Here is a 72,089-nt window from a genome sequence, read left to right as displayed (position 1 = left end):
ATGTAGACCTCTTCTTTAGTTTGTTGTAGATGAATAGTTTGGTTGATTCTTCTTTGGATACTATTGGGTTCAACCTGCAATTCTTGAAGTATCTTCATTATTGGTACTCCCAAAGAGAATGGAAAGACAACTTCCATTCCCTAGACTAATTGATAGGGAGAAGTACCAATTTATTTCTTAGTAGTCAATCAGTTTGCCCACAAGGCATTGACTAGCTTCTTATTCCAAGTTTTCTTATTGTCCTCTAGTAACTTCTTGATGATGTTTAGCAAGATTTTGTTTGAGTATTTTGCCAGTCCATTTCCTTGAGGGTAATAGGTTGTAGAGTGGCCCAAGGTGATATGTGTAGGAATTTACAGGGTAAGTTCCTCAGAAAGAATACCAAAAGGACACCGCTCACAACCAGATCTCAAATCAATACACCAGTATTTTTGACGTGGTTAAAACCCTCAAAGTGCAAGGAGGGAAACAGTCCACGGCCTGTCCCAACGTGGGTACTACAGGCAATTTATTAATCAAAGAATGAAAATTTACATAAGCTTCTCTCATGCACGGATTACCTGAACAATGACCCTCCATGCGCTTTAAATAGAACTCATGGACCAATCGAGTGTCAAGCCACGGATCAAGTGTCGGTAATACCGAGGTGAGAGTGAACCGTCGGATCACTACATATCGTGACCGTCGGATTGTAAGTTACAAAATGTACAACGGTAAAGAAACACACTTTACCTAACTCTATACCTAACTCTAAACTAGACCAAGTTGAACTTAACTATATCCTATGTGTCGGAATATCCTAACATCCACCCTTAAGAACAACTTGGGATAGGATTGAAGGATTTACAAATATGACACAATAGGAGAAGGAAGGAGGCACTAGAGCCTATCCCCCCTTAGTGACAACTTCCTGAACTCCAAGCATATATCGAAGTTTAGTGAACTTCGCCTCTGTGAGAGCCTTTGTGAAGATGTCTGCAACCTGATCATCTGTTGGACAATATTGCACTTCAAGAACATGGTCATGAATGAGCTTTCTGATGAAGTGCATGTGTAGTTCAATGTGTTTGCTGCGCTGATGCTGGACTGGATCTTTGCATAGCTGAATGGCACTTTGATTATCACACCAAAGTGTGGTTGGATGCTGCTGCTCAAAGCCAAACTCTGATAGGATCTGACGAAGCCACAAGGCTTCCTTACTAGCTTCCACGGCACCACGATACTCTGCTTCTGCTGACGAAAGAGAAATGGCAGCCTGTTTCTTACAAGCCCATGTAATAGGTCCTGAACCAAGAGTGAAGACATAACCGGCAGTAGACTTCCGATCATCAGGATCACCAGCCCAATCAGAATCAGTGAAACCAACTAACAGAGGAGCTGCTTTGGCACTGTAATGAATCCCAAACTGTACTGTACCTCGAACATAACGAAGTATTCTTTTAGCTGCTTTCCAATGACTTTCACGGGGGTTTTGCATAAAACGAGCAACAAGGCCAACAGCAAAGGAAAGATCAGGACGAGTATGGGTTAAATACAAGAGTTTTCCGACAAGTTGACGGTATAAGGTAGCATCAACTTCAGGAGAAGTACAAGAGACTGAAAGTTTGACTCCAGACTGAAAGGGAGAAGGGGCTGGCTTACAGTCTTCCATGTGAAAATGACGAAGAATATCACAAGCATACTTGGACTGGGAAAGGAAAATACCCTCCTGGGATTGCAAGACTTGAAGACCGAGAAAATAGTGTAAGTGTCCTAAGTCTGTCATTTCAAATTTCTTTTTAAGGCTGGACTTCACATGGTTTATAAGGTTGGGATCACTACCAGTAAGAATAAGATCATCAACATAAAGAACAAGGATGATAAGAGAGTTGCCCACTTTCTTGGTGTAGACAGTATTGTCAGAATGACACCTAGAAAAGCCAGATTCTAAAAGAAAGCTATCCATTTTGGCATACCAAGCCCGAGGAGCTTGCTTGAGGCCATAAAGGGATTTCTTAAGTCGACAAACAAGGCTGGAGTCTGTTTGTATGAAGCCAATGGGTTGTTCCATATAGATTTCTTCCTGCAAGTCCCCATGCAAGAAGGCAGATTTAACATCCATCTGATGGACTTCCCATTTTAAAGAGGCAGCAAGGGAAAGAACAAGGCGGATAGAGTTCATTTTGGCAACAGGGGAGAAGGTTTCAGTGTAGTCAATGCCTTCAACCTGTGAAAAGCCCTTAGCAACGAGACGAGCTTTATGTTTATCAACTTTCCCATCTGGTCCATACTTGGTTCTGTAAACCCATTTACATCTAACAAGTTTGCGTCCCTTTGGTAGAGGAACAAGATCCCATGTATCATTTGTCATCAATGAATGATATTCTTCATTCATAGCTGCTTCCCAATGTGGATGGCCTGAAGCTTCTGCAAAAGTGTCAGGATCATGATTTACTGGAGCTTGAGCCAGTAAAGAAGAGGCTCTTTCAAACTGAGAACGTGTACGTCGCTGATCTGTAGGATCACCGGCAAGATCACCTGCTGCATCCCGAGTAGCACGGACCCATCTTGGAAGTTGAGGATCCTGAGAAGGTGGGGGAGGATTATCATCCTCGCTTTCATCATCTGAAGAAGAAATGTTTTCAAAAGTAGAAGAGATAGGAAGAGGTGGCACATCCGCCGGACTAGGCTCGCAGGCCGATTTATTTTCATCAAATTTTACATCTCTTCTAATGATAACATTTTTGGACTTAAATGGAATAAGTCTATAACCTTTTACATCTTCAGAATATCCAACAAAAGTACATTTCTCACTCTTAGGTTCTAAAGCTTTATGCTTTTCATCTGGAATATGGGCCCATGCTTCACTTCCAAACACACGAAAGTGACTTACATCTGGTTTAATGGAACTCCAAGCTTCTTCTGGAGTGATATTCTCTAGAACCTTAGTAGGAGTGCGATTGATTATATAATTTGCACAATTAATTGCTTCGGCCCAAAAACTAAGACTGAGTCCTTTAGATTGCAGCATACAATTAGCCATTTCCTTTAAGGTGCGATTTTTCCTTTCAGCTACACCATTTTGTTGTGGAGTGTATGGAACAGTATGTTGCATTTGAATTCCATTTTCGGTGCAAAAGTTGATGAATGTGTTTTTAACATATTCTCCACCATTATCAGTTCTTAGCTTAAGAATTTGATGTCCAGATTGTTTTTCAACAAAGGCTTTGAAGGCCAAAAAGGTGTTAAATACTTCGCTCTTGAGTTTTAAGAAGTATACCCAAGTGCGTCTGGAGAAATCATCAATGAAAGTTAAGAAGTACTTGCAGCCAGAGAATGAAGCAACAGGAAGAGGACCACATAAATCACTGTGCACAAGCTGTAAAGGGGCTGAGGCGTGCCAAGAGGCACGTTTGTCAAAACTGTCCCGATGATGTTTTCCGAGTACACATCCGGAACAAACACCATCTCTGCAAGATACCATAGGAAGACCTGTCACCATATTTTCTTTACATAGATGCTGAAGGGAGCGATAGTTTAAGTGACCAAATCGCTCATGCCAAAGTTTGCTCACTTCATCATTATGAGCAACAAATACTGAGGGAAGATTTGATGACCCAAAGTTGTGAAACTTATACAACCTTTTGGAATCATCAGCAAGACCAGTAGCTAGAATCTGTTTAGGATCTTTTAGATCCTTGATTACAACATCATGAGGTGAAAATTCAACAATTTTACCTTCACCTGAATGAGTTATCTGATAGACAGATAGAAGGTTGCAGGATAAGGTTGGAACACATAATACATCATTAAACTGACCATTGTCTAGATGAACAGTTCCAGTCCCTACAACATTAAGAGATCTATCATCACCAACATATATATTTTTGGTGTTACAATCATTTAAAGAAGAAAACATGGCTTGGTTTTTGGCCATGTGACAAGAGGCTCCAGAATCAATGAGCCACTCATGAGAATGAGAAGAAGAAGAAGATACATTTAATGCATAACCAGACTGAGATGATTGACAATGACATGCAGAAAGTGCCATTCCGGAAGTTGAAGTTGAAGTAGGCTCCACATGGATGTTATGTTTCTTCATTGCGGCTTCCAAGGCTTCCATCTTCTTAAAGCATTTAGATTCTAAGTGGCCATCTCGATTACAAAAGTTACAATGTCTATCAGTCTTCTTCCATTTGTTTTTATTGGTCTTATCATTTTGCTGAAATGATCTTTCATTTTGAGGCTGAGATGGTTTAGGACCATTCTTTTGAGGATATGACTTCTTAGGATTCTTTGAATTTGGTTGCTGCTGGGCGGCTAACGCTTTCGTGGAAGAGTTTCCAAGATTAAGAAGACCAAGGTGTAAGAGTTTTTCTTGTTCTCTTATTAAGGAATCACAAAAGGAGTCAAAGGAAGGGGCCTTGTAGTCTTTTCCTTGACAAATGAAAGCTTCCCTTGTAGAATGGAAAGTGGAAACAAATACAGAGTAGGCTGGTCCCAACTTAGTAAGGATGGAATAAATAAGGTTACCATCTTCTTTCTTAACTTTAACACCTTCCAAGAGATATCTAAGGTTCTTGAATTTGGACAAGAAATCTTCAATGCAAGAAAAATTATTAGGATCCAAAGTAAGCAACTCATTTTCAAGTTGATGGGCTCTAATTTCATTTTTAATCCCAAAAACTTTAGCGAGTTTTTCTAATGCTTCATGAGGAGTCTCAAGTTCTGCAATGTGGAATCTAAGATCAGGAGAAATAGACATCCCTATCAAACCACGTGCTTGATCTTGTCTATTTTCCCATTTTGCAGCCTTGTCTTCATCTTTTGGTTTCTTCTCTTGGTCTGTGGCTATTCTGAAGAGACCTTTACTTCTAAGTAAATCTTCCATGTAGGCTACCCATTGGAAGTAGTTAGTGCTGTCAAGAATGACTTGGCATGGACTTTCCATTTTAAAAAAAAACTGAAGCTGAAGATGCTGAAAGTAAGTGTTCCAATGGATAGATCTCGAAAAAATAGGCGGTTTTAAAAAAAACGGCTCTGAAAAAGGCTTCCGGATGAAGAAGTTATGGCTTTTTGAAAAAAAATTGTTGACGTTGCCGGCAAAGTGCGCGAATGTGCGGGAATGAAAAAAATCCGCCCCCACAAAATGGAGACTTGAACCCAAGACCTCTACTCTCTTCAAATAGCTTTGAACCAATTGATCTATACAAAAAATTTGAGAGAGAGAGAGAGAGAGAGAGAGAGGGGGGGGGGGGGGCTTGGTTTGCGTGCTTGCCTTGAGAAAGCTTTTTTCCCTACAAAACACAAAACACAAAACCCAACACGAATATGCAAAGAAAAACGAACCTTGCGGCTCGAAGTTAGCTTTAGCCAAAAAACTAGAAATTTAAAAAAAATCTCAAAGTTAGCTTTAGCCGAAAAACTAAATATTTTTCTCAATGTTTCTGATTTTCCGAGATCACACTAAGGTGCAGGGAAAAGAGCATACGCATGAGAAAAATCCTTCCTTTCTGTTTCTGATTTGCCCAGATCGCACAGAGTCGCAGGGCAAAGAGCATACGCAGAAATGAAAGGTATAGATCCGGTTAAAAAAAAGGCTAAATAAACTGAGACCGAAATAAGCAGAGAGAAAATAACAGTAAACTGCAAAAAACACTGTATACCTCCTGATCTGAAAAATGACGCAGCTAGGGCTACCGGAAACCTTTTCGCGTGAAACGAAAGGGGTTCCTCACTGGAACAGATGCTCCGAACGCAACAGAGCAGTCCTCTCGGCCCGAAAGCAGTCAGAAACAGCAGATCTAGGAAACGACAGCCGCATGCAGTTCTACCGGCTTCAGATTTGGATCACCAACGGACGCGGCCTTCAAATAGCTCTGATACCATGTAGGAATTTACAGGGTAAGTTCCTCAGAAAGAATACCAAAAGGACACCGCTCACAACCAGATCTCAAATCAATACACCAGTATTTTTGACGTGGTTAAAACCCTCAAAGTGCAAGGAGGGAAACAGTCCACGGCCTGTCCCAACGTGGGTACTACAGGCAATTTATTAATCAAAGAATGAAAATTTACATAAGCTTCTCTCATGCACGGATTACCCGAACAATGACCCTCCATGCGCTTTAAATAGAGCTCATGGACCAATCGGGTGTCAAGCCACAGATCAAGTGTCGGTAATACCAAGGTGAGAGTGAACCGTCGGATCACTACATATCGTGACCGTCGGATTGTAAGTTACAAAATGTACAACGGTAAAGAAACACACTTTACCTAACTCTATACCTAACTCTAAACTAGACCAAGTTGAACTTAACTATATCCTATGTGTCGGAATATCCTAACAATATGATACTTAGTGCAGAACTCTATCATTATTTTAGATTTAAAGGCTATTGCATTATTAGTAATGAGTTTAGTTGGACATCCAAATCTTAATAGAATATTGGTTTCAGGGAAGGTTATGATAATAGTATCTATGGCTTGCCTTGAATGTATGGCCTCTACCCATTTTGTGAAGTAGTTTGTGGCTATGAGGATCCATTTGTGTTGGGCAGAGGAGGGTGGGAATTTCACTAATGAATTCTAAACCCCATTGTTGAAAAGGTATTTCAGCAGAGATTGGCTTGAGGGGTAAAGGTAAAAGCTTTTTCTTTCCCTCAAAAATTTGACATTTGTGACAGGATGTCACATATCTCTTGACATCAGAAAACAAGGTAGGCCAGTAAAAACCAGCTCTAAGGATTTTATCTGTAGTGGTCTTCCAGTAACTGTGTCCTCCACAGTTCCCTACATGAAACTCTCGTAAAACACTGTCATGTTCATCTTTTAATAAGCAATTAAGAAAAATACCTTCAAGGTCTTTCCAAAACAAAGTGTTGTCTAATATACGAAATCTCAAGGATTTCATCTTTAGAAACCTGCTTTTAGTCCTAGATAATTTAGGAGGAGATTGTAAGTTCTGTAAAACATAAATAATATTAGCATAGCAAGGTGACTCAATAAAGGCCTAGCTAATTAGTGGAGTCGCCATCTCCTCTCCATCATCTATTGTTGCAATAAAGTTTATATCCAAGGCCTGACAGTTCGATTCATCCATGAGCTTGGCTAAACCTTAGCCCTTGATTAACTTAGTAGGTTTGATTTCTATATCATACTCTAAAATAGTAGAAATCCACTTTCCCCTCTTTCCATCTAGACCTTCCTGAGTTAGGATGTCTTTGACTACTGAATTTGGAACATAGGCTACTATATGAGAATATAAGATGTATACCCTAAAATCCTTAATGGCTTTTACTAAAGCCAATGCTTGTTTTTCCATTATATTGTATTTTAAGGGGGCATCTCTCAGGGCTTTGCTAAAGAAAGCAATAGGTTGTTCATAGCCCTGGTCATTTTTCTGCAATAGAACTACAGCTATTGTGTGCTCAGAAGCAAAGGAAAATAAGATGAAATCTCTGTCAAATTTAGGACTAATTAACATAGGTGTTTTAGTTAAGGCCAGTTTAATGTCTTCAAAGGATTTTTTAGCCTCAATAGTCCATTTTATGGTCGAATCTTTTTTTAGCATATTGTTAAGTGATCTAATTAATTCTGCTAGATTAGATATAAATCTTCTAAGAAAGTTAATTTTTCCTAAAAAAGCTTGTAACTCTCTAATGTTCCTCAGGTGTTGTATCTGCAAGATGGCTTCTATTCTTGCAGGGTCTATTCTTATACCATCTTTTGAAATTATGTGACCTAACAAATTTCCTTCCTCTAACCCAAACAAAGACTTCTTGGGGTTTAAGGAGATTCCAAATTTCCTGCATTTAATAAAAACTTGTCTTAGATGATCCAAGTGTTGACTGTCAGATTTTGAAGCAACAGTAATGTCATCTAGGTATATCACAAGGAAATCATGAATTTCTTTTGCAAAGGTTATATCCATAGCCCTGTGGAAAGTGGCTCCTGCATTCATTAGCCCAAAAGGCATTTTCACATACATAAATGTGCCCCAAGGAGTAGTGAAGGCAGTCTTGGGTTAGTCATCTGGATGAACCAAAATTTGATTGTAACCAAAAAACCCATCCAACAATGAGATTCTAGTTGATCCAACTACCCTTTATAAAATGTGATTGATTTTGGGGAGGGGGTAATTGTATTTTAGCGATACTTTGTTGAGGTTCCTGAGATCCACACAGAGTCTGATTTCGCCAGTTTTCTTCCTAGTTGACACCAACTTTGATACCTAATCAGAAAAACTGATTGGTGCAATTGTTTTCGCATCATACATCATCTGAATTTCTTTTTCAATTGAAGGTAATAAGACAGAATTGATCCTCCTAAGTTTTTGTCTAAAAGGCTTTATATTTTCTTTAATAGGGATTGTGTTCTGGATGATGTTGGTGTCATAGGATTTGAGGTCCTCATAACTCCAAGCAAAAACATCATGAAATTCTTTTGACAACTCAATGTATTTTACCTTTTTAGTGGGAGGTAATGATTTTGAAAGTTTGATTAGTTTAAGATTTTCATTGGTGCCTATATTACATTCCTCTATATCAGACATTACTGGTTCCATTTTAGGTTTCCTAGGAACATCATTTGAATCAAATAAATCTTCCATAGGGGTTAATCCCTTTGGTAAGAAGTTATCCTTGAGATTAATTACTTCCGTTTCTTCACTTATTATTTCGTCAATCTCAATTTTCTCTAAGTTATGCACATCTAATTTAGTAAATTGGGTTGGGTTAAATCTATCTAATTCATCACCTTCTATCTCATTTATTCCTAACTCATCCTTAGAGTTAGAATCTATGGATGTATTAGAATGTATATTGTTATTTACAAACTCTTCTTCTGAAATTAAAAATTTATTTATATGTTTATCATTAGAAAATATTTTCCAATTCTTCAAATTATCTGGAATTGCAGGTCTATGCCTAACTTCAGCAGTGTATTGATGGTTAGGTTGGAAGGGTAATTTGCAAGTGTTGGCAAACATTGCTAAACTATGGACTTGCATATTGTGTTTTCTAGGGATTACTGCAAACTTTGTTTCTAGGAAAGTATTAAGTATTTCTACAATAGTTCCTCTATAACAACTTAATCTAGGGTCCTTTTTCATATATACAACATCAATCTATTTTATAATCAGTTCAGAGTCTCCCATGACAAAAACTCTTTTAGCTCCTAGATTACTAACTAACTTAGGACCTAAAATTAATGCCTCATACTTGGCCATATTATTAGTACATTTAAAATTTAATCTATATGCATGGCCTTATGAGTGATTATTCTCCAAATTATATATCCACACTCTTGCTCCTGCTCTAAACTTATTGACTAACCCATCAAATTCAAGATGCCATAATATCTCATGCTTATAATTTTCACTATCTGTTGCAACAAACTTTTCATCACTTACAGCAGTTTGTCCATCTTGTTCATTGAAAAATTATGAAGTTTGGTTAGTTTCATTTTGTGTAGAAACTGCAATTTCTTTTGGTTTTGTATTAATACTGCCTAAAATTTCTTCTGGCGTTAGATCAACATTAAACAAGATAAAATAATCGATGTCTGAGTGTATGGAGTAGATGGGAATGTTTTGAGGTCGATCCTGGCTACTTACCATGTATTTCATTAAGGTTTCTTGGTATAGTTTCTTAAGTTGTCCAAAAACAAAGATTGTTGCATATGGCATATCTAGTTGTAAGGATCCCTGAAGTTTGGCTCCCCATGATCTGGATAATAGTGTGCCATACTTTGGTGGGATGTTAGCAACGACAATATCCATAAGGATGTTTTTGGTAGGATATTGGACTAGAGTAACACACAAATATTTAATCAATCCTAGACACTTTACTTGACAGGAGTCAAATAAGAATAAGTATTTATAAGGTCTTACAATGTGTAGGTTTAATTTCTCTATCACTGATTTGGGAATTAAGTTGTGAGAGGCCCTAGAATCCAACATTCCATTGTGTAGAATTTAATAATGGATACTAAGGTTGATGTAAAAAGGTGGAACCCCTCCTTCTACTGGTTTTCCATTAACATCTGGACCAAATATGAGTTTTGGTTGGTCATCAAACAAGTTAACAAAATCCTCATTTTTTGCAATGTTTAAGGTCTGGTTTATCTGTGATTTGTAAGTTGCATTCTTGATTAGTTTTGTTAAAGGAACTGAAATATTTAGTTTTTATATCTTTGCTCCCATATTGAATGGTGAAGAATCTTTTCTTGTTTGAAGGTTTTGGGTTTTCGAAGCAGGGATCTAAGTAGACTTGTCTTCCTTTCCCTTGTTGGGGGTCTCCTTATGTGGATTTTCAGGCCTGGTGTTTAGAGTTTTGTTCATTGGTTCCTTAGGTGGAATTGAGGTGGATGGTTGATTAGCAGAAGGTTGATTAGAGGTTATATCTACAATGGTGGGGCTAGAAGGATTTGGGTTATGCCTAGGGAGAATTTAGAGGATCTTTGAAACAGGGGCTTATTTTATTTTCTTCGGTTGATTTTGTATTGTTTTCTTGTTTTGTTCAGGGACATCAACATTATTTCTACTTCTTAGATTATACTGTTTATGTACTTTAAAAATGGAAAAGCATATCCCTATTTGTAATCAAATGACTCTCTAGACTAGATTTGCAATTGCTACATCATATACAGTTCCTTCTCATCTTGGGTTAGAAAAACAATATCCTCATCATCTAATCCCATTAATTTTATTTGTGTCTTCTTCTGGTTCTCCAGGATGGGATGTTTCTGCATAATTTTCTTGAAAAGGAGGCCTAATGTTCTGATCGAGTCCATTTTTCCCAATGTTTTGATTTTGGTTTTTTCTAAAATTTGGGTTTCTAACTGGAGGTGCTTGTTGGTTGTCCCATTGGGGTTTCCTTTATATGTTATCTATTCTATCCATTAGTCTTTCCATACTTTTGGCTAAACTATCTATTTTAATGTCAGAGGGTGAAGCTTCATTCTTAGCTATTCCTCTGTTTTCATTTCTAACTCTAGCCCTTTTAGCTAACAAATTAACTTCAACACTAACAGCTACTCTTTGCATTTCTTATAATGTTGTGGGGTTTCTTTCCTTAAGTTGGTATGCCATATTCGTGTCAAAACCATGAGGGAACTTTATTAATGCCAAGTCCAGTGGGGGTATAAGATTAACTGGGATGGCATTATATATACTGTTGAATCTAGTGCAGTAATCTTGAACAGTTTCATTAGGTTCGCTTCTAATATTTTCATATTTTGAAAGGATTTGCAAGGGTTCTTTTTCTTCTCCCATCTTTTCAAAAATGGTTGGTGAAATGCTTCTAAGCTATCCATATTATTAATAGGCCTAGCATCACTAGCTAAAGTCTAGGCAAAGAGTCTCATCTGAACATTATCTATGTCAATTTTGTGCAAGTAAAAGTAATATGTTATCTTGTTGACATGTTGCTATGTAGTGCAATGTCCTGTGCCATCAAAGTGAACAATTTTACTTTGGTAGTCTGCTAGCATAGCACCAAGTTGGGCAGGTAAAACAAGAGGAGCATATCTATTTGCCATGGTTGTAGGCTGGGAGGGGTTAAGATGTGGATGAAGAGTGGATGAATAACCAGGACTAGTAGGTGATGAATGGGAGATGATAGGTTAGTTAGGAAGACTAGGTACAAATGGTTGTGAAGAATGGACTTCAGAAGGTATTATTGATGAAGTTGAAGGGAACAATGGTGAACTTAAAGTAATGGAAGATTGTTCAGAAAGCTCAGGGGCTGTGGAAGTATTAATGGATGATTGGGGAGATTTCAAAATGTACTCATCAATGGATTTGTTGGCTTGTTGAACTTCGAGCTCTGTAATGAATTTTGGATCTAGAACAATTTCACTGAGTGCATTTTCATGTTTTGTTCTAAATAGCGAAAGATAAAATGACTCATCAAAGGGAAGTTCTTCTAAAAATAACCATTCATCAGGGCATCAATTCTCTTTAACTAAAGGTGTCTAGCTAACTGAACTTTCTTCTTTTTTGGATTTTCTTGAAATTAGGTTGCGATTATCAATTACTGGGGCAAGATTTGGGTATGGATTATCCCTAGTAAAATGAGTCTTCCTAGAAGCCAGAATTTCAAACTTTTTAATTGTTTTTGTGAGATTTTTCAAGAGAAATTCTAACAAATGACTTTAAGAGGTTTAAAATAAAAATTTAGGATTTTCTTAAAGCTATGATTAGAAGTCCCCAGTATGGTCACCACTATGTTATCACTCAAAACTTTTCCCTAGAAATTTTTAGAAGAAGGAAAGGACCGAGGTAACCGCAAACCAACTTTTAAGCATAGGTTTGGGCTAACTGATGGCTCAGAGAGGGCACTCTCTATATGATTTAGCTTCTTTATTGGGATTTTAGGCTAGTTTTGAAGGTTCAGGGGGTTTTGATTTATATTTAAGGTTGGATGGTGGAATCCTTAAAACAGATGGATAGAATGATGTCTTTGGACCATTGGGTTATGGAGTCAAAGAAGGGTAGCATAACTGGAATTAACTCACTAAAGGGAGTGTTCAAAGGGCAAGCTAGCAAAGTAAAGTGTAGGTCTTCGAGCCAGATGGGCGAAATGATCTTAACTAGGGTGAGAGAGCACTTAAGAATTCTCAGACCGGGATTAAAATGAGGAATAGAGGATAATCATGAACAAAGGGCAATTAAGAATACATTTCTATAGATTTCGGGGATACTACCTAAACTAAGGAGCAATCAAGAACTCCTTAACTTATATATTTAGCAGAAAACATTAAAAATCATAATAGTTAAAATAGAGTGTAATGAAGCAAATTCTTAGATATCATTCCATATTATAGCATTCAGATACATTAAAGATTGTGGAAATTTTTTTAAAGAAAATTAACAACACAAGAAAAAATACTTGTCTACACTTTGCTCTACACATGAATCCTGTGAAATGTCTTTCCTTTACTCATTAATCCATCTTGTTGGTCCAAACAATGATACAATAGCTTACAGTCTTTTGATCAAAAAGGTCTATAGCGATGTCTAAAAATCCACCTTACATACTTCGAATTGTGAAGTATTTATACAAAAAGTATTACAAAATATCTTACACCAACTTGAGATTTAATCTAGGAAAATAAAATATCTTCCAGGAGGAAGATAGAGATAGCTATTAAACTAATTTGATGATGTCCCATTTATTATTGTACTGCTGAACTTTATGGTTGCTTTTAGCCCTTTTAGCTGCCTTGTTGTTTGATCTTTCACGTATGAGAGCCTTATTAACCTTCCACTTTCCTTTGATACACTTTGACACTGATACACTTTGGCATGCTGGCCTGTCTTCACCTATTTACTTGGTTGTTCCACTTTTCGCTGTATGGTAACCTTTTTACTGTACATTTCTTACAGTAAATCAATCATTTTTTCCCACCATTCATCATTAGGTAACTTAACATTCATCATCCTTCGGTATATCTCATCAGCTTTAGTATACTTGGAAAAATTGGGCTTGGTGATGAATAAGTGCTTTACCTCATGTTGGAGGAAAAAAAGGTTCTCAAATGTGTTATATAAAACCTTTCCTGTTGGCAGGGATTTAATAGATGAAGTGTAGCTAGCTTATTCTTTAGCCGACTTCCTGAGCCTATTGTCATAGTCTTGTTGTGTCATAAGCTTGTCATTAATGACCAATGGACTGGGAAATCCTTTCTCCCTCAAAATTTGGAATTTGGCCATGAATCTGTCAATGGACACCTGCATGTTCTTGCACTTTTCCTCGAAGTTTAGAATTAGGTTCCTCTTGGAAAGAACCTTTCTTATTTCCAAAATAGTTTCAGTTCTGTCTTCTATGTCCAGCTCTTGGAGTTCATGCCTATTCTTGCTGTTGAGGAACTGGAAGAGTCTATTGGAATCCTCAGGCATGTCTCCAATCACCTCCTTCACTTTCTAGATAGCTTCTATAGCTATCTTTATTAATTCTGTTTGTTCAAAAATAGCTTGAATTGATGGCCAAATATCATTGACTACAAAGACTACAAATCAGGCCATTCTAGGAGAAGTTTGAAAGGGAAGCAAGGAAAAAATATGGAGAAAACTCCACCGAAATTTCGATCTCAGAATGAAAGTAGGGAAATGGAAACATCTACTAAGTCTGAAGGAAACCAAGGACATAAACCACCCCTGCAGTCTTGGGATTGTGGAGGATCGCATTACGTTAAAAATTTCCCTCAAAGTGGAATATTGGAACCAATAACTAATATATAGGAGGCTTCAATGGTGACCGAGGTCACTAGGAGCATGCCAAAGATTAATGTAGCCTTGGAAGACCATTAGGAAAACTATCATCCAAGAATGATTAAGATAGAAGGTAATATGTCTAAACATATTGTTTCAATTTTGATATATCCAAGCGCCAGTTTAAGTTAAATAAGTCCTAGAATGCTAAAAATGTGTGAATTACAAACATGGAAATTTAAAACCCCTTGGTTAGTTCAACTAGCCACAGGAGCCAAGAGACGAGTGGGGTATAAAGTAGAATACTACTCCATCAAATTAGCAGACCAAAATATTAAGGTGAATTTGAATGTTTTTCCTTTGGGATCTTATCGCATTTTAAGTTGAATGGATTGGCTAAGGCTCACTGGTCTTTGGTAAATTTTAAAGAGAAAAATGTGAGTTATTTGAATGAAGCAGGTACTAGGTGCAAATTGCAAGGAATTAAGAGACCTATACAGTTAAGACCAATCACTGCCTCTCATCTTGGGAATTGTTTACGGAAAGGCTATCACATTTATGCATTACAAGTGGGTTATGATCAAATTAATACAGCAACAACACACCAAACAAATCTTCCAATCATTCATGAATTCAAAGATGTATTTCCGGAAGAAATACCAAGGTTACCACTGAAAAGGGATATTGAATTTAGTATTGAGCTAATTCTAGGGGTTTCCCCAGTATCAAGAGAACCCTATAGAATGAGCATACCAGAGCTTACAGAATTAAAAATTTAGTTACAGGAGTTGATCGCTAAGAACTATATATGTCCGAGTGTATCTCCATGGGGAGCTCCAGCGTTGTTTGTTATTAACAAGGATGGAACCTTAAGACTGTGCATTGACTATGGATAATTAAACAAACTGGCTATCAAAAACAAGTATCCACTACCCAAAATAGACAATATGTTTGATCAAATTTATGAGAGATTTTTCGGCATAAATCACATGGTATTTCATTTGTCGGCGCGTTTCAACCAAGTCTCCTGCTTTAGCTGAACATGTGGAAAGAACCTAACATCATGTGTATTTTGAGGGGGCTAGTGTGATTGCTAGAGTTTCACAATTCCATCATCGGAAACTTAGGGAAGCTCTTGAGATTGAAAAAAGGTTGAGCAATCTCAATATAGAAGATGGCTGGAATATTAGTAGTTGTTCGGTCCCAGCACTCTCTTCGTAGTCGGTTTCTTCCCTCCCTCCCCTCCCTCGTTTTTTTGACTTGTTCTTGTTTTCCCGTATCCTTTGGCCTTTTTTTTTTAACAATTAAGATAATCATTTTAGAATATTATTTTCTTTCCAACACTTGACTTATCTATCTATATATATATATATATATATATATATATATATATATATATATATATATATAAAATTGTAAAGACCTTTAGGTAAATTCATATAAACAATTAAATTAGTTAATACCTTAGGTTAATTTAACAATAAGATAAACAATTAATTAAATCCAAATATTTAAAATCTTATTTTTTCTAATATTTTTATTTATATATTTTTATTAAATAGTTAATACTTTTTATAACTAACTATCAACTTAATAATCATTTAAAATTAATTTAATATTTATATATTTATTTAAAACCCCTAAGAAAATTCATATGTCCCTTTGACTTTTAATTTAATATTAATATAACTAGCTAGCTATGAAATTAACTTATTTTTATGCCCCTGGTCCGTCTAACTATCCCCCTGTCATATTTAACCATTAGTCAATATAGCCGTTGCCTGGTCAAGAATTATAGCCGTTGGAGGTTATGCTTAGACTATTTAACATGCAATGCTTGATCTGATTCTTCAACTTGTCCTAACAATGAACCACACTGTTTGGTTCGAAACGCGTCGACAATTGAAATACCATGTGATTTACGCCAAAAAATCTCTCATAAATTTGATATGGATCACAAAAGCCTCAATTCAATAATGTTTGATCAAGTTAGGGGCATTAAGGTATTTTCTAAAATTGATTTACAATCGGGATACCATCAAATAAGAATAAAGGATGAGGATATTTGTAAGACTAAATTCAGCACTAGCTATGGACACTACGAGTTTGTAGTCTTTCCCTTTAAACTAATGAATGCGCGAGCTACGTTTATGAGTCTTATGAATGTAATTTTTCATCAATACCTTGATAAATTTGTACTAATATTTATCGATGATATTTTGATTTACTCTAAAAACTTGGAAGAGCACCATAAGCATCTGCGCATTATGTTGCAAACCTTAAGGCAACACCAGTTGTACACAAAATAAAACAAGTGTGAATTTTATAAGTAACAAATACAATATCTTGGACACATTATCACACAAGAAGGTGGAGCTGTAGATATTGAGAAAATCAAAGAAATCATGGAATGGCCTGCCCCTCAAAATGTGGCAGACATTCATTCTTTTTTGGGGTTGTTCGATTACTATTGTCGATTTATTGACAGATTTTCCAAAGTATCTTATCCTTTAACCTCTTTGCAGAAAAAGGGTAGACAATTTGAGCGGTCAACAAAATTCCAACAAAGTTTTGATCGATTCAGGGATTTGCTTACTACTACACCCATTTTAAGAATAGAAAACCAAAACAAAGAATTTTTAGTTTGTACGGATGCATGCCAAACTAGATTTTTGGGCGTATTCATGCAAGAAGGTCATTTGTTGGCATATGAGTCATGGAAATTAAAAGAACACGAACAATGATACTCTGCTTATGATTTAGAACTTATAGCCATAATTTATGCTCTAAACATTTGGCAGAATTATCTTCTAGGGAAGAAATTCATCCTTATGATAGATCACAAAGTCTAACCAAATTGTTTCATCAACCAAATTTGAACGCCCGCCAGGCACAGTGGACTGCATTGCTAAGCGAATATAATTTTGATATTAAACATGTGAAAGGAAAGGAAAATGGAGAAGTCGACACTTTAAGTCAAGAGTTAAATTGTATTTATGAAATTTCTATAAGTAAAATAGAATTTGTCTTTTCAAATAAAATTAAGGGAGTTGTTCAAAAGGATTCATAATACAACTTTTTATGGCGAGAGGCAGAAAAAGAGAACAACTCTGAAAGGAAATTGGGTTATGAAGTCAATAATAAAGGGATGTTGATGTTAAAAAATCACATCTATGTGCAAAATCAGAAAACTATTAAAAGGTTTATATTAGACGAATATCACATAAATTTGTATACTACACACCCTGGGTACCAAAAATTAGTTACAACTCAAAGGAGAAATTATTTCTAGCCAGGCATGAAGTCTAAAACAACCCATTATCTAGCACAGTGCTTAGAATGCCATCAAGTGAAAACAGAGCATCAACGCAGTGCAGGCTTACTTCATCCTCTACCCATACCTAAGTGTAAGTGGGAGGTTGTGACATTAGATTGCATCACTAAAATACCAAAGTCCAAAAGACATAATGACTCTGTAATGGTGGTAATAGATCAATTAAGCAAGGTTGCATACTTTATATCCATACAATCAACATAAAAGGTTGTACAAATTACTGGTACTTTTATGAGAGAAATATTTAAGTTACACAGGATAGCTAAGATGGTAATTTCATACAGGGATGTAAAATTTACCTCCGCCTTTTGGAAATCCCTTTTTATTGGTATAGGCACTCAAATATTGTTTAGTACTGCTTACCACATGCAAACAGATGGGCAAACTGAGAGAGAAAACTAGGTGCTAGAGTACATGCTTAGGATGTATGTGATGAAAAAACATGGAAAATAGGAGAAGTATTTACACCTACTGGAATTTTCATATAACAAGAAGTATCATGCATTGTTAAAAATGAGTTGACTTGAAGTATTATATGGAAGGAGATGTAGAATACCTGGAAATTGGAATAGTCCTCAGGATAAGCTGATGTTGGGACCAGATATGCTTAAAGAGATGGAAGCAACGATGAAAAGGGTTAGGTATAATTTAAAGGCAGGCAAGGATCAACAAAATATTTATGCTGAGCAACGGAGAACCTATCTAGAATACCAAGTTGGGGAACATGTATATGTGAGGGTGAAGCCCAAGCCGAGAATTTTGAGATGGGGTGGATGTTCCAAATCAGCCCCTCGATACTGTTGACCATTCATCATCATTGCTATAATTGGCCCAATGGCCTATCAACTAGCTTTATCGAGTCATATATGGGTGCACAATGTGTTTCATGTCTCTTTACTAAAAAAAATGCATACATGACCCTAGACACATTATTCAATGGCAGGACGTGCAGGTAGTGGAAATAAATTTATGTTAAAACAATTTGTTTTAAGTATCATGTCAAGAAGTAATAATGATGGTCTTTGATGATAGTTTGAACCAGATAGGGAGTTCCTAGTTGAACCCTTGTGTATTCTAGATCAGAGAGAAACAATGTTGTGGAAGCGAGTTATCCCCCAAGTTAAGGTTCATTGGCAACACTTTAGCTCAAAAGCGGCTACCTCGGAGGATGAAAAATTTGTGCGAGAAGTGTAACCAAGCCTATTTCGAAGAGAAGAAAACACCAGGGAAAATGTTTCCCTCACGGTGTGGGGGGGGGGGGGGATGTGACACCCCTCTGGGTTAGAAAACTTTTCTGAAATTACTTCATTTTTCTTTATTTTATTTACTTGACTATAGTTAAACAAACATTAAGATGTGATGTAATTAATGTGATGTGTAGGCAGTTGTGTAAAATAAATAAATAAAATAAACTTTCCTAAAAGAAAAGGCATGCAAGAGTCACAGGGAGAGAATGAAAACAAAATATTTCATATTTGGAAATGTTTTATGAAAAATAGTTACGTGCTAGTGATTTCTTGCCCAACTTCTCTCTCTGGGAAAGAAAAAGAGAAATAAACCAAGAGGGTAGGGGTACCTGAGGGGAGGGAGAAGAATTGACGAAAGAAAAAGAGAATGTTGCTCAAGAGCACACATGGAATAAAACTTTAAGTCCTTGAGCTAATTGGCCAGTGGGACTTCCTAAACTGACCTGTGATGGAAGCTGGTTGGTACTAGGTGGTCTAGGGCAACAAATTTGTTTCCTGATATGAAATTGTCTCAGGGGGAGTACCATTAGAGTAGTTGGTTCTCACAAGTTGGGAGGAACATTTGACTCCTCGTGATTTTGTGGTTGATGATTTGAACACGCATAGATAATTATAACTTAACATTGTTTTTCCCATTGTTAGAAAAGTATATGGAAAATGGAATCATGAGAAATGGTAGAATATTATCTATGTTGTGTTAAGTAAAGTATGGTATAAAAGTAACTGTGTGTTGATAGACTATAGAGAAACGAAATTTTGATAATAGAGTATTTCTTTTATTTCTGAAATTCACAGTGATTGTGAAAGGAATCAGAGAATATTGTTCGTAATCTATTACTTGTATTACTAAGATATGGATGAAATATTATGGCGGTTATTATGTTGATTTTCATGGCAAAGATATCCGGTACTTGTGTTTATTAATACACACAAATAGGAATTAATTTTGTATACGTATAATTGTACTGGTGTATTAAACTAGTTATAATGCCATCTACATAGTTAAATTGATAACCTAAGAGTGGTCATGATAGAATGCTAAGAATGACTAATGATTAAAGGAAAATTGCATCCCCAGAAATTTTGAAGAAACAATAACTACCGACAAGCACTAAGGATGCATACAATAGCACTAGTTGAGGGTATAACGATAACCAAGAACCAAGATTAAGTTGTGGATTGATTTCTTTGTGTTAAGGGGAAAACCCTACACAGAAATGGTTCGAAAAATCTGGTGTCACTTGAAGAAGCCAAGAACATAGTTAACATGAAAAATCTGTAATCAATAATATGAAACTCGGGTACTTAGAATTAAACTTCACAGTAAAACCATTTAAATGGAGAAAAATGTTGTATATAATTTAACATAGGTATATAATACCTTAAATAAAAATGAGCATACTTTTTGCAAGAGAAAGTATGAAAAACAATGATCATAGTTAACACAGGAATGTAATTATGAACTCATTTGCATACCTAAAAAAACCATTTGGTGTATGGAAAACTAGAAAAAAAAAATGACCCAAATTTTATAAATAGTTCAAATGTAAACAGAACCAGTTCCTCCACAATAGAACTTTCTCAAAATATAATTTAGGAGTCTCAACCCCTTAGCTTAATGCCTTGCATATTTCTTTTAAAAATATAGAGCATTAAAATTTAAGTCACAACATCTGTCACCCTTGATGTTGATATCAACAAACTAATAGTAAAAACTCTCTATAACGAACAAGGAATTACGCTAAGACCACTCGTGGAGTGCTGAAGCTAGCCAAAAGATTTTTTTTTAATATGGAAATCCTCTAGACCTCGCCCAACATCTTGAAACCTCGAAGATAGAGAGTTGGGGATTAAATTGTGAAAAATGAGAAGAAAAACTAAATAAACCCTCAAAATTGCATGACTAATAAACCTTTACCTGATGGGAGTGCCAAGGGTTTGAGTGAACTTGACAGAATACACTTTCTGCACAGGAATAAGGAGTGAATACCTTCACAGTAAGACAAATCATGAGACACTATCAAGATAAACTAACATATGAAAAATCAGAGAGAAATTTAAAACAAAAAATTAATAGCATGGAAAATCTCAGCCTACCATGGCGAACAACATGAAGAAAAGAACGTTGTGGGAAGCTTGTTAATGGATGAAGTCTCAATATGAAGAATGATCACCAAAAACCTTAGCAACAAGAAGGGATCGTTAAACCCTAACTGTGTTGCAGAGGAAGGCGCTTGGAGTAAGTGTTGAATTAGCGCCTGAATGGCGCGGGAAGAAGAGACAGTTACCCTTTACCCACTGCGAATTCCTCGCCTGAATGGCGCGGGAAGTAGAGACAGATACCCTTTACCCACTACGAATTCCTCCTCACCATCGATGTGTTCCCAAATTTTCTGCATCATTGATAACCTATGAATCCCAAGAGTTGTATCCATCATCGATAAATAGTTGATCCCTCGGTGAAGGAAGCTCCAAGTGGGAGGTGTGTGAGCGCTAAAAGGGTTTGAGAGAGCTGCGGGTACAGGTAACCCTAACTAATTTAATGGCCTCTCATGTTAAACAACAGACCATATATACATGATCACTTATTCAACTTTCAACCATGCATACATTAAAACTATGCATATAATTAAATATCGAACTATGGAATGTGCATATCTTAATTAAGCATATAGCATATAAAAAACCAACAATGAACATTGTGTATAGTGTTATAAATTTTAAAAGAGTCAAATGAACCCAATGACTATGTATATTGGAAGCAAAAACTTCTTACATGGTAAATAGTTATGTACCTACGTAAAAAACAAAACAAAAAAATATGATGAGGGAAATGTTACAGTTCTCCATATGCAAATCTAAATTATTGATGTCTTACACTTCTCTTCACTGGATATCACCAATCATTTTTAAACAATGAAATATAAATATCTCAATCCCATAATTTTTCCAACAAATCCAAATCAATCCATAAAATAAACGTGAAAAAAAAACATGTTTGTCTATTTTCATAGATGATAATGATAAAGGATTAGATTAATTTGTTATTGCGATAGTCATCTTATCAGTTTTTTTGTTGATTTTCTTACATATGATAATAAACGAATTAATGTTGTTTTTATTAGATATGATAATAAACAAATTAATGGAGACCCTCGCATTTAAATTGGAAGTCACTGAGGGAACTTTGAATCATCACTCCTCATGAAACCCTTGGTTCTTCCTTTGGTATATCCTTCTGAAGATAGTGATATGTTGCAGTGTTAATGTGACCTAACTTGGTCGTAGTTGCTACTTTGAGAAGAATTGAAGATTGCAACAATAAAAGTAAAGAAATCATGCAGTGGCCGCATACCAAAATAATGGAAAGAAATTAACCTTAGGATCAGTTAATTTGTTGATGGTGGAATCCTCGGTTCTCAAATCCGGCATAGATCTTGGTCTTCTTTTAATTGTGTTGAAATGATTTTTCTCTATGAACTTGGCTTGGCAAAAACTATTTAGTCCATCCAATCCCATCACTCCAATTTTCGTCAATATCACCCATCCAAATTCAACACGTGTAAATTTTTATCAATGTTTTTGAGGCTATGTAAACTTTTTATCAATGTTTTTGAGGCTAGGAGTTAATGCCTCAAAAACCTTCTTGGGCTCATATTTTCCGTGTTTTTGAGTACAATCTTATTTGGCTCGCATTTTCCGCCCTGTACAGAGCACTTCCCAGAGCTCATGCATTGTGAAAGCTATGTATCCTCCAACGATGTTCCCCGTTTGGACCTCATAAACACACCACATTCTGTCACCTGCAAATCACAGTTTTATTAGAAAATCCCATCTCTGTCACAGTTTTTTGCACGCAAGAGGACTTTGTGGTCATGAGTATTGTCAAATGTCGAGCTTCCCAACTGAAATCTTCCACAGAGATGAGAAAATTGGCATCGTTTTAGAGGTTGTCATGGTCGGAAATTAGTTCGAACAATAACCCCTCGATGCCTCAAGAAGCATAGGAATTCTTGCAAGGGTCTCTAGGATCAAATTTGGAGGTTTTCATGATGAGCGAAATCAAAATTATTACGAATAATTTTTCATTCAGATTACATGCTTGGGGGGGAGGGAAGCTTTGGGGCCATATACAAGGGCTACATTGATGATAATGTGAGGCATGGATTGAAGGGAATAGAAGTTGCAGTCAACGTGCTTAATCCAGAAGGCCTTTAGGGGCATAGGGAGTGGCTGCTAAATGGGACTAATTGTTTGTTTTTAGGATTTTGAAGTTGGGCTAATGCAAGATTTTGGTTTATCTGTTATGTTTGGGTTTTGGGGATTTTTGGAAAAATCCTTATGGTTTTTGTGGGTTAATGACCTATTTCTCAGGAATAGGTGATATTCTTAGGGCAGTTGAGGCATTTCCATAAAATCCTCCTTTTCCAAGCATATTGTATTCTTTGCCGAGCATATTGTATTTTTTCAAAGTTTGTAGTGGAGTCTCTTAGAACCTCGTAGTTGAAAAGAACATTTTCGAAATTCCCTCTTATTTTTACACTTTCATCTCTGCAAACAACCGTGACAATAATTTTCTCATAACATTAAAAGAACTCACCAGACTGCTGTAAGGAAAATTTTATCACCTATTCTAGCATAGCTCTCATGATGTCTGATACATTGACATAAATGTTGGTGCACAGTTAAAATGCTGCAAAAATTAAACATTCACTAAGAAATTTTGATTAAGTGACCCACTAGTCTAACAAATGTAATGCCCACTTAGAATAAAGCTGTAATAGCCAATTAGAATGCAACAAAACCTAGGGAAGGGGAGTTTCCACATGTCCTCCATGACTTTCCTGTGTGGTATATTGAATAAAATAATATAAAAGCGTGTCACTTTGCAATGTGGTTATGTTTCTTCAATAGGGGTTCTTTATCCTTCTTCTCGACCTTACTCAGTCTAGACATCGTTAGATAAACCTTCCTATAGGTTTGTAGTGTTCAATTGTTAGAAATATTATGTGTGAGACACATGAAATAAAAATGATTTACAACAGGGCTACTTACGTAACATATTAACAAGAGACTTGGAAAGAAAGTTCCAAGGCTTGTGCACCAGGTTGGGAACAAGTATCGTAGAGCCTAAAAATTTCTCTGGAAAACTTTGTTTGAGTTTCAGATACATTAAATCATATTTTTTACTGTTTGAGTGCATTATTTGCAATGGTTGATTTGTACCACTAGTTGCTCTAGTAGATTGTTCCATATTGATTAGATAATGTTGTTATTAAACATGTCTGATGTCGTTGTTGTGGTATTTTATTTTATATTAGTATAATTGTTTATGGTATTCCTATTTTTGTTTTCCCAATGCCCCACTGACCCATGAACTATTCCAAGTATAGTCTATAAATTTCATCTTTGGCTTTAAGCTACAAATATTTGGAAACTTTGGATCATTTTAGATGTTGAATTGTATAAAATTAATAGAGAACTTGCTACTTTCATAGAGAACGAGGGGTTTTAGGGTATGGCAATATTCTTTGTTGATTTAGGTGTTATTTATTATTTATACAAAATATATAGGATTATGTGTCTATATGGAAACAATAATTGTTAATTATGATTTCTCTGAAAGACTTTGTTTAAGTTTCAAATACATTAAATTGTCTTTTTATCTGTCCTAGGGAATTATTTGCAATGGTTGATTTTTATAGTTGCTTGTTGCAGTAGATTGCAGCGTATTGATTAGCGAATTCTATTATTAAGAATGTATCATGTCTTTGTTGTGGTATTTTGTTTGATATTAGTAGGCATGAATCGTTAAAGGTCACACACATTGGAAATCACTTTGGTCGGTTCATGGCCAAAGAAAGGTCAACGTGACTCAAGAGTACAGTAGGGTGGGCACAAATAGAAAAATGGGTGTCTAGTGCATCTCCTATCCAAAAAGAAAACAAATCTAGACGATCAATAATGCAGGAAGATAAAAAAGTAAATGAAGGAATCCATGTACAATGTAGAAGAGAATTGACAGGAAGTATACGAACATATTGAAGGAATGGGAAAGGGAGTTTGAGTATGATAGAGTGTACAATTCTCACAATCAAAATAAAATTCCATATGTAGAGCTTGATGATGTCATCAAGTGAGTGCTCCAACCTGAGAAGGCTCTAGTCTAAGAAGAGGTCATTAGACTAGTAGTGGGGGTTGTAACTTGTAAACAACCCTTTACAATAGCTCTTCTACCATTCAAGACTAAAATACCCTTGGAGCAGAAGAACCTGGTGAAATGATCTTGCCTACCTGGACTGGGCATGGAGGGGAGTTGTGGTAGCTCTATGACGAACTCTGGAACTGAAGAGATGAATTGATCTTGAGGATGCAAGCGTGAGGGGAAATGCTCAACTCATCTTTGTTGTTTATTCCAGCATTGGATGCAGTCAATGTATAATTCCATTTCATTTGTTTGTTGTAACTTGTTTTAGATATTTGTATTTGTCTTTGTTTCTCCATTTTCAATTTTTTATTAACTTAAAAAAATTGAAAACCCTTTTTCAGAAAATACATTTCATCTTAGCTTTACGTTTTTCATGATGCTAGAATGAATTTAAGGAAAACATCATCCTGCAAATATTAGGAAGTGAAACTGTATAATAATGAAAGGGTTATCTCAAACTTTTTATGGTTTGATTTGTCACCAATTGTAGGAACTCAAGAAATTAAGGCCACAACTTTATTTTACTGCAAATTATTGTGACGTGTCATATCTTCATAATGAACAAAAATAGACGTACTCCTTCCTACACTTCCTTTTTTATTGTAGCCTTCTGTGCATGGTGGGATAATGATTATGTCTTCCAGTTGAGCCTAAGTTGGTAGGATTGCATTTGTGGTCTTGGAAAATAACCAATTAAGAATAGAACAATACAATGTCTTTAGATTTAGCATAGTCATGAGCATTTGATAGGTGCCTTTAATCAAACGATGCAAGAATTCTTGTAGTGACTTGTGTTCATCTTGCTAGATTTTTCCATCTATAAAATTGATGAAACAAAATCACTAGAAGCCAATATCTGAGTCAAAAAAATTGACGTGAAATCTTATTTAACTAGTAATTCATAATTCAACATTTTTCTTAGCGAAAAGTCAAACATATAGTAAATAATGTGAAGAACTATCACTCCAAGATTTTCTTCATCTTGGGTATGTTCAATAGAATTCTCTGAAAATTTAATTTGGTTAGATTTTTTTTAAAAGGATGACATGATATCAACTATAATATGAAGTTATAGACTAAAGAATCTTCTATAGGGAGATAAAATTCTCCAATATGTTTGAAGGTTGGGATATTGTAAATCATTCTTGATTAACAAGCCACTTAATCTAAATTCTTGTTGAAAGTATCTTATAAAATAGAATGTAAATTTCTTGGTTGCTCGCTAGGATGTGAGGAAACTAGGTAGATTGTGGCACAGTTTCTTTGAGATTAGGTGTACCATGGCACAGTTCCAGCCACCATTAGCGCTTAAGAATGCACATCACTAATGTTCCAACCAGTAGTGCATTTTCACAATTTACTTCACTTTCACTTTGAAGACCTAAGAGAGGAGAGAAAAATGAAAAGTTTTTTAACAATCAAAACTGATTATTCAAAATAAAGGGTAAGGGTTGGGGGAGAGAAAACAGGAAAACCTCATCGTTTTATCTTTGCATCCTACAGAGAGTGTAGGCCCTCTTGTAGAACTAGGCAGAGATTAAGTGAGTTTCATACTTTTTTAACTCCATAAACCATATATTGAAAGGATATGAAATGTTTGTTGGTTATTGTAGTGAGGATGAGGGAAGAGTGTTGGTTTATGCCTTTATGCCCAAAGGAATTTTGGAGAGCCATATTTTCAAAAGTATGAGGTTTGCCTGGCCTTCTGTTATGTTTTGTTTTGTATGGTGTGGTAGTGGTCTCAATGTTTATAGAGTAGATAAATAATTTCTTAAAGCTTTTTTGGCATATTTATCAGGTACAAGTCACTCAAATAATTTTGGTGAGGCTCCCTGCAACTCTTGGGGTGTAAAGACAAAGAGAAGTGACAAAGGATGAAAAAGTTGTAATTGTTCTTTAGGATCACACAGTGCATAGAAAGGGTGTTCACGAGCCTCAAAAGAAGTACAACATAGTTTTTGAGAATACCGGAGCAGTCTTGATACAAGATCCACCGTTTCTGGAGGTGTGTGTTTGTGAAATACCTTCTGTCATGGATGTGCTTTAATTTGAGGGAATTTAAACTCTGTATAATTTGGATTCATGCACTTAATATCCTCTCGATTTGGAGTCCTTGGAACCTTGATGATCTCCACCAACTGGTCAATGCCAATTTCTCTAGGAAACAAGGGCAGTCCAAGGAGAAATTATGTTAAGATGCAATCCAATGACAATAAATATATTGTCGTAACAAGGGAAGTGCAAGGAGAAATTCTGATAAGACGCAATCCAATGACCATATATCTATTGTCGTAGTATACTATGTAGCTCCCAAAATAAGTTCTAGAGCTTTGTAATAATGTGAACATATATATGATATATTGGGCTCCCCTTTCACCAAGTTCTTGACAGTGACAAAGTGATAAAGCTTAAGCTCGTGAGTATAGGGTCAGCCAATAAATTTTGAGGTTTTATATAACGATGACAAACACCAACAACACCATGGATGTAAGCCAAATAATGACATTTATTTTTTAGGTGTAGAATATGATATATATCAATGGCATACATTGGTTCATCCTACTATAATATATTGTAACTTGATACATTGTTTCAGGTACATACTCCAATACAAGGTTGAGGTATAATTCATCTTTGTCAGTAGTTGAAAAGAAACAATGTTTGAGTTGAACAATATTAGGATGGCCAAGCATGCGCATAATTTGCAGTTCTCTATTTTTGTATATCTTATGTTGCAGCAACATTTTTATGGCAACGACCTCTCCAGTTTCTAAGCATGTGGCCTCGAAGATAATACCAAATGACCCACTTCCCACAATATGTTCTGCCCTATATCTGATGGTATGTTTTGGCTGCCCATTTTGACCACCTATTGTTGTTGAAATAATGTGGCCAGTCTTTGTGCCATTGGCATTGGAAGACAATACCAAATGACCCAGTGCCCACAATATGTTTTTCCCTGTATCTGATGGTCTAGTTTGGTTCCCCATTTTGACCACCTATTGTTGTTGAAATTATGTGGCCAGTCTTTGTGCCATTGCCATTGAAAACTATAGCCTCTATTTCCTTGTCATTTGGATGATTTCCTTTATTTTCTTTTATTTTCATGTCATGCATTTCCTTTGGAAGTTGGTTAATACCAAAATTTCTAGTTTTTGGAACTGTTGCCATGTCTGAAGTGTCATGTCCAACCATAGAGGAATTTACAGAAACAACAACCATATGCTTCTTCGAGGTCTCACTTGTACATGCCACATTCTTATCCTTAGATAACCCAATGACCTCCACTTCTATTTCTTTCATGAGTGAGACTATTTCAAGAAATGCCCTAAAATCCTCATCTAAATCATATGAGTCATAGATGGAATCCGATTCTAAATATGAGACATAGATTGGAGTCCCTTCATCAACTTTATTATCAAGTTTCGTTTCTTGGGAAGTTGTCGATGAATCTTCACCTTAATCATATAAATCATAAATAGGAGACTATCAAATTCAACAAGATAATATCTTCAAGGAAATTTTTGTAGCTTAATGATCTCTCCTTTTTCTTGACTCAATGCTCTTTTGATTTTCTTCGAATAGGCTCAACAAATTTTCTACTTGTGGGGTTGTTGAAGAACAATCTTTTTTAAACTTTCCAACATTATTTTCCAAAAAAAAAAAAATTAAGAAGAAGAAGATAACTCTTTGCATTCAAAAACATATTCATAATTAATTTGGTTGTAACCCCATTGAATGCTTGATACATTATCAGATTATCATCAATTTTCAGTAGGATCATCATGAGCTTTAAAAGTTTTTTCAGGATCGTATATTCATAGAAATCTTCAAAAGTGAGATTTTTCAACATGAATGTGACCCTTAGACATAGAGTAAAGGCATTCAAATAAACTAAACAAAGTAGCCAACTTAAATGTACTTAAAAAATATCCATGCATATCCTTCCATTTTTACATTGCGATTTTACAGATATAGAAGGTTCATCATACAATATATTCAGAACATGAACCAATCAAAGCCAAAGTAAATTTTAGAGTGTAATTCGTTCTATATTTTTGGCCTAGTTGTGGATCTTCAGGTTGGTGAGAACGTTGTTGTTTATTGGATCAGCCAAATGATACAAGAGGTTCTGAAATGACCCAACTCTAGTAACAAGGCCCTAAATAAAAATAAACCAAGATAGCCAACATTGCAAGCCTTCCATTCTTGACCTCTTTCAGGTTCAAATCTTTCATGGACTTCTCATCCTTACCTAATCATGGATTTTACCAACCATTTTGTTTCCACTTCAACATATCCATTGCTTCTTCCTTTGTTTACCTACAAATATGATTTTTCTTATTTGGTTACCATGCCACTAATGGATTCCCCATGTTCATGTTGGTTATCTTAAACTTGGTTGAAGCTTACTGGGGTGGGGGCAAAAGGGTTGATTTTCTTTCCATCCCTTTATATGAATTTTCCCTTAGGCACGACTGCCTACCTCATAAAAAGTGAATGTCGTAAATTCACTTAAATGATATAGTGAAGGTAAGGTCTTGATTGCTTGTTTAATTCAGGATGGGTTGATTTTGGGGTATTTGGTGACCAGCTTGGCTTGGTATGGGATAATTTTTGTAATGGTTGTGGGATCATTGTTTACTAATATACTGTAGTGAATGTATCTTATCTGAAAAGGATGCCAATTTCGACAACTTTTATAGTTGTTTACCAATGCTTTTAACTAATTTTTAATCTGAATAGGATGCCAAATTTGACAGCTTTTGTTGTTGTTTACCCATGATTTTAACTAATTTATATATTCATGATGGAGATCCCATGCTACCTATAAGGGTTAAGGTTAGAAAATTCACACACAATTTGTTTAATGTCCTCTTCTTCACCTTATTATTCATAAAATCTTAAAATTTATAGAAGTAGGACACCAATGAAATTCTCAAAGAGTTATATGGAATGGTGATTCTTCTTCCAATTATTTGAATATTTTTGGGTAATTTCATCCTACCTAGTGACTTTGGATTTGATCCATTGGGCTTGATGGATCCTGAAGGACCTGGAGGTTTTATCGAACCAGGTTGGCTCACTTATGGAGAAATCATCAACAAGTGATTCACAATCATGGGTGCAGTTCGAACCATTTCTCTTGAAATCTTAGGTAATCTTGGTCTAATCCCACAAGAGACCGCACTTCCATGGTTCCAAACTAGAGTCATTATTCGAGCAAGGACATATAACTACTGGCTAACTCTTTCACTCTTTTTGTGCTAGATATGGCCCTGATGGGATTTGTAGAACAGAGAATATTAAAGGATTATAAAAACCCCATCGATCGCAAAACAATATTTCTTCGGATTTGAGAAGTAATTGGGATATTTAGGTAATCTCGCTTACCCCAGAGGTCCCTTATTCAATCCTCTGGGACTATTTAAGGACGAGAATTCCATGAAATATTTGAACATGAAAGAGGTCAAGAATGGAAGGCTTGCAATGTTGGTTATCTTGAGTTATTTCATTCAGGGCCTCATTACCGGAGTTGGGCCATTTCAGTACCTCTTGGATCATTTGGTTGATCCAGTGAAAAACATCGTTCTCACCAACCTGAAGATCCATAAATAGGCGAAAATATTTGTTAAGTATATTTAAGTTGGCTAGTTTTTTTTTTTAATACCTTAACTATGTGTCTAAGGCTCACATTCATGTATTTTATTCAAATTTAGCTCTTTTTATGTCACCATTTCCTCCCATATGTGATATGGAGGATCAGCCCGATGTAATTCTCTTGAGATGTTGCATCATATGCATAGGAACACCTCAATCTTCTCACTGTAGTCTGGACTCTTTAGTGACCATGTAACTCTTTTATCTTGTGTTAATAGATGATGGTCGCATGGTACTCTTCTCGTAAAGATGAGCACAGGGAAATGGAGGGTAATGAGAAGTTTCTATTTCTAGTCAAACATCCATTCATTACTATAAGTGAAAATGGGCCTCTGTACTGTAGAAATATGGTTCCTATAAATTGTTGAATCGGTTGACAGAGTTGACCATAATGGACTATGGGATAATGTCCTTATTACAAGAGCTTGAGAAGATGAACAATATCAAAGTTTTAATAGTATGCAATTTTCCACATTCACATCTTCTTTCGGCGTTTCTTTATACGTTTCGGTGCAATTGGTAGTTTATTTTAAGATGACGACTTTAGGCACCCAGTTCTCTCCATGGTAGCTTAGACGTTGGTGACAAATTTAAGCAGTGACATCTCTACACCATTACATCAACCCCTCACAACGTTCATATTTAGCGCTTATCCAATGAATGATTGTTCCAAAATGAGGTCTCAACATAGTGAACCATGCACATGTTGTTTAATTGATCACTCCACACAAATTCAAGATCTCAGCCCTCACTTGCTCTGATATCATAATAAAAAACCATAGAGAGTGTGAATTATTCACACACAACACATAAATCACTTCTATTATTGATGACATAAAACAATTACATATATATAAGACATAAATTTCTGAATTCGATAAATTTAGATAGTAAAAAAGTAAATCTAAGATGGGACATGATATAGGAAACATCGTTTTCTAGATTGACATTAGGAACTCGTAATGACAACTCACAACCTAAAACACATGGAAGAATTACTTCCAACATCCATTAAAACAGTAAATGATATGAGACTTTTATAGTGAATTGAATATTTCAAGAGAAAAATAAAGTAAAAGTCTCAAGATCACTAATTGAAGCTATGAAAAATCATCGAGGGAAAAATTGATGTCCATAGGAGATGGTGTGAAGAAGCTTGTCACATAGAACACTTGTCTAGAGAAGAAGAGTAATGGTGTGCATTAAAGCCATAGAGGTAAATTCCCACAATTATCATGATGTGTAGGAAATATTATTGAGCTCCTTCATATCAGTAAGTGAAGGGAATTTTTTGAAGATAAATGATGTGGAGTGCAATGTTGGGTGACAACGACTACAAATTAATGTTGAAGCTGATGTTAGTGTGGCATTCAATGAGGACTTCAGGTGAGAGGAAATTAAAGATGGCGTGTTGATATGTTTGACATTGACGAATGTGTGGTGGCTAGGGATCTGTAATCGAAGATTCTTGTGGAAAAGGTAATAGATATACCTAGGGATCTGTGGCATGGAGAAGAACATGTCAATGTGGTGCTTAGGGATCTAAAATCCAAGGTAAGGGGATGAAGGAAGAACAACAACATGGGGCCCTGTAGGGTTCGCATGCAAGCATGGAGCTAGGGAAAAGATATTTGCACTAAAGTTGGTGTTCAAAATTGAATAAAGGACATTGATTTCATGGAATAAGATGAGGTAATGCAATAGGTAAAATTAGAGAGACATAGGTGATATAGGCTATTGTAGAGTAAATTTGACTCAATAAAATGAATCAAGGTTATGAGTTCAAATGTGGTGGTTTTGAACACATAGTATTGGGAACCCTTAAATGAAATGAGTTAAAATTGTTAAGTCACACCTCGTACTAATGGGTCCTAGTTTTAACAACGCGGATTATTCATAACCCCTACTTTTAAGGCCATAATATTGTGTTTTACCAATAAATATTTTCCTAACTAAAGCATACTATATATGATTTATGTATATTATTAGTATGTGTGATTATTATCATATTTCCAATACTCTATAATATTTTTAAAATTTAAAATTTTATTTTAAGAAAATATAATTTATTTCAAATAATATTATTACATTTTAGTGTTGTTTAATTATTTATAACATTAGATTTTTTTTTTGAAAAATTATTATATTAATAAAAGTAAAAATAGAATGCATTTCAACTAGGAAAAAATTCTATTTTTTATTTAAAATTTATTTTATATATTTAATTAAAATATAATATTTTATATATATTTTTACTTATACATAATAATGTTGGAAGTAATGTTTCCATGTGTTTCAGGTTGTTGTAAGTTGTCATTGTGAGTCTCTCGGTCTAATTCTAGAAGCAGTTATTTTCCTATGTGTATAAGTTGTCTATGAGTCATAGATCCACCTTCTTCGAATATTATCATCTAGAAGTTGGTGATCTACAACTATATATATAATTTTTTATGTGCTCAATAATAACATAATGTGTGATGTGTTGTGTCCACACTCTTAATTTGATACCTCTCGAATTTCTAACTTATTCCCTCCCTCATTCAAAGGAGGGCTAGAAAGATGTGAAAAGGTCTTGAGTTTACATAGATTAGTTGAGTGTTTTATTTTAGCGTTTGTGTGTAGATTTATTCATGTGTATATTTGGAGTCCAAGCAAGAATGTTGGGCGTGATTGTGAGAAGGAAAATTGTTAAATCGTTGTCCAAGAGTATTGTTCACATGCCTTTGTCAAAGGTATACAATAATCGGGGCAGAGTGTTGTGATTTTGTTCATTGCTATTAAAAATATGCAAATAAAAGGATTTCTCGGCACATAAATGCCTGCGTGAGGAGTTCCACAAAGGTAATCGTTACGCTTGTTTGGTGAAAAAAATTGAGAAGAGAAATTTATTTTAGTGTGGGTCAAATTGTCCAAGGGAAATTTCTCCAACATGATCTGCTACATATGAAAGGTTTGTTGAATATTAAAGGAGGCACCGAGTGTATAATCACTGCCCGGATCTGCACCTTGCAATGCTTACTGAAAACTTCCCTCCACGCGTTATGTCAAGTCGGACGTTGTGTATCTATCACCATTTTTTTCAGAGTAGATTTGTTTGGTTATTTTGCATGGGTTCATGATCATCAAAAGGTGTTGACGAACGTTTTGACGTTAGCGTAGTGCATGACGGTTGCTCAGAACAAAAACATTATTTTCTCAGGCGACTGCTGCAACGTTGTCCACAAGTTATCCACATATCCCACCTGCCTCTACTTCATCCTTCTCTCCGAAACAGTGAAGATCAATTAGCCTTCACCCACTCCCTTGCAAATTACACCCGAAGGTTACAAATATCAACCCTACACTATCCCCTAAAGAGATGAACAAGATGTAACCCTAGTTGCATGAGGAAGTTCCTATGTATGATACATATTATGTAAACAAGACTATGTTGGCTGGACTGGATTGAGATTCTCCATATATATAATACACTATATTATTGTCACTGTATGGATGTGTGCATGGACTTAGGCTGGAATTATTTATTATAATAATAGTAAGACAATGGTGTTGAATATATGTAATCACTATGGGATTGTTGTGTGGTTTAATTCCCAACATTTTAAAGTGGGTTAAAGCGTATTTTTACATGTTTGGTATTATATGTAATAAAAGAGATAGAATGGAATTTTGTGTTTGCATAGATGAAAATAAATAAAAATTAATGTGACTCGTCATGCTCCAGGGGTATTTGTCATAGGTAGTTCTTAATAAGGTCAAGTTGGTGTGATCTATCGTGCTCTAGGTTGCAGAAGCACTTGTCACAAATAGTTCTTACTAAGGTCAAGTTGGTGTTATCCGTTACGCTCTGAGAGCGTTAGTACAGGTTATTTTATACAAAGTCAAGTTGTAGATTTGTCTCTTGAAGATATTGTATACCTATAATGATATCCTAGATAACTAGTGAATATGGTGAAAGGCCATATATTCAACAAATGGTGGATGTTTTTGCAGGAGCACTTGTCACAGATAGTTCTTAATAAGGTCAAGTTGGTGTTATCCGTTACGCTCTGAGAGCGTTAGTACAGGTTATTTTATACAAGGTCAAGTTGTAGATTTGTCTCTTGAAGATATTGTATACCTATAATGATATCTTAGATAACTAGTGAATATGGCGAAAGGCCATATATTCAAAAAATGGTGGATGTTTTACGAGGTGTTTGAAACTCACCCGTCATGCTTCCAGAGGATCAGAAGCGTGAATTCTACAAATTAGGTCAATGATGGTTTGAAGCGATTATGTCTTAGATGGATCAAGTGGGAAGCTTGAAAGTGTGGTAAAGAAAAGAGTAGAAACTGTGAGATTTTAGAGTGGATATGAGTCCTAGTGATGACCATATCCGAAAAATATGACAAAGACTCATTTATTGTTGTAATTTGTGTTTTCTATATTTGTTACATGTAAGAATTAAGGGATTATGTTGGAAGTAATGCTTCCATGTGCTTTAGGTTGTTGTGAGTTTTCATTGTGAGTCCCTTAGTGCGATTTTAGAAGCAGTTATTTCCCAATGTGTATCAGTTGTCTATGAATCATAGATCCACTTTCTCTAGATTTTATCATCTAGACATTGGTGACTACAACTATATATGTAATTTTTTGTGGTCCATAATAACATAGTGTGTGATTTTTTGTGTGCACAATCCCTATCTGATATCTCTATAATTTCTAAGAAATTATATATATATATATATATATATATATATATAGTTATAGGATATTTTGTAGATGCATAAGACTTTAAATAAAAAGTAATAATTAATTCCATTTTTAATTAATCAAATAGATATTTTTCTTTCCATTACAAGGACTAACTCATAAAGAAAATTAAATTATTATTATTGACATATAAACTTGTCATAGTAATATAAATTAAATTGTCAGGAAAATGAAAATAAGCATCAAAACACTTACTTGATTCATCTTACATTTCAACTTGTGAATATTAAGAAAATTCAAAAAAATAATTAAATTATAGAAGCTTCTTTATTATAATTATTAAATAAATAAAACTCGCATTTGAGTTAAACAGGAATATATATATATATATATATATATATATATATAAAACAAGTTTTCTAATCATGGAGATTCACTTCCAAAGAGTTAGAGGGAAAAAAAACTAAGATATCAAGGAGGTTATCAATCTCAATCTTGAAAACATTAATTATTTATGTGCCTTGAAGAGTACTAATGAGAAAATGAACATTACTAAGATAAGAAAAAATTATGTTGAGCTTCATAGTGAAACTAGGCATTGGTCTACCCCCAAAATAACTTAGGAAGAAAGCATTTGTCACTTGTGCAATACTAATAGGATTGAAGATGAAAAGAACTATATCTTATATTGCATAATTTTTAGTCAAATCCATCCTAATTTTCAAAAAATATGTCACCCTACTAACCTTCATGAATTACTAATGTGCAAAGGTATGATGATATCAGAACACTTGGCTCATTTCTTTTTAAGTATGGAAACAATATGTTAAAGGATTTCGATTCATTTCTTACCTTCTTAATCTCTTATATACCATATTGGTATTAGTGGTCATTAGTCGTAGTCATCAACATCATCATATTTCTCATTAAAGCATCACAAAAACATAATTCATATTTATATATCCTTTTAATTAACCAATTTAATTAAAAGGATTATTTTTAAAATAATTCTGAACTTTTGAAATACAACTACTACCAGAATTATTTTACTATATTTTGTCTATGGCCAACCTAATTAACCACCTTTTAATTTTACATTTAATTTAATTTATGTTCAATTGAATTTATATGTTTTAATAACCTTTCTATTTCTATTTTTAATTTAATTTAGGTTAAATTCAACTTATATGTTTTCAATATTAAATGGATTCCTATATATTCTTTTAAAATATAATTTTGTTTGTTGTTATTATTATCGAGATATGGGAAAATAGATAGTATTTTTAAATTTAATTCTAATTCAAAAGTATAAATTGAGATTTACTTTCTAATTCAAAAATATAAATTGAGATTTATTTCTTATTTTTCAAGGTAAACCTATCACATTATTTATTTTAAATTGGTATATATTTTTAAAATCTTTAAACATAAAGATCTCATTTTTTTAATTTAAAGATGTTACATCTCTCCTTTACTAAATTGTTAACGCCTTTTTACTTAATTGGAATGCCTCTTAACAAGATTACTACTATGCAGTAATATTTAAAAAAATATTTTATTACTTTATGTAAAATATTATGTAATGTTGTGTTAAATTAATAAAAATAAAATTAAAATCCAAAAATAATAATTAGTTCTTGATATAGTGAGATATGATCTTGAAAGATATAGATAGCCTTCCTCACATGACTTGGGATGAACGTTACTGACCAACCCTCGTTGGAGTTTAAGATTACTAACATTGTTGAGTATCTATATTAGATTTCAGGTCGAATACCTTCGCATATAACTCTGTTTGAGCTAAATCGCCCCATGGTTAACATCTTGTGTCGTATAAGTGACCTCCTTCCACACTGGAGGTGTGTGGGGACTTAAGGAAAGCATAGGGGCGATGAAGTCAACATTTGATATTGCTTTTAGTAATTTTCTGTGTTGGAGGGTATGCAAATCCAGATTCTCATGCATGGTAATAATATATCATTGCTGAATCTTAGTATCTACTATGTACAATCATACAAGAATTGGATTCTCAGTTAACATTGACGGCTACGAAACCAATTTGGATAAACTGAATGCATGGAGCTCCCATTTTGTAACGAAATTGCTCAGACATTTTATGATATGCTTAAAGTTTGCTGGATTGTTTACGAAATCTGCTTAATGGCTAATGCATACTCAAGTTAAACATCTTGAAATAGATTTATTTTTAATCATTTTAAAATACTTCAGTAATATATATTTGCCTCATTTCTTTATCGATTAAGCTGCGTTCAGACTACAGGCAGGCAAGATTATTTGCTTCAAATGTTCGTCAATTCTTTGTGAATTTTCTGCACAACCTGTCTGAAATCTTTCACTCAGTAAATTAGCTTATTTCTATTCATGCACAAAATAAAGTCTACGAGGAGGCTTTGTGCTCCATGCTCGCACCATCATCAATGAGGAGATTATTTCATCAATATGTCCTTTCCACTTCTTTAAGAAAAAATTAAATGTGGGAAGAGTCATAGAGACGAATGAGAGTTCTCTTTTTGAGCAAAATGCAACGGGTGTGGCAGTCTTGCGTATGATCTGCTGGCATTGTTGAGAAAGGAATTTGCTGTAGTCAGTGTTAGGATAGACTGGAAAAGTGTTTTGTATTAAGGGAGAGAATGGCAGATATATGGTCTTTTGGCAACGCCGACAAATTTGTGTAGGGCTCATGGTCAGGGTCATGATCAGGGATCTGACGGGAATTTTTGCCCGTCATGGCGCAAAAAAACTGTAGGTCTGTTTTTTGGATGTGTTTGAAATTGGAGAAAACGGTTTTTTGGACGAGCAATAACTATTTCAAAACGTTATTAATTCTTCTTTCTCTTCACTTTAATTTATACCTACCACTCACCATGACCATTATCTGATGAAGCTCGACACTGACAATTGTCCAACTCACCTTGACCTGCCCAGAGCAGAGTTGATTTGAGGTATATATTCACTCGTTCAGTGTCATTAAATGTGTACAGGATGTTCCTTTAATGACAAAATCTTATAATATAGTATAAACAAATAATGTGAAATGAAGTTTGGATGCTGAAGTAGTTGAGTAGACTTAGAGAGAATGATTAGGCTGTGGACTCCACCCTGAGGTTGTGAATCTACCATGAATATGGGGTTTTATGGCCCTCCGAATAGTAGAAACTTAAAAAGTCGAGACTGATTAGACTCCCTCCCACCGTTAATTTTATTTTTTGCTATCATATATCAATATGCTTATACTAAATTAAATTTGAATTTCACATATAATAACTAACCATAAATCCAGATTCCAACCCTAGGCATGATACATTGGTCAAAGCCCTGAACATGTGTAACAGACCTTTGTTAACCATAAATCCAAATTCCAACCCTAGGCAGGATACATTGGTCAAGCCCTGAACATAAATAACAAACATTGGTTAAACATGAGTACGAGACATTTTAAATTTTGAATTTGACATATAATAACTAACCATAAATCCAAATTCCAACCCTAATCATAAACATGAGTAAATTTTGAATTTGACATATAATAACTAACCATAAATCCAAATTCCAACCCTAATCATAAACATGAGTACCAGAACTTTGTTAAACATAAGTACCAAACATTTTACATTTGAATTTGAAATATAATAACTAACAATAAATCCAAATTCCAACCCTAATCATGATACGTGGATCAAGCCCTGAACATGTTTAACAGGTATATGTTAAACATAAGTACCAGACATTTGTTAGAAAGTCATAGACGCAAGCATGAAACAAATTTGTAGTAGTTGTGCAAGACTATATAGGGCATTCTCTCCTTCACTTATCCACGCAATGATTTTATATTGTTACTCGTCTTCAAACACTCCAAATCTGCATCCTATTCCAACATTGTTTGAAAAAAAAATCTACATCACCAACGCAAGCAGATCCTAGCCAAGGATGTGACACTCATTGTATTTTCCTCAAAGAGAAATCTACTTTATTTTTTCCTTTATTAGATTCTGATAGATGGAGTATACCTATTGCATCCCTCTAAATGATTAATACATTTAGAGCTATAAATTCAGAGTTAAATAGATGTAGGTTTGTATACATAGAAGGTAAGCATTCACTTATAAATTGAGAGTTAAGTAGATGTAGGTTTGTATATATAGAAGGTAAGCATTCACTCTCTTGATTGATTGATATATAGTGAGAAATTTATTATTTTTATGTTATTTTAAAATATTTAAAGTTAATAGATATTTGTTTTTACTACACAATTAAATATAGAGGAGATGTTATTATATAGTAATATATCATATTAAATTAAAGAAAAAACAAAAAAAAAGTAAAAATTATAAATTTATTTGGGAATAAATTTTGATTTATCTAATTGAGTTAAAGTTAGAAATAGAAGTCTGTGTGGGGTAAGTGGTGATGGCCGTGGAATGAAGTCTCATGGAACGAAGGCCTTGGCTTGAAATCTTGTGCTACCCTCCCCGTAATAATGGACATGTAAACTAGAAAATCGGAAGAAAAAAATTTAGAAATAGAAAAGATTGTTAATTGCTATATGATAATAATAATAATAATAAAATAAACGTTATAGCTTGAAGAGTGGGCCTAATGATTAAAACAATGTATTTGTTCTTAAAAGGAAAAAAAATTAGAAATATAAAAGATTGTTAATTGCTATATGATAATAATAATAATAATAAAATAAACTTTATAGCTTGAGGAGTGAGCCTAATGATTAAAAGCATGTATTTCTTCTTAAAAGGTCATAAAAAAACTTTAGAAATAGAAAATATTGTTAATTGATATATGATAATAATAATAATAAAATAAACGTTATAGCTTGAGGAGTGGGCCTAATAATTAAAAGCATGTATTTCTTCTTAAAAGGTCACAAAAAAATTTAGAAATAGAAAAGTTTGTTAATTGATATATGATAATAATAATAATAATAATAAAATAAACGTTATAGCTTGAAGAGGGGGCCTAATGATTAAAAGCATGTATTTCTTCTTAAAAAGAAAAAAATAGAAATATAAAAGATTGTTAATCACTATATGATAATAATAATAATAAAATAAACGTTATAGCTTGAGGAGTGGGCATAATGATTAAAAGCATGTATTTCTTCTTAAAAGATCATGGGTTCAAAACCAGAGGGGGTAGAGTATGTATACCTAGGCCTAATGATTAAAAGCATGTATTTCTTCTTAAAAGGTCGCAGGTTCAAAACCAGAAGGGGTAGAGTATGTAGAGTATGTATGCCTAGGCCTAATGATTAAAAGCATGTATTTCTTCTTAAAAGGTCGTGGGTTCAAAACCAGAGGGGGTAGAGTATGTAGAGTACGTATGCCTAGGCCTAATGATTAAAATCATGTGTTTCTTCTTATATGTAGGGGATAGAGTGTGTATGCCTGGGCCTAATGATTAAAAGCATGCGTTTCTTGGGCCTAAAGCATGTGTTTCTTTCTAAAAGGTCACAAGCATGTGTTTCTTGGGCCTAAAGCATGTTTTTAGTCTTAAAAGGTCACAAGCATGTGTTTCTTGGGCCTAAAGCATGTGTTTCTTCTTAAAAAATCACAGGTTCAAAACCAGAGGGGGTAGAGTATGTAGAGTATGTATGCCTAGGCCTAATGATTAAAAGCATGTGTTTCTTGGGCCTAAAGCATGTGTTTCTTCTAAGCATGTGTTTCTTGGGCCTAAAGCATGTGTTTCTTCTTAAAAGGTCACAAGTTCAAAACCAGAGGGTAGAGTATGTAAGGGATAGAGTATGTATGCCCGGGCCTAATGATTAAAAGCATGTATTTCTTATTAAAAGGTCACAGGTTCAAAACCAGAGGGGGTAGAGTATGTATGCATGGGCCTAATGATTAAAAGTATGTGTTTCTTGGGCCTAAAGCATGTGTTTCTTCTTAAAACATCACAGGTTCAAAAACAGAGGGGGTAGAGTATATATGCATGGGCCAAATGATTAAAAGCATGTGTTTCTTCTTAAAAGGTCACAGGTTCAAAACCAAAGGGTAGAATATGTATGACTTATGTATGTCTTGGTACACTTAACAGTCAAATAGGGGGTAGAGTATGTATGCGTGGGTCTAATGATTAAAAACATGTGTTTCTTCTTAAAATGTCACGGGTTCAAAACGAGAGGGTGTAGAGTATGTATGCCTTAGTACACTTAGCAATCAAATAGATGCACAAAGGTGAGTCCCTTGTCCTACAAACAAGAGGGTCTCATACTCCAATTTGGTGTATGGATTGACCTTAACCTTAAAATTAGATAATAATAATAATCCTCATGATGAACCACACTTATTGGTTCTAAAAACATCAGCCAAAAATTTATTTTATATAATTTATATCGAAAAACTTTACTTAAAATATAATTTTATTTTAAATTTAAATTTGACAAATTGTATTCTTTATTATTTAATTAATATATATATATATATATATATATATATATATATATATATATATATATATAATATTAAAATTTGAATATATAAAAATACGTTTCTTATCAAAATTAAACTATCCAAAATAAATCTGGAAATTTAATAAATTTAGAATATACGTGTAACACTTCCATTTATAAATTTAGTTTAAAATAACTTTACTTCTCATTGATTCCCATTGTTATATACTTGTTACATTGTTCAAGTTGAATATCTATTTATACTTTGTATTATAAATATATCTATATAGAATTTGTTTATTAGCCAAAATTATCTTTATATTTTAATATTATAATTAAGTATAATATTTTATATATAAATTTAGATTTAATTAAAATTTTAATTCTGATTGATTCCCTATTGTTATATATTTATTATATTGTTCCATTTGAATTTCCATTTATCAAATATATATATATAAATAATTTTTTTATTAGTTAAAATCTTTTTTATATTTTAATATTATAATTAAGTACAATATTTTATTATTTTATATATAATTTCAGATTTATTTTTTAATTAAATTGAGTAAATTATTTTATATTAAAAAATCTAAATACAAATATAATCTAATTGTTCTAATTTTTTAACTTAAAAATATTATTCATTTTCGAATAATAAATATTTTTGTTTATTATAATTATATTTTTAAATACATAAATAAAATTACCATCCTAAAAAATTTCAATGATATTGAGAATATATAAAATAAATATAGGCCACACATCTATCCCATTAAAATAATTTTTTTAATTTATATTTACTGACGATTATTACCATGCTAATAACAACATAAGGAACCATTAAAGTACTTGATCAAAAAAATTACTATAGTCGTCATAGTTCAACGTTTACCTTTATTTATACTATGCTACATATCATGAGAAACCCACTATCTCGAATGAACAACTAATTAAATGTTATGTTTGGGGCTTGACCACGTTCATCATCACACCTCCTTAGGGAATGATTTATATATTTTTCCTTTAAGTTAATAAATCACAACTGTAGGTGTAAGTGGTCCGTGAAGGAGTTTACGAATTAACAGGGTTTTGGTTTCCCCTAAAATTTAGCTTGACTTTTGGGTTAATATTTTACAGGCTTATAAGAGTTGAATTTTATCTCAACTTCTCGTTTAATATTTCATAAGGTTATAAGATTTTAATGAGGCACATGTCGAATCCTCTGGATCCCAACTTTGTCCTATCACTACACTTTGCTAGGTCTCATGCTTTAGACATTTGGGAGATGACCGAACATTGATCAGCTCGGACTCAGATCAAAGGGTTTAGGAAATTGTGGTTCAATAATGGTAACCAATCACTTTTCTCACTCTTATTACTAGTCATTTGCACACCATCACTAAGAGAACCTCTCTATTGTGACTTTCAACTAGGGTTTGATTAATTCCTAGTTACAAATCCCCGCTTCTCTACAGTTATAATAATTTTCCAGAGTTAATTGCATAAACCATTTTTTCTCTTCAGCGCGTTATGTTTTTACATTGAACTGAGTTTAAAATTTCCATCTCTTTATATATCTTAGCTCAAGTTGGCATTTTGTAGCTGAATGGGTCCAGTGGTGGGTTCTCCTATATGAGCCTGAGATGCCTAGGTAAGAGAGGATGCCACTAGTATTTCCAAAAGTTAAACCTTCCTTTTCTTTTCCTCAACTGCAAGCTAAGGTCTCTCTTTCATTTGCAGGGATGAGGGTATGCATATGACCTCAAGTACTTGTTCCTTGGCCAATTTTATTAGTTCCAAAATTATAATTCTATACTTTTACCAATCCTATACATGCTCTCTGTGCAAGTTTGGGTTTGTACTACTCACACTCTTGAACTAGATTTTCTTACCTTTGGAGTTTTGGGGTCTCGTCCTTATAACGTTCCTGCCTCACTAATGTTTTCTTTTTTTCTAGGTTCTCCAAAAACCCTACTCAGTGTAATTTCCCTTATTGTATTTTAGTTGTTGTGAGTCTACAAGCATACTGCTGCCAGTCATGGAACTTAATTTTGTTATATCATTTTAACTATGGCTAGGTCGACACTCGAAATAACAAAATTGCTAATCTAGGGTTTCAAGTTCTCTTCTTCTTCTATTGTTTGATATGGAGCCTACCCGCTGTTAGGTGGAAAATTCTTGTCTTTATCGAATGAGAAATAAAGATAACAAAATATAGAATCCATACCTTTTAGTCAAAATGCCTAATGAAGACCCTTATTGTAGTTTAATGAAACTTCTTAATGCTTAGAATCCAATTCTACAACCGCAATAACAAACAAAGGATCAAAGACATATGATATATAAATGATTAAGTAAAGTCTATATTAGTGATGAACGAGACAAGTACCTAACATCATTACCAATGGAAAATTGAAAGTAAAAAAGAAATACATGAGATCCATTGGACAATATAGTGAGAAAGAAACACTCTTTTTTATTATAATTGAATAAAAAGGAGACTCGATATAAACTAGCCTTGATGTTGTAAACCTCCTTCCAATAGTCTCCAATATTCCCTTACGTGACAAGATTCTAGCCTCAAATTGACAATATAAGATTAGTTCAAAAGTGAACTCCTTCCCCTCTAGTGTGTGTTGAATTTAGATGCCAAGAGGAGGAGGTTTGAGATCCTCTTTCTAAGGATTAGATCCATAAAGAGAGGGATTAGGGATCCAAAAAGAGAAGAAGTAGATCGATAAACAAAGGGATAAGGCCCAACTAGGTAGGGGCTCCAGTCCTTCTTGTTGGTATATTATACCCCTACAAGGTTTCTAGAAATTTCTTTTTTTTTTTACCTAGACTAAAAGGACACCACGCTTTTTAATGGAGAACAAAGTGACAAATTGTTCTGGGTACAATGGTTAGAGATGAGGTTGTGCAGACAGTTGCTACGAAAAGTGCGACACTCCTTGAAAATAGGTTTTTAAGCAATATAAATCGGGATTTTTGTTGTATTTGTGATAGTTTTACTTCCAAAATTATAGGGGATTGCTTGGAAACACCTCATTAGATAGCGAGAGGTCCAGCTTGGTGATCATTTTCCTATTGGTGACAAAATGACATGTAGCACCCATAAGGGTTGGGATGAGACCTGAAGTTTTGGAAAACGATGTACATAGTATCTTTCTTTCATGAAATAACAAGTTGTGAGTTTGTACAAATTCCTTCGGAGTATGTTTTGTTTGGAAATTCTTTATTGATGACCAAATTCATTTATTACTTATTTGATTATTGGCAGTTCAAGTCTGTGAGGTTGTTTATTTATTACTGATCGAGGTCTGGGTGTGACAAAGGACCCTTCCAAGACCTTTTACTTTAGTGATGTTTTAAATTGCATCTTTAAAAGAACATAAATGTATACATGTGCATGTTGTAAAGAAGAGGAACATGACAATCATCAGCAACATAAAAACATAAGTCGTTGATAACGGAGTTCGTCGAGGAGGTACTATGTCTCCAGGCCCCGTTGTCAAGATGGTGTAGGCCGCTGCATTAAGTGTTGTCAATAGTGATGATGTACACAAGAGATGTTATCGCGATCATACAAGGAAAATTCCCTCACGCAAGAGTGGCTCTAAGAAATGTTCCACTACAGGAACTCTCAGTCAAAAGGCTCCTATCAATATGACATAAAACTCATGCATGATGACCATCCCGCCAACATGGCATAAAAGGGATCTCAAAGCAAACATGCATGGCAACACATGAGTATCCCATCAACATACAACAAAGGGATCTAAAAACACAAAATGACAAATCATGACAATAAGTACATCACATAGATGATTCCGCATCACATCAAGTAGGAATCACGAAAATGAGTATGAAATAGGATCCCACATCAAACATCAAGCAGGGACCTATGTAGCACAATGCATAAAAAAGAAGTACATGAACACAACATATACCTCACAACCAAGGGCCATCTAAAGAAGCGGATGTCAAACTGCTGAAGCTGCTTGGACCATCGATCTCACGGCATCAATTGCATGGAAATGGTTGCTCGCACATGAATGTTGACACTTGCATTCCACTCAGAAAAGTGGCTGAAGAAGAGAATGAGAGAATGAGAAATCTGAACGTAGCATTAGATTTTCGGCGTCGAATAGTGCAAAATTGACTGTCCAAAATATGAATTCTGAGAAGTTGAGAATCTGGGGCTCAAGGAATCTTTTAGATTCCCCCTAGATTCCTCAAAGATTCTACTCCATGAGTGGACTGGAAATCTACAACTCTAAAGGCGAATCTGACCTCTCCATTGCGATCCTTGTGGAAAAACATGAAAAACGACTATAAACTTGACTATATTCCGACATGGAGAAAAATTACCTCCTCAGGAAGATTTCATGGATCATGGTTCCGCTCCCTGTTTTTGTAGCAATCATGGTTCCACTTGCATACTGAAAAATTACCAAAAAATGCAGAACTATGATGGAGGAACGGACAACGCCATTGCGTTCGTGGCATCGAGAAGTGCTGAAACCATACAAAATTTGTCAAAATTTGACAAAGTGAAATTTCAGCCCCCTGCAAAATGTTGCCTCAAACTGCGTGCACAACGTCCTCCTGTCTCGAAAACCATGCCCGCTCCTAGTTCTTCCATCTATCCCCCGGGTGCATTGAAAATACTAGATTTATATAATATTTCCCAGCGGATTAACCAATAAGGTAGTTAAGTGGATTGGTTAAGTGACCACATTATAAGGAGGAGGTCGGGTGGTCAAACCCTGACCCCTCTACTTTAATGAACACCTGTTTTATCAAAACCGAAATTAATTTGAAATCAGGGGGCCAGGTCTGCATTGCGTGGCCCGCCCAATGTCCCACGCATTAACAAATGAACATAGCATATGGCACTATTATGGTAGGTGGCATGTTAAGGTGCACACTGGTTTTATGTTTATGGTTGCCTTCACGGTGGGTTCGTTTTTGGGGCCGCCCGCTTGGGGTCTAGCCATGTGGGCCAGGCGATTTCGACCCATGTCAGTGCCATACTAAGCGTTATATGGCATTGTAAGGTGTGGGGGTGCGGGCCGGGTCCACCAGAGGTGGCCTATGCCCACCCCATAATTAATGGTTTATATGTTATATGGTATGCGGTTGGAGAAGGGTTTGGCGGGGTCATGGCCGTCAACCCAACCTTTGAATTTTAAAAAAAGTGTGGTGCGGTTTGGTCGGCGGGGTTCGTGGCCCGTCGACCCTTTTAATAAAAATATTTTGTTATGTAGTTTGGGAATGGCAGGGGTGGTGGCTCGCCACCTCATTTATAATTTTATTTATATTCTTTTCGAAATATAGGTGCTCCTCAAATCTTTAGAAAATAAGGGATATTGGGAAAATTAACGAGGCCAAAATTTCGTCCAATTTTAGGAGCTAGGTTTCATGCCTCAGGGTTGGTAAAATTGTAGGACACTTAAACCTGGCCCACAACCCAACTTTGACCAAAATATTGACTAGCTCGTTCTCCCTCATATGAGCTTGGATTGACAAACCGTTCACACCTTCGCGACTAGGATGATGAGATCTACACTTTGGTCCTAGTTTGAATTCATTCCAAACATTTTGATTTTTAAGCTTTCATAAGCCCTCTTTGTCCTATGTGTGTCTCTAGAGCCACCTGGATCAATTGCACTATATACTCTTTTGTCTTCGATTAGCAGGTATTAGCATTGCAAATATCTTTGTGGTTGCTCCTGTGTTTTTAATAATTTTTGTTAGGATGACAAGATTCAACAATCTAATAAGGCGATGGCATAATTAGTGAATGTATTAAAAACACTAACTGTGGCATATGTGAAAATTGTGTGGTTCTGTAATATGATAAAATTGTGTAAATGCTACAATTTGATGTATGCGACTTAAGCAACAACGAAAGGTTGTAATCTAGTTTCGCAATTTCTTATTTATCTTTAGCATTATAACCGTAACCATTTTATTTGGCATTTTTGTTCTTATATTACTCTTATCTAGCTTTGTAGGTGGGAGGGGCCCATATCCCCTTGGGACCTGCCATCAACCTGTTGAGACATATAAATATATTAATAATGGGACATTGACTATTCCTGTGTACGGTTTCAATCTTATTAACAAGAACTAACCATTCCATATTTCAACTATATACAATATTCATTGCATTTTCTTGTTTATTCAGTAATAATCTCTCTACAATCTAGGTTACATCTAAAACAACAAAAAGGCATTGGACAAATTCCTCACTTAATGTACAAACATTTCCTTGGAAACAAAGAATAAATGTGAGTCCAACTTACAATTTCCCCATGAATAATTATAGATTTCATCCAAAGAAAAATCATCGACTGTGATATTTACCTATTTTAAGTTATACAACCAATATATCCACAAGTTAGACAACCAATATATCCATAGGGAACTGAGCACACCTCCCAACTAATGAGACAAGTGATCAATGCCTTGCCCCCCCGAGCATTGCACTTCCAGATTAGTCAAGACAAGGATGTTCAAGATCCTCCTGAAGCCTTCTCAGATTGTGCTTAGTCCAACATAAGTTTTTGTAGACTTCACTAGTCCACACTAGGGATTCCATTGGCTAACCAAATCAAGACTTTCCTATATTCTAGTGTCTTGCCTTCTCTTAACACTGTCCCATGAGATATTCCCACTTGTTCTTCTCTTTCTCTTCTTCTCAAGTTTTCTCCTCCTCAAATTGGGATGACTTATTTCAAGAGAACATAATAGTTGCCTCCTAACTATCTCGATGATGAAATGTTCATTTTTTGTCATTCTTGTGATATCCACGACTTTCTAGCCAACTAAGTTAAAAAGTAACAATAAAATAAATAACTTAACATTTAAGTTTCACTTAGGCTTCTACGTAGTCCATAGTCTAACATGCTACTGTAGCAAAAGTAAATCAACAAAAATATTTACAATAACTAAAGGGTCTAAGAGGTGTTACATCTCCCCCCTTGAATGAAACACTATCCTCGGTGTTTATTCTTGTCCTTGAAACAATCCGGGATACACATTCCTTATAAGGTCTTCATCCTCCTAGGTAACCTCTTCTGGGCTAAAGTGTACCCATTGCACTTTCACTTGGGTGATAACTCACCTCTGTAACATTATTTCTCTCTGATCGTGAATACGCAAAGACTCTACCAATAATTCTCCATCTGAATCTACTTGTTTCACATTTGAAAGTCTATTATTAGTTTATGACATTTTATAAAATAATTCGCATTTGTATGTAAATATGTAAATTCAATTATACATGTATGTCTTGCCAATTAATAATATGTTGAGGGTAATACACATAGTTTTTTTAATAGAGAAACATGAAACACATTATGTACTTGTATGTGGCTAGGTAGTTCTAATTGATACGCTACAGGTCCAATTCTAGCTAGTATTTGTAAAGGACCACATATTTGGGGGGCTAACCGCCTCATCTTAACAGTCTCTTCTTGGGTTTGACCCTTACATATACGTGATCCCCCACTCTAAATTCTCTAAAAAAAAATCTTGTCGACATATCCTTTTTGTCGTTCTTGAGCAACCTTGAATTTCTATCAAACCTTCTTTACTATCTGTTCCATTTCCACTAAGATATAAAAGCCTCATATCAACTTATCTTCTAAACCACTATAGTTGATCGATATTAAATATGAACACTATCTATTTAATATTTTAATTAATAATTATTTCATAAAATCTATTTGTTTAATGGTTATTTCATATAAACCATATGTTTAAAATATATTTAATTTATTTTATAAAATTATAGAAAACTAATCTACTAAACCTATTAAGTTTATATATATATATTCTAATAATTTAGTTAAAATAATAATAATAATTATAAGATTAAGAATATACAATAATATTTATTATTATAAAAAGTTTTAATTAATTATAATTAATTAATTCTAAATAGTTAATTATAAATAACATCGTCATTATTATCATTTTGCAAAATTATTTTATTATTTTGAAGTGGGAGTTTTTGTAAATCTTTATACTTTGTTTATAATATGTGTTATAATTTGAAAAGTTTATAAGAGTTATTATTATTTGTGTTAGATTTTTTTTGAAGTTTAAAAATATATATTAATCAATGTAACATTTACATTGCAAACATTGGATTATTCGTTTAATTTGACTTGTTTTGAAAGTATGGATTAAAGGAAATAATTGAGAATTGAATATAGAATTTGCAAAACTTGTATTACAAATTTTATGTGGATAGTGCTTTGTTTACAAAAGCTTGGCATTAATGCGAGTGATATAAAAAGAACAGAAATGAAAAGACACAAAAATAATTAGGTAGAAAATATAAATCATTGATGACATTTATAACATATCATGAAAGACAACGAGACTTGTTGGCAAGTGCAAGGTGATAATGGTTTTTTGGTGGATTCCATTCATTGGTGCATATAATGATTGTGCCCATGCGTTCCATGCACTTGTCCCTAAGATGATAAAGTAAGTGAAATTCCTCCATGTGTAGGAGAAGCTTAGGAGAAGATTATCCCTACTCTTATTCAGTGTAAACAATATTTTTCCTAGAAGATTCATGATTTTCCAATAAGGGTCGATGGTGTGAAGATATTAACTTTTTTGACCCCTATTGGTATCGAGGTTCGAAATCTAATTGAAAATTGATGGCATAAAATCTAAATAAGAAATGTCATCCCTGTATTTTGCAGTTTCCTTTTCAGTGGAATCAATTTCCTATTGATTGACCATTTGAGTGTGTCTGTGATATCGATCAATAGAGGCATGGGATCTAGAGCCCATGTCTTCGTGTTGTTGAGGGTGTCGTGGTCCCCAACTTTCCTCCTCGAACATGCATGTTGTCGACGCATGAAAAACAACCAATGAAGCTCTCAATAGAGACTAGAGGTAAAGAAAGGAAAGATAAGGAAGAGGGGAGGGTGATACAACAAAAAACATAATGAGTAGGAGGTCAAGGAAACTCAATGAAGGAAGGAACTCTAGTGTCTAAAGCCTAAGATAAGAAAGAAGTAGAATGCACCATGAAGATGGATACAAATAATATACCAAAGAGAGCATAACATAAATCGACATAAAATGACTGAGAACCATGACAATCTGAAATAATATACCTTCAAGAGGGCCATCTAATTGTGGTTGGGGAAAAGAGATGATGGTGTCAACTTTAGAGATTTTCCATAGCCTTCAAGTTCCTATTGCATTTTGATGACTAAGGAGAAGAATGTTATCTTGCTTAAGGATAATAGATAAAGATAAGAAGAAATGAGGTGAGAAGGGCTTGGTACTTCTTTTTATTGAGCATCAACAAGGAGGTGGACAATTTCCCTTAAACACTGAAAGTTCCTTGACTGTATGCAAGACATATTATTTCCTCCAATATGAAGCAATAAAAAGAATTGGAACATACCCCTTTGGGAAATATAACTTTTGAAATAAGCTTTGGGACTAATAATGTCATCAATAGTAGCCACGGTATAATTACACGCTTTTATTACACAATGAATTCATAAAAACTTGCATCTACGAAAGAAAGATCTCACTCGAAAACAATTAAATGCTTCCCATAAATAATCTATATGAGAGAGTATGCAATAACACATTGCGATCCAAGCTTTTATATAATACACCTAGCTACTAACCCACCCATCACACTCTCTTTCCAAGCCACCCGCATACATATATATAATTTTATATTATAAAATAAAAATTATACAATAATATTTAATATTATAAAAATTTTAACTAATAAATATCTTCATTACTATAATCTTGCAAAGTTATTTTACGATCATCGTTATTTTGAAATTAGAAGTTCATAACAATATTTATACTTTCTATGTTTTAATTTAGAAAGTTCTATATAGCATATTTAGTATTATTTAAAATAAATTAAAAAATATACCATTTAAAATAGAAAAATATACCACAACACTTTGGTATTAATTTCTTTTTAATTAAAATTATAAACCATATTAATTTTTATTTATGTTTTTTTATTACTTTAAAACTATGGTAACATAATATTTATTAATTTTTATTCTATAATTTAATATGAGTATGGTGGGATGGGTAGCTTTTGCTTCTTTAAAATAAAAATAAAATAAAATAATTATATTTTAAATAGAAAAATCATACTTGTTATAATTCAAAAAAAATGAATATGTTGTAAATTAATTGGAAGTAAAAAAAGTCTGATTATATGTTTAAATTTTATAGTTTTCAAAAATATTTTAGCTAGAAATTCAAGTAAATTATTTGAAAATCTATGTAACCTAACTTATATCAATATCAACTTCATATATATATATATATACACTGATCGTTAATTTTTTATTTAGTTTTATATATATTTTATTTAGCAATTAATAATATAATTTCAAAAACAGAAAATAACATATTGTATTTTACACTTTAAAAATATTTACCAAATAAAAAAAATATATATATATCCGTCTAAAATCTTAAAATTCTGTGAATAAAATAAATCTATACTAATATATATTATTCAAAATTTGAAATATGCTACAACTAAATTTCCCATTGTGCTCGTTATCCCAAAATCTAATCTATACTAATATATATTATTCAAAATTTGAAATATGCCACAACTAAATTTCCCATTGTCCTTGTTATCCCAAAAATTTTGAACTTTTTGTTTAAATTTTCTACTATACCTATACCATGTATGCACCGAAAATCTTGCAGAACTAAAAGACATACAAAAGATTGTACTTAGACGATAATGGGAAGCACATATAGTCTACATGTCATACAATACAATAAGGGCAACTTTAGGTACCTAAAACTTGACTATTATTGAATGGCAATTTATCAAACGGGTTCTCGATTATATTTTCACATAACTGGAGGCCTTTAACAAAGGATGTTAACGAATGCTCGCCACACGTGGTATTAAATCCGAAAATCTGCGGTCGTAAGCAAAATCTAGAATGACGATGGTTGATCGAGATTCGCATCATTCACGCAGTACATTGACGGTCGAGTAAAACGTCAATTTTGGGAGGTGTGCGACCACCTTCTTTAAATCGAGTTTCGTGACGTTATAGTTCGACTCTGCTCAGATTTTCCATTGCAGTTGTGAAGTGATCCAGATGGCAAGCGGAACTGCTCGTTGCATGAGTTTAAGGCTTCTGGTGAACAAGCAAAGTCGGAAGATATTGTATGCGGAGGCAGGAAAGGATTTTGTCGATCTTCTCTTCAGCTTTCTCACGCTACCAACGGGTTCCGTTCTGAAATTGCTTTCAGCGTTGAAAAAAGCAAAGAAAATCGGCTGCCTCACAAATCTTTACGACAGCGTAGACAAGCTGCAGACTATGTTTATGATTTCCGAGAAATCCGACTTACTGGAGCCTAAGGTTATACCTAACCTTTCCAACAACATCCTTCGAATACAGTCGACAGACTCAGCACCCCCACCCACAGTCTATTACGGTTGCGGGTACGTGTACGATATCGGTACCCACCATATTAGCTGTGAGAAAGGCGGCAGGTGTTCCTGTGGCAACACTATGAGCTATCAGTTGCAATTGCATAACCCTTCCATGGGAGTTAGAACTGATGCCGCAGGAGTCAGTGGAAGTGGAAGCGGTGGGGGAGGATATGTGAAGGAAACGGTTACCTTCATAATTACCGATGACTTACAGATATCTCCCTCGTCAACCATCACCAGCCTTAACTTGCTCAATAAGTTCAATGTCAAAGATTTGTCGCATTTGGCGGAGCGAAACGCGAGTGTCGGTCCCAGTGAGGTAAGGAGATACTATTGCTGTTTATAGTTTGGGTTCATAATGCTGTTAATGGGACTTATTAGGCACTGGAGCTTGCTATTAATGGGACTTGTTTTTTGTAGTTTGTGTTGGTAATGCTGTTAATGGGAAGACCATAATAATTTTATATTTATTAGGCACTGGAGCTGCTATGGGCTTCTATGGTCTCAACTACGCCTTTGAACGATGTTTTCGGTGCTGCCGTCTTTGCAAATACATGAAGGTAACAGTGATTTGAAGTCCTTAATATACCAAAGGACATGTGTTGTTTTCTGCTCGTCAAGAGAATACTGATGTCAAGTTATGTCTTTTTGGTGTTGCAGTGTGGAGGGCGTATTTCAATTTTGAATATGTATTTTCAGGATGGTCGTTAATCGAAAGAATTTTTTTGCAAGTATTTGGCAGTGTAATTCAGAGGTCGCATACAGAACAAGGTGCACTATTTGCTTTTAATGGAGGTTTAGCAGAAGTAAGTAGTATTTACTTTAGTTTAGATTTGAGGCCAAGTGATTCGGGCATCTATGTAGTATCGATTTCGTAACATCACATCGGATCTTATAGTTTCTATTTCAATACTAATCTGCTGTCTAAAAACTATGCTTTTAAAGTAATATGAAATTTAACTTGTTGCATAAATATCGCAGGATGGTAATTCAGTTTTATTGCTGAAATTTTTTGATGGTTAAATATTTTATTTATATATTATATTGATTATGGTTTCCTTCTAGAAAATGTTTATCGGTCCTTAATTTTATTTTATTGTTTATCGGTCCTTAATTTTATTTTATTTTGTTTGTGATGGATGTGCATTACTAATTGGGGTATATATATTAATATTATTATTTATATATAAAATATATTTGATGGGTTGATAAACGTAAAAGGACGATTGGATTGGCGTAAAACTAAAACATAAATATTATTATTTATATATAACTTTGTTAATAATTTTAATACATGCGAATTCATTAAGATTTTTTTATTTTCTTTGTCGCTGTCTTTCAAATTATTTTAAGCTTGTTACTGACATATCTCCGTCCATAGAAAAAATCTCTAGAGCTTAGTTCAAAAAGTTTTGAACCTGCCAAGCTCGTTATTTTTAGAGGGGCTTAACTTGAAGAACATTGGGTTAATATAAGTCGCTCACGTAAAATTTGTTTCGTCATGAACTAGTAGATACTTTAGGGGAGTTGAACTTAATGTGAGTTAAGGTTAATGGAAATATATTATTGGATAAAAATGGTATTTTGTTAATATTTAATATGATTTATGATTTATTATTTCTTTCAAATTTTGGTTGTGGGTAAATAAATGTATTGTTGAAGTTAATATGAGTTAAGGTTAATGGAAAAATATATTATTGGATAAAAATGGTTTTATTTGGTTAATATTTAACATGGTTTATGATTTATTAGTTCTTTCAAAATTTGGTTGATGGTAAATAAATGTATGGTTAAGATATTATTTTTATGGTTTAAAAATTAAAATTATAGAATTAAATAACAAAGATAAATAAGTTAATTTTCAGTTAAACAAACATTATAAATTAATTATGATAATTTTAATTACTTAATATTATTTTATTTTATTTTAAAATGTTATATATATTTCAAAGAATTTAATAATTTGTAGCTTTTTTAAAGCTTTTGCAGTTTATGGTTTTTTGTGGTATCCATAAACTAAGTTTGGGGTGTATAGCTTGTCCTCTCTATAAAGTAGGTCATTATTTGTAATGAATTTTGAATCTCTCATATTTTTACATTACTTTGATTTCCAATTAAACTGTCTCTAAAACTTTCAATAAATTTTAATATTATTATAAATTTAAAACTTTTAATAAATTTTATTATTATTTATAAAATACCATCTTTAATCTGTATGGAATGTAAAATCAAATATATTTTGATTATAATATTATAAAAGAAAATGAAAATGAATACAGTCGTTTTAAACTAGACTTCAAAAAAAGATTAGACTTTAAAAATTAAAAAAACAAACTTACTCTTCCTATAAAATAAATTCCATATAAAATAAATAAAACAACATTGAATTGAAGTTATGAATGCTCTGCAGAGACATATTGCTCCTATAATATCCTCAGCTTCACTAGCAGATATACAAGGGCAATCGCTCGACCCTATGTAGTATCTAACCATCAAAAATCTTTGGGCATGTCATCTTTCAGAAGGACGTAATCCCAAGTTATCATTTTTCCAATGCTCGATATTTGTGCATGAGGCATAAACTATTACAAGGATATACTTACGATTTATCAATTTTTTTCCCAACAGCATGATATTTTTTTAATTTTCAAGTTTGATATTATTAAAATTTGATTTTAATAACACGGTTTTAATATTGTTATAAATTTTATTTTATCAAAATTGGATTTGCGCGAGTAAGATTATTGTAGCGTAGAAGTTTTGTTATTTCAGAGATCTTAAGTTAGGTTAGATTCGAATTGATTATAGGATTAATTTTGATGTGATTATTAATAAATTTATTATTGGAGATTTTGGTATTTTAAAATAGGTTTATGTAATATAATATAGTTAAAGATGTCATGGGTTTATTATAAAACATATTAAAATCAACAAAAATAGTTAATTAATTATTAAAATAACTTGAAAGGTTCATTTGTTACTGTTATATTTTTATCTCTTTTTAATAAGAAAGGATATCAAACGTTATGGTGGATTGATAGTTTCTGAGAGAACAACACCGTAAAAAACCCAAGACTAATGATCGAGGTAAAACGTGATGTCCACGAGGAGCTGGTGTCGGATGAGCTTGGACCGGGAGCTCTTTTGTCATCTGATATGTACATTAATAATCATAATTCGTTATAAATGCACGACTGAATAGAGATTTTAGGTTCATTATGGCTTGGTCCCAGGAAAAAAATATTTATTGGATTAATTTTTTATAGTAAAAGTAATTAAATTTATTGGATTAATTTGTAATAATAAAAGTAATTAAATAATTAAATATATAGTATTAATTTATAATTAAGAGTTGTGAAGATGAAAAGTACTCTTATATTGTGCAATTTCTAATTTTTAAATTATTTTTTATAATACCAATTTTTTTGATCTATTAAAATTATAAAAATACGGTGATTTGGTAATGCTTATTTCTCTTTTTTAAATCATAGAAATATGCCATAAAATTTTGATTAATTTCATAAGTTTTTAAGGTATGATGCACTATATTAGTATTAGATGACTTTAATTATCATTATCTTCATCAAAAAATAAAAACTCATGTTCATATATTTTCTTTTAATTAATCAATTTTATTAAAATAGAAAAATGTTGTCATTTCTTTGAAGATGCATTTCAATCTTTGATATGTGACTACTACTTAAATTATTTTACAATATTTGATAGAGTTCAATGATTGTTGTGCACCTAATAATTACTGATAATTAAATTAAATTTTTAAATATTTTATTATAAAATAAACACCCTATTGTTATAATTAACCATAATTTTTATAATTTTTATTCAATTTTTCAATGTAATTGATGTTCAAGTCAATTGGGATGTTTTCAATATGAAAGTAGATTTTTTTTAAAACATTTTTGTTATTATTATTATTGAGATTAAAAAATATAACACTTTTGACATTTTTACCATAATTCAAAAAAGAAATTATTTATTATAATGCAAAAAGAGAAATTAATATTTATTTTAGTTTGATATATATTTTTAAATTTTTTATAGATAACTATTTATACTAAATAAATCTTAATTTCTATTTTTTAATTATATTAAAATTTCAAATATTTAAAGATAAATAACTATTTATTATTTTTTTAATGTAAAGATATAAGTTTTCTCGTTGTGCGAATGAATTTTGACACTATTATGATTATTTAGTGATATTTTTAAAATTATTTTATTGCATTTGAGAGGTGTTCTATAAATTAGTAGGGTAGTAACGTTCTAAACTTTATATATTGTTATTTTATTTTGTTAAATTATTTAAAATAAATTAAAATTGAAAAAACATGATAGGGAAGCAATGTTGTAAATTTAGTTAAAATAATTAAATTATTTAAAATAAAATTATAATCGGAAAATAAATAAATTAAAATAAAATTAAAACTAAAGCTTCATAAAAATTAATATTAATTATATAGAGGTTTTATGGATGGATAGGTCAAAACTTTATATTTCCACATTGGACTTGGGATTCCTAACACTGTTCGAAACACATTGGGCTTCACTTGGGGGAGATTGTTGGCTTTTTTTTAATAGTGTCGTAGAAGGTCAAGGCTCCCCGTGTGTTTTGTGGCATGTGCTTAAATCTAGCGATGTCTCTGTTTACTAACACCTGAGGGTTTTGGTGTAACGGCAATCGTGACTCCAACAAGTGGTATCAGAGCCAAAGGTAGCGATGTCTCTGTTTACTAACACATGGGGGTTTTGGTGCAATCGTGACAAGTGGTATCAGAGCCAAAGGTAGCGATGTCTCTGTTTACTAACACCTGGGGGTTTTGGTGTAACCCTAATAGTGACTCCAACAAGTGGTATCAAAGCCAAAGGTCTCGAGTTCGAAACACACCTGGTTCCAATGTCTCCAACAGATTAATCTAGCGATGTGCAACGGCAATAATGTCTCCAACAGATGGCTCTGTTTGAGTTGAATCGAACCATGGTTAACATGCTGTGTTGTGTAAGGGATCCCCTTCCACACTGGATGTGTGTGGGGACTTGAGAAATTTATAGCAGTGACGAAGTAAACTTTTAATATTGTTTTTAGTAATGTTCTGTTCAGTACGGTATACAAATCGAAGTTCTCAAGAATAGTAACAATATATCATTGTTCAGTTGTAGTTGTTACCGTGTAGGACGAGACTAGTATTGGAGACAGGTCTGGTAACATTGACTGATATGAAACTAATTTACATAAATTGATTGGATGGAGGTTTCGTTTTGTAACCAAATTGCCCAGACATTTTTCAATCGGCTTAATGTTTATGTGGATGTTTACGAAATCTGCTTAACGGCTAATGCATATTCAAGTTAATCATAACGAAATAGATTTACTTTAATCATTTTAAAACGCTTCATTAATATATTCGGCTCATTTCTTTATCAATTAACCTGCGTTCAGACTGTAGGCAGTATGGATTATTTGTTAGAACACATAAATGATAAACAAGAGATATGAAAGATAAAGAATGAGTTTTATTTCTATTAACAAAATATATATTTATAATATAATAACATATTGTTAAGATAGATGAATTCATATTTTAAATTTTTTTTGGATTTTTCAATTATTTAATTTTTACACAATAATTTTTTTAACGGATTAGGGGTTCAACATTTCTCTTTAATCTAAAGGGATATATGAGAGTCTAAAAAGAGAACTCCAATATAAAAATAAAACAATGCATGACAACAATAAACGGAACGAACGGGTATATGAGTGTAAGAAAAGAACTTCAATACAAAAATAAAACAATGCAGGACAACAATAAGCAGAATGTCCTTTTTGAGATGATGACACAAGTTGGAAGAATTCGAGGTCTCAACCAATAATGGTTTAAGGATGACCACTAAGACTGTAACACTTATTTTAGTTCTCGGGATTTTTCCATATCTTCAGCTAGAGAAAGTGTTCCCTGTTGTTTTGAAAAAGGAGACCATTGAGCTCTCAACCTCGAACACTTAGTTCAATTTTTGGAACTCTTTCAAAATAGCGGAAACAATGATCATTCACATGGCCAATTCGGTCACAATGTTGGCATTTGATAATTTTTGAAAGAGCGGGATCTCGACCAGGTGAATATGAACCTTTTTTTTTTGTGTTGGTAGAAATCCAGTTCTCTAAAATTGTATTGGCTTAGTGATTCAACTTGGTGATTACCACTCGCTCGGTTCGTTCACATGCTCATCGAACCACTGTCCTCATGATAAATTGTCTCACCAATTTTGATATTGTAAATAACTTTGTAAGCAACAATAATAGCACAGGTCAATCTTTACGATAATCATTCCCTTTGTTCAAAATTGAAGGAGTTCAACCAAAAATCTTTACCCAACATCCTGAATGCCCGTGAGCTCAAAAATCTTTACCCAACATCCTGAATGCCCGTGAGCTCAGAGAAGACAACAGTATGTAGGGCTCTCAACGCACTTCCTTTGCTCTGAAAGACTGAATGGAAATCGAGCACCAAAATGAGTAATCCACTTTTCTTCAATCCATGTCATGGATAGCCAAATAATGCTAACAAAGACGAGCATTCCCAAGCTTCCGGTCGGGGGCAAAGAAACATAAAACTTTAAAATTAAATTAGATAAATCCTGAGCAGTTATGGAGTGTGTATTTAGAGAATACAACTTTAGAATGGCACATATAGCGCTGAGAAAAGTATTGTTTTCTGCGCAACAATGAAATAGGCAAGTGGAAAGACAAGCATATATGCAGCAGGAGGTGTTATGATTCAAGATTAAGAATAGCCAGGAGCAAGAGTGTGCAGTCAATAAAAAGATCGGGAAAGAAAAATGCTCAGAGTCAATAATTAGCGAAGGTCTACAATGCCAAAAAAAACAAGTGGGGCAGGCTTCAGTAGGGTAATAATTTGTCTACTTTGATATCATGTTAAACATATACATGATAAACCAGAGATGTGAAAGATACAACATGAGTTGTATTTTCTATTAACAAAAATACACTGGTATAATATATTGTTATGACCACTGGATTGATATTCCAAAATTTTTTGGACTCTTTTTTACTTTTCAATTTCCACAAGATAACTCTTAACAGATTACATTATAAATTACTAAACTACAAGTAAGCAAAAGTGTTAAAACTTTGAGGGGTAATGTTCTTTATATTCTTTATGAATTTTCTTCGCAACCTATTTGAAATTGTTGGAATATTAATTCCAACTGCTGTGCAGCAGCAGCAGCTATTTTACTTTATTCATTTGCGTGATCCGGCGCCCCACATCTTTTCCCGATCCTTTTTAAATCACCGCTATTACCATCTTTTGACTCTTTAATTATTTTTGTGTTTCCAGAATGAAGAAGATCAAATTCAGCGCCACACCGTTACTTTTCAGCAAGCGTATTAATGAGCAGATGGCTGAAAGAGATAAGAACCAGCCTCGACCCATAACAGCATTTATCAGTCTTGGGTTTCAGCACAACCGACTCAAGAAATACAGCAAGAAATCAAATCTGTTAATTATGAACAGCAGAAACTTTATTAGCAAGTTAAGGCGGTGAAGACACTTTCCCGCACTATAAATAGAAACAGAAACAGAAGTAGAAGATATATGAGAGAGATAGAGAGCGGATGAGAGCACGCAGCAGCGTGAAGAAAAATATTTCCAGAACAGTGAAATGCACAGAAGTGCAGTTTTGTAAGTTTTCTTATATTGCACAGCAGTGCTGAAATTTTCTGAGATAAATGTTTTCTGGAACTGAAGTGTTCCTGTTGTAATCTGTTAGGAAGATCCCTCTACGTGAGGAAGACTTAGTTTTATGTGTTGGTTTACTTTCATAAATAGAAATTCCTTTCTGTGCGTTTCTGTTTCACCAAAAGTTATTTCGTCAAAATTTTTAGTTGCTGAAACACCTCGTAACTCAAAAATTACTTGACGTCAAAAATCCCCGTTGCTGAAACACCACGAACAGTAACTGAAATTTTTTTACGTTGCTGAAACACCTGTTTCAGCAACTGAAAAAAAAACTGTGTTGCTGAAACACTGTTTCCAGCAAACGAATTTTTCTGTTTTTTCTGAGTTAAAAACAGAGTATTTTCCTGTGTCAAAACCAGAATGTTATTTTAATCAGTTTGTGATCCTGAGGCAAAGTAGAGCATTATTTTATGCTCGGTTTTGTGTTTTTGAATTATCAGAAAACAGAGTATTTCTCTCTGTTCATATTTTTGTTGTTTCAGAATTTATCAGAAAATTCTGAACAGTGGAAACAGAGGATTTTTCCACTGTATTTTGTTTGGAATAACCAGAAATTCCCGACATGGTATCAGAGCTTGACCAGGCTCTTTGAAAACATCAAAGAAGCTGAAAGAAGATTTGTTGCTGCAGCAAATTATCCAGCAGAGCGAAAACGCTGTCAAGGTATTTTTGAGATTAGTTTTTGTGTAGCTGCTGAAGAAAGTTAAGTGATTTTTTTTACAGTCAAGTATTGAAAGAATGGCCAGCACCAGCGTGGGTATGTTTAATACCCAGCTCCCACAGTTCAATGGGAAAAATTATGACTACTGGGCAATAACCATGAAAGCCGTGTTTGTTTCACATGATTTATGGGAACTTGTTGAATATGGATTTGAAGAGCCAGCAAATGAAGAAGAGTTTATTGGATTAACTCAGGCAGAGAAAGAGTTGTTGAAGAGCAATAAGAAGAAGGACTCAAAAGCCCTTGTATTCTTATATCAAGCAGTGCATGAGAGTGTGTTTCCGAGGATAGCAGCAGCCAAGACATCCAGAGAAGCATGGCAAACTCTCAAGACAGCCTATCAAGGCATGGAGAAAGTGAAGACAACAAAACTACAGTTGCTGAGGAAAGATTTTGAGAACCTGCGTATGAAGGAGTCAGACAATATTGACTCATTCTTCACACAAGCAATTGGTTTGGTCACACAGATAAGGTCTCATGGAGAAACTCTTGAAGAAAGGAGGATTGTGGAGAAACTATTGAGGTGCCTACCCTCAAAGTTTGATGTGATTGTCACCACCATAGAAGAGTCAAAGGATCTCTCAAAATTTTCAGTTGATGAACTTCATGCATCATTGATAACTCATGAGCAGAGGTTGAGTAGAAATGAAAACTCATCTCTAGAGCAAGCCTTCAAAACCCAGATGTCATTTGGAAGAGGAAGAGGTCAAGGCAGAGGAAACAAGAGAGGAAGAGGCAGAAGCCAATACAGAGGCGGAAGAAACAGTCCAGCAAACGTTCAAGGAAGAGGCAGCAATCCAAATCAGAACCAAGGCCATGGCAGCAGCCAGCAAAGTGGACAACATCATGCTCAAGGACAAAGGTATGAAAAATCCAATGTCCAATGTTATTATTGTAAAAAATATGGGCACTATGCAAATGAATGTAGAAAAAAGCAGCATGATATGAGTAATAGATCTAGTGCAAACATCACTAGAGAAAATATCAGTCAAGATAATGTGTTGTTAGTTTGTAATATGGCTGAAACAAACAGTGAGGATATATGGTTTCTAGATTCTGGTTGCAGCAACCATATGACAGGAAACATAGCCCTGTTTTCTGCTTTAGATCAGAGTGTGCAATCACAAGTCACACTTGGGACTGATAGTAAAATTTCTGTTATGGGAAAAGGAGAAGTTAAAATATTTACAAAGAAAGGTGAAAAGAAAACCATAGCAGATGTCTATTATGTTCCTGGAATGAAGTGTAATCTCTTGAGTATTGGACAGCTTGTTCAGAAGGGTTACAATGTTTTCTTTGAGAATGATGTATGCACCATCATGGACAGATTACCCAGCAAACGTTGTATTGCTGAAGTGAAGATGACAAGGAACAGGATGTTCCCTCTCAGAATAAGGGCAGATCTGAAAAATAAAGAAGTAGTTGCAGCAGTGACACAAGAGGCTCTCCAAAGCGTACCAAAGGATGAAAATTGGTTGTGGCATTTGAGATTTGGACATCTCAACTTTGGAGGTCTTAATTTGTTGAGTAGAAAAGGAATGGTAAGAGGATTACCACTGATAGAAAAGCCAGACAGCCTTTGTGAAGGTTGTATATTGGGAAAACAACACAGAGAAAGTTTTCCAACTGGGAAAAGCATAAGAGCAAAAGCACCTTTAGAAATTGTCCACTCAGATTTATGTGGACCGATGCAAGCTCCATCACTTGTAGGCAGCCAATATTTTCTAACATTTATTGATGACTTTACCAGAAAGACTTGGGTTTATTTTCTGAAGAATAAGAGTGAAGTGTTTGAAAAATTCCAAAATTTCAAAGCACTTGTAGAAAATCAAAGTGGGCTGCGTATCAAGGTTTTGAGAACTGACAGAGGAGGTGAGTATATTTCCAAAGAATTTTTAAGTTTTTGCAGGGAAAATGGAATTCATAAGCAATTTACAGCAAGGTACACCCCGCAGCAAAATGGAGTTGTTGAAAGGAAAAACAGGACAATCATGGATATGGCGAGGAGCATGCTGAAGGCAAAGCATTTGCCAAATGATTATTGGGCTGAAGCTGTACACTGTGCAGTATATATTTTGAATAGATGTCCTACAAAAGCAGTGATGAACAAAGTGCCAGAGGAAGCATGGAGTGGGAGAAAGCAAGGAGTCACCTACATGAAAGTCTTTGGTTGTGTGGCTTATGCACACATTCCAGATCAGCTAAGGAAGAAATTGGACAGCAAAGGGGAGAAATGTATTTTCATTGGATACAGTGAAGAATCCAAAGCTTACAGATTATATATTCCATCCACCAAGAAGTTTTTTGTGAGCAGAGATGTTCAATTTATTGAGGAGGAAGCTTGGGATGGAAGCATAGAGAAAACAGTTAATGTTAAAAACTGTTTGTCTCATGATGATGATGATGAAGAGTTGGCTGAAACACATCCCCAAACAGCAGCACCAACAACAGAAAAGCAAGAGACACCCTTGAGGAGAAATGAGAGTGCTTCTCCAAGCACACCACAAGGAGGAAATTCAAGTGCATCTACAAGCACTTGCACACCGAATGAAAGAGGTAAGAAATTCAGAAATTTAAGTGATATTTATGATGAAGGAATGAATTCCTTGTTTGCTTTGTATTGTCAAGTTAATGACCCTGTTCATTTCGAAGATGCAATTAAAGATAAGAAATGGATAGAAGCTATGGATGAGGAGATGAATGCTATAGAAAGAAATAAGACATGGGATTTAGTTGATTTACCAAAAGGTAAATAAGTCATTGGTGTTAAATGGGTCTACAAGACCAAGAGTAATGCTGAAGGCAAGATAGAAAGGCATAAGGCAAGACTTGTTGTCAAGGGATACAAGCAGCAATATGGAAGAGATTATGAGGAGACTTTTGCACCGATTGCAAGAATGGAAACAGTAAGAACAGTGTTGTCCATAGCAGCACAAAACAAATGGAAAGTTTACCAAATGGACGTGAAGTCAGCATTCTTGAATGGAGTATTAAAGGAAGAGGTCTACATTGAACAACCTCTAGGCTATGAGAAGAAAGGCCAAGAGCACAAAGTCTGCAGATTGAAGAAAGCTCTTTATGGGCTGAAGCAAGCACCAAGAGCGCGGTACAGTAGGATAGATTCCTATCTACTGGAGAACGGATTTGAGAAGTGTGAGGGAGAACCCACTGTTTACATCAAAGAAAAAGACTGTAAAATTTTAATTGTTGTGTTATATGTTGATGATGTGATTTTTACAGGTAATGATGACTACCTCATTGAAGATTTCAAATCAGTCATGAAAGAAGAATTTGAGATGACTGACATGGGTTTGCTGAGATACTTCTTAGGAATAGAAGTAGATCAAAATAAAAATGGAATTTTTATTTCACAGGCAAAATATGTAAATGAAGTGTTGAGCAGATTTAACATGCAGGACAGCAAGGCAGCAATCACTCCCACAGTGATGGGATTGAAACTCAGCAAAGAGGACAGCAGCAAAGATTTTGACCCTACTGTGTACAAGAGCATAGTCCGCAGCCTCATGTATTTAACTGCAACTAGGCCAGACATAATGTATGTTGTTAGTTTAATTTCCAGATTCATGGAGAAGCCAAAAGAAACACATTGGCAGGCAACAAAGAGAATTCTGAGGTATGTTAAAGGTACAAAAAGGTATGGCATATTTTATACTGTTTCAGAATGTTCAGATTTAATTGGATACACAGATAGTGATTGGGCTGGAAGTATGGATGACCGGAAAAGCACATCTGGTTACATTTTTCACATAGGTTCAGGAGCCATTTCATGGGCTTCCAAGAAACAGCGAATTGTGGCATTGTCTACAGCAGAAGCAGAGTATGTGGCAGCTACAGCAGCAGCATGTCAAGCGGTTTGGATGAGGAGAATGTTGAGAAGTCTATGTCAGGAGCAGGCAACAGCGACAGTTATTTTTTGTGACAATAGTTCAGCTATTGCATTATCCAAGAACTCTGTATTCCACAAGAGAACAAAACACATAGACACAAAGTTTCATTACATCAGAGAATTGGTGAACAATGGAGAAATCATTTTACAACATTGCAGGACTCAGGAACAGGTTGCAGATATTCTAACAAAGCCATTGGATCAGAAAAGTTTTGAGTTTTTAAGGAAACTTCTGGGTATGACTGATAACCCAGCAGTTGAAATTAAAAGGGGAGTGTTGGAATATTAATTCCAACTGATGTGCAGCAGCAGCAACTATTTTACTTTATTCATTTGTCGTGATCCGGCGCCCCACATCTTTTCCCGATCCTTTTTAAATCACCGCTATTACCATCTTTTCACTCTTTAATTATTTTTGTGTTTCCAGAATGAAGAAGATCAAATCCAGCGCCACACCGTTACTTTTCAGCAAGCGTATTAATGAGCAGACGGCTGAAAGAGATAAGAACCAGCCTCGAGCCGTAACAGCATTTATCAGTCTTGGGTTTCATCACAACCGACTCAAGAAATACAGCAAGAAATCAAATCTGTTAATTATGAACAGCAGAAACTTTATTAGCAAGTTAAGGCGGTGAAGACACTTTCCCGCACTATAAATAGAAACAGAAACAAAAGTAGAAGATATATGAGAGAGATAGAGAGCGGATGAGAGCACGCAGCAGCGTGAAGAAAAATATTTCCAGAACAGTGAAATGCACAGAAGTGCAGTTTTGTAAGTTTTCTTATATTGCACAGCAGTGCTGAAATTTTCTGAGATAAATGTTTTCTGGAACTGAAGTGTTCCTGTTGTAATCTGTTAGGAAGATCCCTCTACGTGAGGAAGACTTAGTTTTATGTGTTGGTTTACTTTCATAAATAGAAATTCCTTTCTGTGCGTTTCTGTTTCACCAAAAGTTATTTCGTCAAAATTTTTAGTTGCTGAAACACCTCGTAACTCAAAAATTACTTGACGTCAAAAATCCCCGTTGCTGAAACACCACGAACAACAACTGAAAATTTTTTACGTTCCTGAAACACCGTTGCTGAAACACCTGTTTCAGCAACTGAAAAAAAAACTGTGTTGCTGAAACACCGTTTCTAGCAAAAGAATTTTTCTGTTTTTTCTGAGTTAAAAATAGAATATTTTCCTGTGTCAAAACCAGAATGTTATTTTAATCAGTTTGTGATCCTGAGGAAAAGTAGAGCATTATTTTATGCTCGGTTTTGTGTTTTTGAATTATCAGAAAACAGAGTATTTCTCTCTGTTCAGATTTTTGTTGTTTCAGAATTTATCAGAAAATTCTGAACAGTGGAAACAGAGGATTTTTCCATTGTATTCTGTTTGGAATAACCAGAAATTCCCGACATGGTATCAGAGCTTGACCAGGCTCTTTGAAGACATCAAAGAAGCTGAAAGAAGATTTGTTGCTGCAGCAAATTATCCAGCAGAGCGAAAACGCTGTCAAGGTATTTTTGAGATTAGTTTTTGTGTAGCTGCTGAAGAAAGTTAAGTGATTTTTTTTACAGTCAAGTATTGAAAGAATGGCCAGCACCAGCGTGGGTATGTTTAATACCCAGCTCCCACAGTTCAATGGGAAAAATTATGACTACTGGGCAATAACCATGAAAGCCGTGTTTGTTTCACATGATTTATGGGAACTTGTTGAATATGGATTTGAAGAGCCAGCAAATGAAGAAGAGTTTATTGGATTAACTCAGGCAGAGAAAGAGTTGTTGAAGAGCAATAAGAAGAAGGACTCAAAAGCCCTTGTATTCTTATATCAAGCAGTGCATGAGAGTGTGTTTCCGAGGATAGTAGCAGCCAAGACATCCAGAGAAGCATGGCAAACTCTCAAGACAGCCTATCAAGGCATGGAGAAAGTGAAGACAGCAAAACTACAGTTGCTGAGGAAAGATTTTGAGAACCTGCGTATGAAGGAGTCAGACAATATTGACTCATTCTTCACACAAGCAATTGGTTTGGTCACACAGATAAGGTCTCATGGAGAAACTATTGAGGTGCCTACCCTCAAAGTTTGATGTGATTGTCACCACCATAGAAGAGTCAAAGGATCTCTCAAAATTTTCAGTTGATGAACTTCATACATCATTGATAACTCATGAGCAGAGGTTGAGTAGAAATGAAAACTCATCTCTAGAGCAAGCCTTCAAAACCCAGATGTCATTTGGAAGAGGAAGAGGTCAAGGCAGAGGAAACAAGAGAGGAAGAGGCAAAAGCCAATACAGAGGCGGAAGAAACAGTCCAGCAAACGTTCAAGGAAGAGGCAGCAATCCAAATCAGAACCAAGGCCATGGCAGTAGCCAGCAAAGTGGACAACATCATGCTCAAGGACAAAGGTATGAAAAATCCAATGTCCAATGTTATTATTGTAAAAAATATGGGCACTATGCAAATGAATGTAGAAAAAAGCAGCATGATATGAGTAATAGATCTAGTGCAAACATCACTAGAGAAAATATCAGTCAAGATAATGTGTTGTTAGTTTGTAATATGGCTGAAACAAACAGTGAGGATATATGGTTTCTAGATTCTGGTTGCAGCAACCATATTACAGGAAACATAGCCCTGTTTTCTGCTTTAGATCAGAGTGTGCAATCACAAGTCACACTTGGGACTGATAGTAAAATTTCTGTTATGGGAAAAGGAGAAGTTAAAATATTTACAAAGAAAGGTGAAAAGAAAACCATAGCAGATGTCTATTATGTTCCTGGAATGAAGTGTAATCTCTTGAGTATTGGACAGCTTGTTCAGAAGGGTTACAATGTTTTCTTTGAGAATGATGTATGCACCATCATGGACAGATTACCCAGCAAACGTTGTATTGCTGAAGTGAAGATGACAAGGAACAGGATGTTCCCTCTCAGAATAAGGGCAGATTTGAAAAATAAAGAAGTAGTTGCAGCAGTGACACAAGAGGCTCTCCAAAGCGTACCAAAGGATGAAAATTGGTTGTGGCATTTGAGATTTGGACATCTCAACTTTGGAGGTCTTAATTTGTTGAGTAGAAAAGGAATGGTAAGAGGATTACCACTGATAGAAAAGCCAGACAGCCTTTGTGAAGGTTGTATATTGGGAAAACAACACAGAGAAAGTTTTCCAACTGGGAAAAGCATAAGAGCAAAAGCACCTTTAGAAATTGTCCACTCAGATTTATGTGGACCGATGCAAGCTCCATCACTTGTAGGCAGCCAATATTTTCTAACATTTATTGATGACTTTACCAGAAAGACTTGGGTTTATTTTCTGAAGAATAAGAGTGAAGTGTTTGAAAAATTCCAAAATTTCAAAGCACTTGTAGAAAATCAAAGTGGGCTGCGTATCAAGGTTTTGAGAACTGACAGAGGAGGTGAGTATATTTCCAAAGAATTTTTACGTTTTTGCAGGGAAAATGGAATTCATAAGCAATTTACAGCAAGGTACACCCCGCAGCAAAATGGAGTTGCTGAAAGGAAAAACAGAACAATCATGGATATGGCGAGGAGCATGCTGAAGGCAAAGCATTTGCCAATGATTATTGGGCTGAAGCTGTACACTGTGCAGTATATATTTTGAATAGATGTCCTACAAAAGCAGTGATGAACAAAGTGCCAGAGGAAGCATGGAGTGGGAGAAAGCAAGGAGTCACCCACATGAAAGTCTTTGGTTGTGTGGCTTATGCACACATTCCAGATCAGCTAAGGAAGAAATTGGACAGCAAAGGGGAGAAATGTATTTTCATTGGATACAGTGAAGAATCCAAAGCTTACAGATTATATATTCCATCCACCAAGAAGTTTTTTGTGAGCAGAGATGTTCAATTTATTGAGGAGGAAGCTTGGGATGGAAGCATAGAGAAAACAGTTAATGTTAAAAACTGTTTGTCTCATGATGATGATAATGAAGAGTTGGCTGAAACACATCCCCAAACAGCAGCACCAACAACAGAACAGCAAGAGACACCCTTGAGGAGAAATGAGAGTGCTTCTCCAAGCACACCACAAGGAGGAAATTCAAGTGCATCTACAAGCACTTGCACACCGAATGAAAGATGTAAGAAATTCAGAAATTTAAGTGATATTTATGATGAAGGAATGAATTCCTTGTTTGCTTTGTATTGTCAAGTTGATGACCCTGTTCATTTCGAAGATGCAATTAAAGATAAGAAATGGATAGAAGCTATGGATGAGGAGATGAATGCTATAGAAAGAAATAAGACATGGGATTTAGTTGATTTACCAAAAGGTAAAGAAGTCATTGGTGTTAAATGGGTCTACAAGACCAAGAGTAATGCTGAAGGCAAGATAGAAAGGCATAAGGCAAGACTTGTTGTCAAGGGATACAAGCAGCAATATGGAAGAGATTATGAGGAGACTTTTGCACCGGTTGCAAGAATGGAAACAGTAAGAACAGTGTTGTCCATAGCAGCACAAAACAAATGGAAAGTTTACCAAATGGACGTGAAGTCAGCATTCTTGAATGGAGTATTAAAGGAAGAGGTCTACATTGAGCAACCTCTAGGCTATGAGAAGAAAGGCCAAGAGCACAAAGTCTGCAGATTGAAGAAAGCTCTTTATGGGCTGAAGCAAGCACCAAGAGCGTGGTACAGTAGGATAGATTCCTATCTACTGGAGAACGGATTTGAGAAGTGTGAGGGAGAACCCACTGTTTACATCAAAGAAAAAGACTGTAAAATTTTAATTGTTGTGTTATATGTTGATGATGTGATTTTTACAGGTAATGATGACTACCTCATTGAAGATTTCAAATCAGTCATGAAAGAAGAATTTGAGATGACTGACATGGGTTTGCTGAGATACTTCTTAGGAATAGAAGTAGATCAAAATAAAAATGGAATTTTTATTTCACAGGCAAAATATGTAAATGAAGTGTTGAGCAGATTTAACATGCAGGACAGCAAGGCAGCAATCACTCCCACAGTGATGGGATTGAAACTCAGCAAAGAGGACAGCAGCAAAGATTTTGACCCTACTGTGTACAAGAGCATAGTCGGCAGCCTCATGTATTTAACTGCAACTAGGCCAGACATAATGTATGTTGTTAGTTTAATTTCCAGATTCATGGAGAAGCCAAAAGAAACACATTGGCAGGCAGCAAAGAGAATTCTGAGGTATGTTAAAGGTACAAAAAGGTATGGCATATTTTATATTGTTTCAGAATGTTCAGATTTAATTGGATACACAGATAGTGATTGGGCTGGAAGTATGGATGACCGGAAAAGCACATCTGGTTACATTTTTCACATAGGTTCAGGAGCCATTTCATGGGCTTCCAAGAAACAGCGAATTGTGGCATTGTCTACAGCAGAAGCAGAGTATGTGGCAGCTACAGCAGCAGCATGTCAAGCGGTTTGGATGAGGAGAATGTTGAGAAGTCTATGTCAGGAGCAGGCAACAGCAACAGTTATTTTTTGTGACAATAGTTCAGCTATTGCATTATCCAAGAACTCTGTATTCCACAAGAGAACAAAACACATAGACACAAAGTTTCATTACATCAGAGAATTGGTGAACAATGGAGAAATCATTTTACAACATTGCAGGACTCAGGAACAGGTTGCAGATATTCTAACAAAGCCATTGGATCAGAAAAGTTTTGAGTTTTTAAGGAAACTTCTGGGTATGACTGATAACCCAGCAGTTGAAATTAAAAGGGGAGTGTTGGAATATTAATTCCAACTGCTGTGCAGCAGCAGCAGCTATTTTACTTTATTCATTTGTCGTGATCCGGCGCCCCACATCTTTTCCCGATCCTTTTTAAATCACCGCTATTACCATCTTTTCACTCTTTAATTATTTTTGTGTTTCCAGAATGAAGAAGATCAAATCCAGCGCCACATCGTTACTTTTCAGCAAGCGTATTAATGAGCAGACGGCTGAAAGAGATAAGAACCAGCCTCGAGCCGTAACAGCATTTATCAGTCTTGGGTTTCAGCACAACCGACTCAAGAAATACAGCAAGAAATCAAATCTGTTAATTATGAACATCAGAAACTTTATTAGCAAGTTAAGGCGATGAAGACACTTTCCCGCACTATAAATAGAAACAGAAACAGAAGTAGAAGATATATGAGAGAGATAGAGAGCGGATGAGAGCACGCAGCAGCGTGAAGAAAAATATTTCCAGAACAGTGAAATGCACAGAAGTGCAGTTTTGTAAGTTTTCTTATATTGCACAGCAGTGCTAAAATTTTCTGAGATAAATGTTTTCTGGAACTGAAGTGTTCCTGTTGTAATCTGTTAGGAAGATCCCTCTACGTGAGGAAGACTTAGTTTTATGTGTTGGTTTACTTTCATAAATAGAAATTCCTTTCTGTGCGTTTCTGTTTCACCAAAAGTTATTTCGTCAAAATTTTTAGTTGCTGAAACAC

At 34.5% G+C, this 72,089-nt stretch overlaps 1 protein-coding gene and 2 pseudogenes across 1 annotated transcript; 2 read left to right on the top strand and 1 right to left on the bottom strand.

Annotated features, from left to right (window-relative positions):
- Nucleotides 1-26,731: 26,731 nt before the first annotated feature.
- On the bottom strand, nt 26,732-28,142 carry LOC149181965 (shaggy-related protein kinase epsilon-like; annotated as a pseudogene).
- Nucleotides 28,143-29,987: 1,845 nt separating this feature from the next.
- Nucleotides 29,988-30,602, top strand: LOC149181964 (photosystem I chlorophyll a/b-binding protein 3-1, chloroplastic pseudogene; annotated as a pseudogene).
- Nucleotides 30,603-52,917: 22,315 nt separating this feature from the next.
- On the top strand, nt 52,918-53,813 carry LOC149181963 (uncharacterized). The gene is made up of 2 exons (XM_089418441.1): nt 52,918-53,574; nt 53,730-53,813. Exons 1-2 carry the CDS (start codon nt 52,918-52,920, stop codon nt 53,811-53,813), a joined length of 741 nt encoding a protein of 246 aa, XP_089274567.1.
- The last annotated feature ends 18,276 nt before the right edge of the window (nt 53,814-72,089 follow it).

The sequence above is a fragment of the Pinus tabuliformis genome, chromosome 3_2, assembly GCF_031772625.1.
Source record: "Pinus tabuliformis cultivar Carrire ecotype Pingquan chromosome 3_2, CPIR1, whole genome shotgun sequence".
Taxonomy (NCBI): Eukaryota; Viridiplantae; Streptophyta; class Pinopsida; order Pinales; family Pinaceae; genus Pinus; species Pinus tabuliformis.
The sequence above is the reverse complement of the archived record's forward strand: the minus strand, read 5'-3'. Positions and strand labels throughout refer to the sequence as shown.

What these genes read in the sequence shown, in the direction of transcription:
- LOC149181963 (XM_089418441.1), top strand. Translation starts at nt 52,918, where the DNA reads ATGGCAAGCGGAACTGCTCGTTGCATGAGTTTAAGGCTTCTGGTGAAC. An exon ending in CGAGTGTCGGTCCCAGTGAG is followed by an intron (nt 53,575 to 53,729) that starts GTAAGGAGATAC and finishes TATATTTATTAG; the next exon opens with GCACTGGAGCTGCTATGGGC.